Source organism: Micropterus salmoides, unplaced genomic scaffold, assembly GCF_014851395.1.
Source record: "Micropterus salmoides isolate LMB-PRFRI ecotype aquatic unplaced genomic scaffold, ASM1485139v1 Ms_hic_scaffold_2, whole genome shotgun sequence".
Lineage (NCBI taxonomy): Eukaryota > Metazoa > Chordata > Actinopteri > Centrarchiformes > Centrarchidae > Micropterus > Micropterus salmoides.
The window spans coordinates 43,398,830-43,470,369 of record NW_024041150.1 but is presented as its reverse complement, the minus strand read 5'-3'; the positions used below and the strand labels follow the sequence as shown (position 1 = coordinate 43,470,369).

The window sequence follows — 71,540 nt, the reverse complement described above, 5'->3', positions numbered from 1 at the left end:
AATAATGTACCGTTATTCTAACAATATATCATACTGTATATATTAGTTTTGCTTTGAAATAGAAGGAAAGGGCAATGAGGAAGAAAATCACATAAAATGTTTTAAACAAAATTTGATCTCTTATCTGGAACATAACCCAGGGTTAACCCCAAAGTTACCTGGATAAGCTCAAATCCTGCTTCGTGGTACAGGCCGCTGGTGTGTTGGCTGTGTGAAGGACTTGATTTTGGTGGGTCTGAATGACGACAGGAGAAGAATATGAAGAATATCAAACATGATAGACAGTAGATACAGCAAGACCATTCTCATCAGGGTGTCCAATACCAACGCATTCAGAAAAAGTGACATAGAGTAGATATTTGAGGTTAAAAGTACCCTTCAGCGTCTGTGTGAGACGCCTGGGGCGTCTCGTACAGAGCGGAAGTGCTAGCTAGCTACGGTCGTGTTAAAGGTGTTGACAGCCCCGCAAAGCCCCCTACCCTTAATATAACCATCAGAAATGTAAATCCCTAAATCTAAGTCACTTACTTTATGCATGTCGACTGGCTAATCCTACCTGCTAGCGCATTGACCTCCTTTGTGTTGCTGTGACGTAGCAAACGGTGGCGTTTCATTTGGACGCTGAAGGGTAGGGGAGAGCGGGACGATTGAAAACACTTTTCACCAAACATCACTTTAAAATATAAAGTTACAGACAGAAACCATTTGTTGTTGTTGTTGTTGTTATCTTAATAAAAAAATAGCATAGCCTAAATATAATTTTGCTAGCTAACTAAAAAAATCTAACTGCTAATGCACATTTGGATTTAATCCCGGCTGCCCTTTTTATGCACATCTGCAACCTGTTTTCCTGCTCTACTGTGAAGACCCTGTTATTTGGCTGTGAGCATCCTGGTGGTCCAGCCTGCAGCCTTGTGGACTCTGACCCCCTCCTGCCATATTTAAATAAGGTAGAGTTCCTGCGTGTCACACCTGTTTCAATCATCCCGACAGTGACTCTTGACGTTTAAACTTCACTGGCTTCTAAACTGTAAAACTTTGACATTTAAAAGTTCAGGATGTGTTAAAGTACTAACTAATGTTTTATCTGATCATGACCATGACACATGGAACAATAAAGATCACTTGAGTTGATTTACTTTCTGTGATTGAAAACAGCTTCTTTCGTATAACTCTGTGAAAGTGTGACGTATCCACCTGATTTTCCCCCAGTTCTGTTAAGTACTGTGGACTGAATGTGCTGAGGTAGTTTGGCATATCAGACTTGTATGGGCTCCGAGAAAATCTCTGTGTTTCATTCTTCCTCACCTTTAGCGTCAAATAATTAGGTTTTGACAGTATTAACTTTTCTCAGATAAACTTAGCGTCAGATGATTATTGCATGATATAAAAGACTGACAAGAAAATGTTGTTGACTGCAGAGTGAGTGGAATATAATGATCGATGGTACGATGCTGAGAGCGGACTCCACTCTGAGATTCAGCTGAGTTTCAAACACCTCAGACTAACAATCATCACTAGCGGAATAACCATCAGGAGCACCGGGAGATTCCCCTGCTGTTTTCCCTGCTGCAACTCAGCTTGAATAATTGGGTTTATTTACAGTACAAACATTGTTAGTGAAATATGAGGGCAAAAAAAACAAACATTCGAAAGCAAAATAATTGTTCAATAATCGTAATTGAGGTGAAATGTTCAATTAATCGTGATTTTGATTTTAGGTCAAATCATCCAGCTTTAATCTTGATGCATCTTTTTGTTTCTATATAGGATTTCAGGATAATTACTAACCTGGCTTAAAAGTACCAGTTTGCATCCCTAATTTGCTTTACAAACTTCAGCTCCTCCAAGGTCACCATCATCCTTTCTTTAATCAGAATCAGAAAAACTTTATTGATCCCCGAAGGAAAATTCTTTCTTACAACTGCTCTCATTTTAAGGAATAGAAACAATAATGAAAAGTTTGTGTGTAGGAAATATAACGAAACATAAATATAAAATATTAATAGTACAACTGGTAGAGTTTATGTGGAATGGATATTCAGACAACAAGCAGCAACAAGAAACTACCGGTTTTGAGAGTCCTCTGAAAACTGAAATCATATTGAACTATCAGGATGTTTTAGTCTGTGTACAGGACAGAGACAAAACGCTTCGAGAGTAAACGGCAGGCGTTGCTGAATCTCTGCTGGTAGCTACAAATGTGTTTTCTTTATAGGCTTTAGAAAACATTAAAATTTCTCCTCTAGAACTTACTGAAAGATGTGTTTATTTTTGTGTTGTTTGCTTTCTTGACACCAGTGAGTGAATACGGTAATCAATAGTTTTGGTGTTTTTTGTATAGGAGTGCTTTCAGGACTTACTTTCATTGTTGTAGCTTCTGTTCAAGTTCAGTGAACGTGTGTGTGTGACGCTGATTGATACTTTTGATATGACTGATGCTTGAATGTAAATATTTCAGCAAACTCTGTAAATCTTAATAAAAGTCTTGGGCCAGATAAGAAAGCTTGAACTTTTACCAACATTTTTATTATCAACAAAAACAGACACCAATTAGAATATAAAAGTTCCACCAGAGTCTGTCAGAGATCGGTGCAAAATAGAGTCCCATTCTGTTACCAGAACAGAGACCCGAGTTGACATGAAAACCATGTAACGACTGACTTTCACCTCCTTCTGGACCTCCTTTTATTGCTCTGTTTCTTGGCTTCACATCATCTCTTGGCTCTCTTTCCTTCTGCACCTGAATCTGGGAAAGTCCCTGACTGCCTGCTCCTCCTCTCTGTGTCTTTTGCATGAACTCTGCTTGATCATGCCATTTCTTCCATAACCTGACTTTTGTGGAATAAACTGGTGTTGTTTGTGCTCCGTGCTAGAAACAGGACATTCTTACTGTGATGGACTATATTGATGTATGTTTTGTAACACAATTTTGACAAAATCTGCTTCTATATTTTTCTTTGCAAGTGTTTTTGATGCTCCCTCCCTTTTCTCCCAAAGCACACGAGCTTGCTCACACACATGTGCTACTGTTGAGCCTGGGCAGAAAGGAGAACACACACTCAGAGCTGTAGAGTTTTAACACTGTGATCCTAACTTTACACTATAAAATAACACTTTAAATGATGACAATGTAGACCACCATTGCTCCAGTAATTAATGATGCTTGTGTGCAACAGGAGCTATTAAAGTCCAGGAGTTAATAAAAATTAAATTGAATTAATTTATCATTGAGGTGAAAAGGTGCCATTGTCATATTTAAAGAGGTTACTTCCCCAAACAAAAGAGACAAAGAGTTGATCTACAGGAGAAACAGATCTGAAAGAAACACAGAATGAAATCCTTACTGCATTATATTCTGTTAGAGTTTTATATTTTGAATTGTAACCTGAATTTTGTGCATAATTGAAAACATTCCCATCAAAAATTCATGCAGGAAATTAACTGTCCAATGCTCCCAATTTTCTGATTTTTTAAATATACTAACAAACACCTCAGTTTTCTGTATAGGCTGTACAAACATTAAAAACGCACTAATGTAAGCACTAAACATTTGGACGATTTATTGACATTTGCAGCGTTTTTGAACAGACGTTGACACATGACCCCAAATTCTCCCACAGATGCTAAAGGCTACCTTTAGTGTAAATTAGCTACACTTTGTCACTTTTTCTGAAAGGGTCTGTATTGGAAGCCCTGATATTTCTCTGTGAATAAATGTGCAGGATAATTATTAACAAACTACATTCAGCAGCATGTATCTACATAAATACACATCATAGATAATAGATAATATAGATGTAAGTAATTTTGGATAAAAGTGTCAGCTAAATGAAAATAGAAATGTAGATAAAGAGATGGGAATGTGTTTCTTGATCAGCAGTTAATGATCCTGAAGCCTGCGACCCCTCTGGGAATATAACATTAGGCCTACCTCGAATTACCACCTGTTGTGAATCAACAGTAAATTCAGCCTCCAGATTACTGAAGCTGCTCCTCAGACATCCGAGACAGCTTCATTAAACACACAGAGAGAAGATGAAACCATCAAATTACATCCTTTCTCCTCTTTTCAGTGTTTCTTCCAGCAGCCGTCCGCCATGACGCTTTACGTCACCGAGTCACGTGACTGACAAACACATCTTCTTCTTCTTCTGAAGTTTTATTGGCAAATTCGTGCATTACCTCCACCAACTGGTATGGAGTGTGGATCAGAAGTTACTAGTCATTATATTAAAACAAAAACAAACTAAACAAACTTCTATCCTCTCAATCATTTTGATTACTCTAAGATCAGTAAAAACAATTAGACATTTATCTCTTGAGGTTTTTCTAAGAATATTAACAAATCAAAGTCTATTTTTCCATTCTGAGGTTTTGGATAAGTTGCCATATGTTTTCCTCACACTTCTGACAGTGTACCACCAGCAGTCAGCACATGTTCACTTATTTTGAACAAAGTACTGTTTAGTCCAGTGTCCAAATCTCCAAGTCTAGAAATGATTGTCTTATCTCTTCTGTTCCTTCCAGCACATCTCACTTCTCCCACTTTCCTCTGACTTCACCTTTAATAACCCACCTTTCCATCCATCTGTCCTTTCCTCTCTCCCTCCCCAGTGCTTCTGCCACCTTTCCTTCAATCTCTGTTTAGTAAAAATCTTTATTTCTGTCTTACTGATGCTGACTGCTACATCAATGTACAAACCATATTTGGAAGTTCAACTTCTTTTAACTTCCTTCAGGTCTGCAGGCTGAAGCGGGATTTACTTGTTTCTAACTGTTTCACTGCATCTGTCCGTCTGCACGTAAACAAGAAAATTCAGATCAGTTCCAGCCGGTTATTTTATCCAGAAACATCTCACATTCAGGTTCTTCTGGGAAAATGCTCTTAAAGATGGCTGCTGAACTGTGTTCCAGAGCACAAATGTTGTAACGACAGCAGACACGCCTTCATGCAGTCCACATAATAACGTCTGCAGTGTGATAAACAAAGATCCTACAGCTGATTTCTGCTGCTTCAAATGTGAAGGTTCAGTCCAAATGTTCACAGTGAGAGGAGACAGAAGGAGACAACTCTGTGCTTTTAATTTGAAGGAGATAAGAAATGAGGAGTTTCTGAGTGTCAGACTGCAGCTAAAATGTAAATTTTTAATTTGAGCTTATGTGGAGTCTAAACTGAATTACTGTGACTCAGATCTGCTGTTTCTTTGTTTTGGTTATTTTATCAGCAGGAAGAGAAAACAATGTATAGCGTTCAAACTGAAGTACAGCAGATAAAACTGGTCACATTTAGATGATGAGCTGTGTTGTGATCAACATGTTGCCAACAGACAGACGTCATGTTGAATAATAATAAATGTGTTTTCTGTGTTACAGGCTCATCAGGAACCAGCCTGTCAAGTTTTAACATCACATTCATATTGTTCAGATAATCAGCTGCTGAGCTCTGAAACTTAAATGTGACAACAGGAGAAACACAAACAGGAGGTGATCAATATTTAAATAAACAGATATTAAAAACTTCAGCAGACGTCACACGAGACTTAAACTGTGTCTTCTCTCTCGTTTTATTGTCACACTTGAGAATGGGCACAATCGACCTTGTGCTTCAAAGCAACAAACCTTCTCATGCAACATGTACCGAACATCAGCATCGTATCTATATAACTTTGTTTCCCACTGAGCTCAGCATCTTCAGCAACTACCTGACTTCCTCTGGTCTGGTTCTGTGGTGTCTGTGGCAAACAGGAAACACGTTACAGAAGAAGTGAGCTACATGCCACTCGGTTTCTCTCGCACGCTACACTGACTCTTGAAATGAAAGATATAAACATGATACTGAGAGAAAACCAGTCAGCAGATAATAATAAATGAATCAGAAAGACAGATCCCTCCAACAAAGTCTAGAGGAAGAGAAGTTTTGATGAAACAGCAGCCGTGTTTCCATCAACATTTTTATTATGCGTTTTCTCACTTGAGGTGGTTTTTGCCTTTGTCCAAAAACTGTTAATGTCCTAAATGGGAGATGGAAACACTTTTGCCGAGTAAGTTCTGACGTATCATGACAATTGGATGGAAACATGGCAAGTTTGATCAGAATATCCTGATACAGCAGTTATTGATCAGGAGGAGGAAACGTGATCAAAGATGGCTCCTCTGAGAGACACGAGATCCTAAATGACAGTCGAGTGGAGACTCTGCTCAGGAGACAATCTGTGACTGAAGGAACAGGAAGGTTTTTATCTTGGATTGATGATATAAAAGGAGTTCACATGCAGCTGCTTTGTAGAGACTCTGTGATCATCAGAGGAAGAAAAGCCTCCATGTTACCAGCTGCAGTCAGAGGACGAACAGGAAACAACACATTGTTCTCATGTCAGTTTCTACCTACCAATACTAAAGAGGAAGAACCCACATCGTGAGTCTGACTGAGATGTGGGTGGAAGATGGTGAAGTTAAAATGAGCTCAGAGCTGCTTCGCTCACACCACAATCTTTCCTGTAATAGTCCCCCCATGTTGTTCTCTGATCACAGGGACAGACCCCGACAGACATGTGGAGCCAAACTCAGATCACTTTCTCAGCTCCAGAGTTACAGTTAAAGAAGTTAATGCTCCTGTTTTTATCAGGTTTTATTGACTCTTGGTTTCATCTGCTTTAGAAGCAGAACGCTGTTAAAAAGTCAACAAATAACTGACATGAAGTCTGTTTTTATATTGATATGAAGAGAGAAGATTTATTTATTTATCTCTATATTCAGAAATGGAGCATCTTAGTCTGTAGCATTTTAGCACTTATCTATCTTCTCAATCCTCTGTTGTATTGTAGTAATTAATTATGGTCTATGTGCAGAAAAATAATTGTAAAGAGTCACAAGTTTAAAGGAATGATTAGTTTGATAAAATGTTGTCGACACAGCTCACATAATTAATTGTTACTGCCAATACTGATTGCGACATTTCGGGGGAATTGGAGTCGAATAATTACTTCTGCTCTAATCTTTAGGATATTGGAAGAAGATTCCTTTGAGGTCGCTAAAGTGATCTCAAGTGCATTTTCTATTATTTTTATTATTTTCCTTAATTATAACCTTATGTAATCTGTATTAATTCTCATTTTCATATTTGTGTACCTTTTTCTTATGTAAATAAATTATTGAAAAATCTAAAGAAACAGACTTAATGATTTCTGTTTCTCTATTGTTGAGGGAAACCCAGCCAAGGAACAAAACCCCATATAACCAGACTCTGTAACATTTTGGTATTTAATGTTTTTTGGTTTTGTATCTATGTCGGTCCTGTGTCTATGTCTTGCTGCAGAACCAATTGCCCTACGGGGACCAATAAAGTTAAAGTAAGTAAGAAGTCAGACTGGACTGTGAGCTAGAGCTTGTTTTCAAAAAAATGATCTGGAGATGAACTCTCTGAGAACAAAATGCTGAAATGTAACCTGATACCTGGTCAGCTGTCTGGAAACTCAGGTGTCTTGTTTGAGCTGCTCTTGATTCCAGCTCAGATCAGCATCAACAGCTCTGATCATTTAATACAAAGTCAGCAAATTTAAACAGATGCAAAATACAGGACTGTTCACATTTCTGATCAATACATGTAGCTTCATACAGTACATACAGGGATGGACAGATACATGAAACTACAGCAGCGACGCCATCTATCAAAATAAACTACTTTGTGTTTAGTAAAAATACTTTCCAAATGCACCATGAAACACTTTGTAAACTTTGTGCAAACTTTCATTTTTTAATGATAAACTACATTGACACTTGATACCAAATATCAATCAAGTAAACTAAACCAAATTCCTAGATCAAGAGGCCTTTCCTAATCTAAACATATTGTCGAACAGTTGAATCAGGCTGTTTTAAAGGAGGGAGGATTTTAATCAGCAAATCGTCACAGTATGAATTCTGAATTTCTAAAGTGGATAAAAGATACTTGGAGATCTTTATGATGTTCACAGCATTCATGTATTTACCCAGAAGGAAACCATTTATATTCATATTAAACTTATTTAAAATGATTGTAAGGTAACGTTAATTAGACTAACCTCACACAGTGCTATATAGTACACGTTTAAGGGGCGTCATGTAATAAGCAATGATTTCTCTCTCTCACTATCTCTCATTATCTATTTATTTATTTATCTCTGCCGAAAAATACCGATCAGATTGCATTTTAATGCCAAGTGTAAATGGAGCGTGAGACCCCTATAAACTCAGATTATAACTCCAAACCTGTTTGTCGCGGAGTGATACGGATCTGTGCAAAGGAATTCGACGTCATACCTGTTGTATACACTCATTATATCACTACTATGTGCGTGAACTGAAAATATCAGTTCACGCACAAACCGCTTAAACCTCCAGAACATAAACTACACATTGGCTATAGTTTTCAAAGATGCAATCTCTACTTTAGCCATTAGTGCTGAGCTACAAAACTATTTTTTTCTTTCTCCCTCTTCTAATTTTCTGCGCCAGTAAACGGACCACAGTCCATCGCTGACATCTGCACTCTTCTGTTAGCTCTGCTCTTAGATAACTCTTTCCTCCCTCTACTTAATAACACATTCTTACCCTACCGAAAATCATGACAAGGCAAAGATTGAAAACAAATTATTTACATTTTCTCTCAAATTTAACACATTCTACAAGTCCTCATGCGCTCCTGTATTCCTAAACAAGCACCTATGTAACGTCAAGCAATATGTTCAAATGGATTTATTTTCCTATAGGCACCGCCCTTTGGAGTGAAGCCAAAACCCTAAAACCCCGAAGACAGAATGTACACCACATAAACAGCCTTGAGCATCAAACACAACCCTTTTCTGTAACTTTTTAGCAGTTTACAGTCGCTAACAAGCGTTTGTCCAATCAGTTGTCACATTTTCAAAACTCTAAACACAGTTAGCACAGCATCGGCCTTTTGTGGCCATACCATTCACACATTTCATGTCGTTTTCACACAATACGCAGTCAGTGAACACATTTCCACAATGCTTAAATTTTCTTAACAGACAAGCTATACCTCCCAACAAAATTATGGATTATTTTTGTAGTATTTACGAATGTTAACACACACCATCCCACAATAGCAAAAACAATATTCCAAACCTTAGATACAGTATAAAAACCTCTGTTTCTGCAATGATATCAGTTCGAAAACAATATATCTTGGCTGATAATAAACAAACATTTAAATAATTGACACACAGCTGATTTATGTTGGGTAAATTGGGCCAACCACAGCTGATTCCAGTCTGGCTTAGTGGCAGGGTTTTTTTCTTCTATTACATTGACACATATATAAAAGGAGGACTTTGAGGAGTGATGTGTTTGGAAACAGAAACAGAAAAAGACAAACACTGTAATGTCTGGACGAGGAAGAGTAAGAGCAAGCGGCCCAGTGAGAGGAGCAGGCCCAGTGAGAGGAGCAGGCCCAGTGAGAGGAGCAGGACCAGTGAGAGGAGCAGGACCAGGGAGAGATGCAGGACCAGGGAGAGGAGCAGGACCAGTGAGAGGAGCAGGAGCAGTGAGAGGAGCAGGAGCAGTGAGAGATGCAGGACCAGGGAGAGGAGCAGGACCAGTGAGAGGAGCAGGACCAGTGAGAGGAGCAGGACCAGTGAGAGGAGCAGGAGCAGTGAGAGGAGCAGGAGCAGTGAGAGATGCAGGACCAGGGAGAGGAGCAGGACCAGTGAGAGGAGCAGGGCCAGGGAGAGATGCAGGACCAGTGAGAGGAGCAGGGCCAGGGAGAGGAGCAGGAGCAGTGAGAGATGCAGGACCAGGGAGAGATGCAGGACCAGTGAGAGGAGCAGGGCCAGGGAGAGGAGCAGGAGCAGTGAGAGATGCAGGACCAGTGAGAGGAGCAGGACCAGTGAGAGGAGCAGGGCCAGGGAGAGGAGCAGGGCCAGGGAGAGGAGCAGGAGCAGGGAGAGGAGCAGGACCAGTGAGAGGAGCAGGACCAGGGAGAGGAGCAGGACCAGGGAGAGGAGCAGGGCCAGGGAGAGGAGCAGGAGCAGTGAGAGGAGCAGGAGCAGTGAGAGAAGCAGGGCCAGGGAGAGGAGCAGGAGCAGTGAGAGGAGCAGGACCAGGGAGAGGAGCAGGACCAGGGAGAGGAGCAGGAGCAGGGAGAGGAGCAGGACCAGTGAGAGGAGCAGGACCAGGGAGAGGAGCAGGACCAGGGAGAGGAGCAGGACCAGTGAGAGGAGCAGGAGCAGGGAGAGGAGCAGGAGCAGTGAGAGGAGCAGGACCAGGGAGTGGAGCAGGAGCAGGGAGAGGAGCAGGAGCAGGGAGAGGAGCAGGCCCAAGGTAGAGGTGTAAGAATGTGTGGTGGTTGCATTCCAAGGGCTCCAAGAACAGTAGTCAGTGAAGAAATTCGTGCCACTATCATTGACCATGTAATCAACCACGGTCTTTCACTAAGAGAGGCTGGTGAAGAGTGCAGCCCAATTTGAGGCGGTCAACGGTTGCTTCCATTATACGCATCTTTCAACAAACCAACAGGTAAGTATTGCATTTTACATGGATTGTTTCTATTCTCACTTGACATGTCAATAAGGTCATACAGTAATGCATATGTTTAATTTTTTTGTCCCTCTAAAGAATGCAACGTCTTCCACCCTCTGGGGGAAGAGGAAAGCTCCTCAATAATGATCAAGAGCTTGCCATTGTAGAAATAGTTGTTGCAAACAATGCAATAAAATTGCGTGAAATTCAGACTAGAATTGTGGAGGACCATGAGATGAGAACATCGATAGCATCAGCCTCACAACCATTACGCGGACATTGTCCAAACACAGAGTGCGGATGAAGCAGCTCTACACTGTTCCCTTTGAGAGGAACAGTGAGAGAGTCAAGGAGCTACGACGACAGTATGTCCAGGTATAGTGTATATTCAATTCAATGTCCAGTTCTATAAGCTTTGCACTTTGCAAGTAGGTAACCTACACAGTAATAGGTTACAGTACAGTATGGATTACAGTAATGACATGATTTACATAAACTTTGTTTCAGAGAGTTTTGGAATTGGAGGCAAACCAGGCCCCTCATGAATTCATTTACATAGATGAGGCAGGATTCAATCTGGCCAAAAGGCGTCGACGTGGACGAAATGTAATTGGAAAAAGGGCCACAGTTGATGTGCCAGGACAGAGAGGGGCAAACATTACCATGTGTGCAGCAATTGCAAATGCAGGATTATTCCTTCTCAGATGTCAGGTTGGACCCTATAATACTGAGCGCATCCTTGCCTTTCTCAATGATCTCCACCAGCGCCTGGTTCCAGAGCAGGATCGGGAGGGTGAAAACATGAGGACCTTTGTAATGACCTGGGACAATGTGGCTTTCCATCATGCTCAAGCAATAACAACATGGTTTGAAGTTCACCCAAGACTGGTAAGTCTCTTCCTTCCACCCTATTCACCTTTCCTCAACCCCATAGAGGAGTTCTTTTCAGCATGGAGGTGGAAGGTTTATGACCATCAGCCACATGACCAGATGTCCCTCCTTGAAGCCATGGATGCTGGCTGCAGGGACATCACAGTTCAGGATTGTCAAGGGTGGATCCGACATACCAAGCGGTTTTATCCCAGGTGCATCGCCTTGGATAATATCAGATGTGATGTTGACGAAAACATGTGGCCTAACCCTGAAGATCGCAGAGATTAGATACAGCAATGTTGTGCTTTTTTTTTTTTAGTTCCCCCAATTTTTATCTGGACTTTTTGCTGTTGTTTTTTTGTTCAGAATGGTCTTGTGTGTTTCACGGATATTTTGTTCACTGTAAGAAATACTGTAAAACTTTTTCTGTTCTATCATACCGTGTTTCTACTGTACCTCCTGTAATAAACAGTAAAGGAAAAAAAAAACGGATTTGCTTTTTACTGGAATGCTTTTGAATGTGAACATTACTGTGGACATACAGTTACCAACCAAGAAATTTAGTGTAAAAACGGTGGATTGCATGTTTTGCATGCAAATACCTGTAAAACTGAAACATAAAAGTCTATGTAATTTTTGTAATGTCAACAATAGCCAGTATTTTGATTTGAGTACTTTGATTGACTGCATGTACTTTGTGAAGTGAAAACAAGTGGAATTCTTTGACAGAATAATTTCATTTTGAGTCAGATTTCCAGTGTTTTGGTAAAGATAGTGTGTGCAGAGAAAAATGTGTTATATTTTGAAATGAAGAGTTAGTATATATTTAACAAAATGTGTTTTTGAGAAGAAAATTATCCATTTGGCCAATTGTGTTTTGTAGGTGTGACTCTGTGTTAAGAGTTTAGAAAAAGTATCTGAAGTATGGGTAAGCGCTTGTTAGCGACTGAAAAAAACTGTAATCAGGCACAATTTAAGTACACACACACACACGTCACCAGTTTTTTTTTTACATACGTTTCTTTTACATAAAGGGGAAATACCAATCACACCCAAACTCCACAAAACAACAGTTAAAAAACCTAGTTTTCTAATACAGGAAATTAATCTTAATCTTTTTCAGCACTAACTTTTGAAGCTACACTCTTCTGTCTGCAGGGAAAAACTCCTTTCAATATAAGACTACAGCCACACCCATGGCACTGTGCTTAAGGAAAAACAGACATTTAATCACAAATAAACAAAACCAACACTGTACACTACACTATACAGTGAACTTATATTGTAATATTCGACACACACAAAATAGTTAACACAGATATGAGTATATAGATTGTGCTTCTTACAGTTTTTTTCAATTGCTAAGATGCAACGGTCAAAACTGAAGTGACTTTTTCTAAACTCTTCACACAGTCTGCATTACCAACATGCATCCTGGCCAAACAGTTAATCTCACCTCCAAAAGTCACTCAAACCACCAAAACACTTCATATAAGCCTCAAAATAAACTCGTTCAGCCAAAACACTGGCAACAATACCCACTCAGAAAGCATACAATCTCACTCATAACACACTGGCCTACAAAACACTAACAACAGGAAGCTTTACGTACATTTGTTGAACTTTTATCCGTGAAATGTGACTGATATTTCCATATAAATCAGTATTTCATTATAGAATACAGTTGTTTTCAGTCACTTTGATACATTTCTCAGACCAGAATTAAAATTCTACTTGTTCAGCCTCCACATCATCAAGTCACTTGTGCACATCATATGTAAACAGCACATGCTTTGACACATTTATGCAAATTATCATGTACATTTGTCTGCTGTTTCCTACATTATCAATTGCTTACTGTATGTCACGTTGATCACAATGTATTACAGTATACCGGTTCTTTGTTGAGAAGTCTTACCCCCCAAAACATCTAGATATAAATTCACTGCATAAGTCGCTACATGCAAAATGGTTGAACATAATAATGTGCAAACAATTTTTTCTACATGTCTATTACTTTTTTTTGTGTGCTACAGTAAATTGATGAAGATATCTGTTATGATGTCAATAAGAATCTGTGAATGATTGTAGAAATGTACCAAAGCAACTGAGAAAAACTGCATTCAGCAATTTACTTGTGAAAAAAAAGTTCCAGAAATTTCAGTGCTGCAATTCAGTTCTTCTCAGTTGTTTCCACAGTAAAACTGGTACGTGAGAAACAATGACCACAACAGCACCAACCACAATTCTGCTAACATACAAGCACATTTCCTGCTTTACACTCAGCTTGCAGTTTTACAGTAAAACCCATTTCATAAAACTACAAACATTTCTCTACACACATAGATGTAAACGTAAAATGTACGTAAATGTAAAATATTTTCTATATATTTCAGACTGGTTGCTGCAAAAATGCAGGATATTTGCAATAATTCTGTTTTGAATGTGTTTAACAGTTTTGGACTTGAAAAATGTGCTGCAGATGTACAGTGTTTTGCAGGTGGTGAAGTAGTAATGAGAAAAGAGTGCATGGATTTTGGAGAAAGTAGTCATTGAATGCATTTTGTGTGAAAGCCATAAAAATGATTCACAGTTTGGTCCATATACACTTCTGTTTCGTTGACTGCGTGAAGAGTTTTGACTTCAGTTTTGACCAATGCAGGTTAGCAATTGAAAAAAAACTGTAATAGTATAAACAAATTGCAGATCACAGGTGCCGTGAGATCTCCTCCTGACTACTGACTCTTCTTTCTTAGAGATCTGAGGAGCCCCTCTTTCTGTTCCCCTGTGGGGTTTTGTTCCTTGGCTGGGTTTCCCTCAACAATAGACCAGAGAAACAGAAATCATAAGTCTGTATCTTTAGATTTTTTTAGTAATTTATTTACATAAGAAAAAGGTACAAAATATGAAAATGACAATTGATACAGATTACATAAGGTTATAATGAATAATGAATTGCACTTGAGATCACTTTAGTGTCCTCAAAGGAATCTCCTACCAATATCCTAAAGATTATCCAAAACCCTCACATTCACTCAGATTAGCCTTCTAGAAATCATTCGACATTAACTTTACATTCTATTAATATTAGATGATTCAATGATTTAATTCCTAATTCTTAGAGAGAGATTACTGGAGACTCCTCCTCCACCTCTCTGGAAAAAGTCTACTGGCCTCTCTGTGTTAACTCAGATATAAACCCCCCACAATTACAGCCACATACGCAACATGGTGGATTTCTATCTGCATCATTATACTACTATATACTAGGTTCCTGTGTTGTTTGAGTTCACAAATACAAGTATCACCTAATTTTCATTGTGTAATTTTCTTTAGATTAAATTTTCCTTTTAAGGAGACCCTCCCCAGTTTCCCGCAGCCTCTAAGCTGTTTGCCTACAGTAACCTTATAAATTTGATAGAAACACAAATGAAGAAAACATATTACATTCAATTCAAATACACACACTAACATGAACATATTGCTACGTAGTTATAATAGTCTCTTATCTTTGCTTAATCTAACTGTCTAATCACCGCACATTTCCTGTCTTTGTTTACTTAAAAGTTGAACCTTGTTTTAAACAGCTGTAGAAGTAATTGTTCGACTCCAATTCCCCGAAATGTCGCACTCAGTATCAAGTCTGTGAGCTGTGTCGACAACATTTTATACAACTAATAATTCCTTTAAACTTGTGACTCTTTACAATTGTTTTTCTGCACATAGACCATAATTAATTACTACAGCCCCTAATATAATGTTTTGAGAATTTTGAGGGCTGCTCACACATCCACTAACTTTATTAAAACTCAGATTTGGATCTTCCCATCCTGCCACGTTGCACAAAATGGTGGACAACTTGGTCATGAACAACTCTTTTGCCTTATTAGGTCATGAAAAACAACATGTGGTTCTCCTTGAGTGCAATTCAGGCCTGTTTTCAACCTATCATTTAATTCAAAGGTCTCTTTAACCTTGACATGACCTGTTGTATCAGATACTAAACTGATTCTTAAACTATATCTGAACATTTGATGTATATATTCTATGATGTTTAGCTGGCAATTATACCACATTTGAAATAGAAATGGGTTAGCTGCACCCACACTACTACCACTTCCTAAAGAGGAAGCATATATGACGTGAGGTTTTAATGTATGTTCTGGCAACCAATGAACGTTTTGAAAAGGGGTTAGGTCCATCCTCCCAATTCTTTATTTAAGTTGCTGACCCTATTGCTTTGTTGGCTTTTTGGATCTTCTTCTTTGATCATCAAGAGCTCAGTCTAGCATTTAGATAGGGTCTTGTGAGACTTTGTAAAGCTTTTTAGCATTTTTAAAAAAATAAATAAGTTTCTCTTTAGGTGGCCTCAAGAAAAGAGTTTTTCCTCTCTTTTTTTCTTCATTTCTTCTCCCCTTCCGGACTGGTAAGTGTTTATTATTTTACATCCACACTGCCTTCATACCTCATTATAGATAACAGAAATCTGGCAGTTTAAATGAACTCATTCCAGGTTATGTTCAGTGGCCTGCTCTCTCAAATCTGCAAGAAGGAGGACTGGAGGGACTGACTAGGAAACTTTTAGAGACATTTGATAGTTGGGGTCTGCCAGAACCTCTTTCAAAAACTAGCTTGTTATCACGGATTTTTGCCTCTCATCTCACTCCTGCTCTCATACCTCCAGGGCTGAAGGACAAGAAGGCTAAGTTTGGTGTTGTGTGAAAGACCAACCCTGCCAGGAAAAGTTAAACAAATATATTGAAAAGGTAAGAAAATAAGAAAACAAATATTTATAGCTTTTTAGGTTTCTGCATCTCGTTTGTAGTTGCTTTGTCTCTTTATGGTAATTTTGTGTCTTTCAGTTTCCTGTCACAGCAGATCCACACGGATATTCCTCTGCGCAGTGTAGTATACAAAATTCTACAGCACACTGTACAAAATATAGGAAATATGTCAAAGAAAGCCTGAGATGTAGTAGAAAATTCTTAAAATAATAATTTAAATAAAATAAATAAATAAAAATACCTTCCATCCAGTGGTTGATATAATAGATTCACCTGAGGTGCAGTAGTGTCATCTTAGACAATGACTTAAACCTCAGTAAGTCTTATTGACCATTATTTATTATTTATTATGACTGCATTTTCCTCCTGAAAAATATTGCAAAAGTTGGACCATATCTTACTCTTCCTAATGAAAAGAAATTGTTTCATATGTCAGTGTCCTCTCATCTTGACTTTTAACTCTAGTTCAGTTTATATAAGTATAGGAGAGCACATTATACCTATTTTAGCATCACTGTCTTCTGGTCTCTTTTTATTGAATTCATTTGAAGATTTTATTACCAGTTTACAAGGTTCTGAATGGTTTCCCTATATTTAACCATCTCTCCCTCTATATTCCTTAGCCGCTGCTTCAGGTCATCAAATATAAAAGCAACAACTGTACGGACACTTACGCTGAAGACGAGGTCACTTTTTCTATCCGCCATGCAACCTCGGTAAACTTTTGTTTGTATCCTGGCTTTTATTTATTTTACTGCAAGTTTATTTTTATTTTATTTATTTATTTCAAACTTTATACTTATACTTCTATTGTCTTGTTGTGTTGATCTTTTGTTTGCCACCTTTTGTAAAAAATAAAAAATAATATGGTAATATGAGACTGACTCATCTGACTGATCATTTTTATTTGTTTTGATGTTTCACTAACTGGATGACAGATTAATCTATAGATCTACAGACATTTTTGATTTGTGTTGCAGGGATGAACTACAGGAGGCCTTAATGTGCTACACCAAAGATACACTCAGCTACATTAACATAGTTACAGAATTCTGTGAGGACCTCCCTCAATGGACCAAAGCAAGGAGGACAGAGCTGACGAAGATAAAGGACGACTTGACTGCTGTGCTAAAGGACACTCAGGGAGGCCTGAAGAAGCTCGACTGCTTCCTGGATGCAGTGGAGAAGCTGGCGGTCACCTCACTTCATGTGTTCAAGAAGGAGAATCAAGTGTTACAGCTGCCCAGAGGGATCAGCTGTGAACAGGTTCAGGTTGTCATCTCTTCTGCACGGCAAATCTGCCCACTCCTCCTCAAGTTTAAAAGAGATGCAAGTGTCTTCTTCCTTCCCAAACTTCAGAACGTGGAAGTGCTGTCATATCAGCTGGACAAATACATTGAGACCACCCAGAGCATCTGTGACAAGTTAGAGAAAAGGTATTTAGGTCTTATTAATATTATTATTGTTATTTGCAAACCATGATCTTGAGCTATTAAATATGAATCTTAAATAATATATTAAAAACCAAAACATTATTAATTTAAAGAAAGAATACTTAAAATTATGTAAGTAAAAAATGCCAAGGTGCTTTTTGCAAGAAATTATAAGTGATTGTCCCCTTTTTAGTGATTTTCCCTTAAGAATGACAACAGAAACGACGTTAGACCTCGATGTGGATTTGTCTGAAGATGACATACAAAGGATGCTTCATCACATTAATCAGCTTGAAAAAATCAGGTAAGTACTACTACGTGTTCACATAGAATACAAAGTGAATTTATCACGTGAAGCGAATACATACTAACTCAATCCAAAGACGAAAACAGACGCAAGTTTATGTGGAACACCCATGGGAAAACAAAAAATGCAAAGTGGGTGACTTGAAATATGCATATTCGAGTGAGTTGAAAATATTCAGCTGGAGGAAACCAACATGACGTTCATCTTTGTTGATGCACATTTACTCATTTAGCTTTAAATCAGCAGCTCAAGGATTTTGAGGAACCTGTTGCTTGTGCGCCTACGCATGAAAGCAGCTGTGCCCTCGTGGTCTTTGAGAAGACTGTTATTTCTCTCTGAACGATATATTCAATCAATGATAAAGACAGCTTTGGAGAGGCCTAAACCTCAAACACATCAAGTAGAAACAAATAAAGCCATACTGATGTTTACACAGAATCATAAAGCTTGTTGAATAATACTAGTAATAGCACAATACAAATAATAATACAGAATGAGAAGAAAAAAAATTAGCTAAAAGACGCTAAAGATCTACAAAGAGCTGATATTTGCCTTCTTTTTTACATTCAACCTAAAAACTTAATAAATTAATATAAAACTAATTGATTAGCAAGCTTAAATTTTCTCTCTGCTCTCTATCAGGATGGACCAGGACTTCCGGATGGTGTTCTTGTTTCAGGGGAAATCATGTTCTGTTTTCACCAGTGAGTTCAGAAAGCGACAGGCCGAGATGCTGCAGTTTCTACACAAGCTGGAGGAGTGTGCTGTTCAGCTAGACGAGATGAATAAGGGGGCAAAGATCTCCAGTGTGGCAGGCAGCTCAGTGGGGGCAGTTGGAGGCGTGCTTTCAATAGTTGGTTTGGCATTAATTCCTTTCACAGCAGGAGTGTCCCTGGGTCTGTTAATAGGTGGGACAGCGCTGGGAATTACCAGTGGGGTCAACAGTGTTGTCACCACATTCACAGAGATCGGAGTAAACTATACACAACAAAAGAGAGCCAGTGACGTCTTCCAGAGCTTCATTAAGGATGTGCAGGTTCTCCAGGATTGTCTGGAGGACGTGACCAGTCAAACAGTCCCCAATGTAGAACCAAGTATGAAAGATGTGGGTAAGGGAGTAGACATGCTGGGTGGTGAAGTTCGTGGTATTGTGGAAAAAAGCACTAAACTGAAGGATGATGTTGACGCTGCTGCTAAGCTGTTGAGAGTTGAAGAGCTGATTACAAGTGAAATCTCAGATATCGGTCAGGTAGCAGTCAAAGGGTCACTTGCACTCTCCAAGGCAGCCAGGTTCTGTGAAATCGCAGTCAGTGGTCTTTTCCTTGGCCTAGATATCTACTTCATCTGTACAGACAGCATCAGTCTGGCCAAAGGCAGCGAGACTGAAGTCTCACAGCTCATCAGAGCCAGAGCTGCACTTTGGAGGTCAGAGATTGAGTCATGGCAGAAGATCCATGACTCCCTGTGCAAAGGTCAGCTGACATCAGAGGAAAAACGAGCTGTCCTGGAGACGCCCTTTTAGCCTGAGATGAAGAAAAATAATGCTCAGTGTGCCATTTTCCTAGTCTTTGAACTAGATTTAGATGCATTTTATATAAAAATCCTGCACACAGCAGAAATTGATCACTGATCATCATTCCAGCGTATCTTTCAGAAATTCTTACTTAGCTGTGATTCTTATTATGTAAACCATTTCACTCTTAAAGCTTTTTAATAATTATATAGCCAGTATGTTTTTTGTTCCTTGTCAAATTTTATATACCTTAACTTTTGCTATGATTAAGATGACATTAGTATATGCATATGACATTTATTACTGAATACTTTATCTGAGATTCATTGTATGTATTATTAATACAAATGAATATGTTGGCTGTTAAACTTAGAGTTAGCGTAAATTAATATTTACTGATTATCTGAAACTTTTAGATTGGATTATATTATCAGTGCCTTTATCATCATGCACAGTTTGTTGAGAAACTGGTTTTGCTGGATTACCTGTTTTGCCTACCTTTAAAATGTTTCATTGTTGCAATGCTTAAATTGTATAATGTTATCTTGATTTATTTTCTGTAACACCAATTTCAAGGACAAGCTCTCTTCTGTACCCCTGACCTGATAAAAGACTTGTATTATAACTAATTAATCCAAATAAATTTAAACTGTGCACATGCAAACACGGTGTGTTCATCAGTCTTTAATGTTTTAAAGCCTCTATATGAGAATTGGGTGCTTTGTATGTTAAAAGTAGTGATTACTACAGTGATTACAAAGTTTTTTGTTTCATTTCTTTCACATGTGCATAGACACGATTTAGCTCCTAGACAGACCGGCTATTTGTAGCCCACTTTTAGTCAAAAATGATTAAAAGTGTGTTTTTTCCCTGGCAGCACTTGAGATGGTTGATATATTATTTTTGCAATGTCAATAATATCAAAAAGATATTAAGTGTCATTAAATTCACATGGTCTATCTGTAGCAACGATTTAGCTCTTATTTGGCTGCTTTTAGCCCACCCGGCGAAATAGAGGCAATCAGTGGTTTAATATCAACGGCTTGGCTGTAGCCCTGTTTCAGGCCAAATAGGTTACATGTAGTTTTTACCCGATGCAGCTGTTGAGGTGCCTGATATCATGTCATCAAATGCAAGTAAACGTTTGAAACGTTGAAACGTTTGTGGGGGGCTGGAGCCAATCCCAGCTGGCAAAAATACAATAAACATTTATATTATATTATATTTCTTACAGTAGCAGGAATAAGATGCCAAAACAAACATGCAACAAGGAGTTCATGCGCTACAGAGCTTAAGTAGAAATGCAGCTGGAGGCGACAGAACATAAAAGCACAAGCTACAGTTCATAAAACCACTAGAGTCAATATTAAGAACACAGTCAAAGACATTAGTCAGTTATAGTACAAAGCTTAAGAGGCAGAATAAACATTAAAAAGCAGCAGTATCGATATTAAATAAATAAAAACATGCAGGATGACTCAATAAAGCGGCGTTGGAAGTTGGAAGTTCAGTGCTGGCATGTTTGACTGCTAAGGAGCCAACGTTTTAATGATGAGCAGAATACATTATAACTATTAATTTCTCTGATTGACGTTGGGATGTTGTTCCATTCTTTTGAAGCTTTAATAGAAAAGGCTGACTGACTAATCGCAGTTTTCCTGAATGGAATAACACAGTCCCCTCTGGATGTTCCTCGAGTGAGGCGACTGGAGTTGGACCATAAACTCAGAAACTCAGAAAGAGGTGGAGGGGCCAGGCCATGGAGGATTTTATATGCATCTGGTTACCTTCCTCTGGTCAGGTTCTGCGGTGTCTCTGTGAGTGACGAGATATTTTTCCACGATGCCACTCTGACGCTATTCACACAAACTGCACTGAAAGATATGAACTGGACTCTGAGAGAAAACCAGTCAGAAGGGGACATTTAAAACAAGGTGTTTAAATAATAAATAAACAATGAGATGAGGTTTCTACACTAGAATCAGACTTTCACTCAACAAAGTCTAAAGGAAAATAAGTAGTTACAATTATCTAATACTTGTTCACCTAGTAACATTTTGCTAATTTAATAACAGACTCAAATTCAATAATCCATCTTACCTTCTTTTCTTTTGAGACAAAGTCTGTTAATTTATTTAATTATTAGATTAGATTAAAGGACTTATGTCTCAGCAGGACCTGGAAAAACTTATCCATGCATTTATCTTCAGTTGACTCGACTACTGTAACAGTGTCCTTACAGGCTCCCTAAGAAATCCATCAGACAGCTGCAGCTGATTCAGAACGCTGCTGCTCGAGTCCTCACTAAGACCAAAAAGGTGGATCACATCACTCCAGTTCTGAGGTCTTTACATTGGCTTCATGTATGTCAAAGAATTGATTTCAAAATCCTGCTGTTAGTTTATAAAGCACTAAATGGTTTAGGGCCAAAATACATTTCTGATCTTCTGCTTCGTTATGAACCATCCAGACCTCTCAGGTCGTCTGGGATCAGGTCTGCTTTCTGCCCCCAGACTCAAAACTAAACAAGGAGAAGCAGCGTTCAGTTATTATGCTCCGTATATCTGGAACAAACTCCCAGATAACTGCAGGTCTGCTGAATCTGTCAGTTCTTCTAAATTAAGACTGAAGACTTTTCTTTTTACCATCGCTTTTAATTAAATATTTCAGATTTTTCTTTTTACCACTGCCTTTAACTAGTAGATTGATAACTGACACTGCACTGTAACTTTTACTGTTTTTTTCTTTGTTTTTAGCTTTTTACCATTGCTTTTAATTAAATATTTACACGGTGAGAAATGAGTAGGTAATTGAGTGAAAAGATAATGAGAGTGAGATTGAACAGAGTGAAGGAAGTGGTCTTAAATCTCGCGCCTGAGTGATTTGCAGGAACCTCTGTCCACCTGTAAACACGCAGGTGGGTCCAGAGTATAACTGGATCAAAGTGGCCTGCTGACAGACATGTCCTGGTTTCTCTGTAGTGTCCGAGGGTTTTTGGAGTTTCAGTGGACCCAAAGATTGGACCCGAATACAGACTAGTTAGAGAGAGTAGATTAAGTGTACTTCTCTGTTTATTCTCTATTCAAAATAATTGTAACTCAATTATTTGCTCAACCCCTCAGCCTGTTTTTATTTTCCATTTAACTCTTTTACCCTGATTGTACACTGCACTGTAACTTTTATTATTTTTAACGTGTATTTTTTCAATTTCCCTATGTTGCTTTTAAACTTTTTTATATTTCCCTGTTGCTTTTATGTTTTATGTAAAGCACTTTGAATGTGCTATACAAATAAACTTGCCTTGCCTTGCCTTACTCTAATCTTCCCTAAAACCACCATAAAGCTGAGTAGTAAGTGCTGTACAGATCAGTGTACTAATTCATATTTTACTGACTCCCTGGTGATCAGAGGTGGAGTACACAGCTGACAATTATTTTGGTTTCACTGTGATCTGAATGGATTTCTTCTCTTCTGTTTGTCTCTAGCTTGATGTTTTGTAGAGTAGCTAATAAAGATAACAGCACCACCATGTGGACAGATGGCTGTAATGCAAGCTGTCCCACAGGTACATTCACACATTTAAGGGTTCAGTGTGTAGGTTTTAGTGGCATCTAGTGGTGAGGGTTGAGAATATCAGCCAGCGGCTCACAGTGATGTGGGAGAATGTGGTATTTTGCTTTTAGAAGTAAACATTAATAAATGTAGATTCAGCAGTAAAATAACTAATTGTACTTTTTCTCCATGAGATGTAGATTCTATCAATTCAATTTCTACATCCAACAACATAAAGGCTGTGAAAACTGTCATCATATGGTCTTCTTTTAATGTCTTCATATAATACCTATAAAACATATAAACTACCCCTAGCAAAGTTTATATTATTTGTCTTCTTATATATTTGTACTCTGTTCTGGATACTTCTTTATTCCCATGTTTATTTCTCTTATTTCTAACGATTTGATGAGGGGGAAAAAATCTGATTTTTTCCGGCACACTCTACCTTTGCAAGAGCGCAGGAGAAGCTACGGTGGCATAATAGTTTTCCATTTGTCCAAGTATCTTCTTCTTCTTTGGTAGTGACGAAACGCCCTACAGCAATTTGTCTGTTTGGTCTATTGTAGAAACATAGCGGTGCAACATGGCAACGTCCATGTAAGAGGACGGTGTATGTGGATATAAATGTCTCATTCTAAGGTAATTAAAAACATAATAGTTCATTATGTAAGGTCTTTATGCACCACTGAAAACATAGTTATGTCTATTTCTGTCAATAGATCCTTAGAAATAGTACACAGTGAACCTTTAATACTGAATCCGCTTCATTGTAGAAATGTCTGTGAGGATTCTCAGTCGTCCAGGTCATAGTTATCCAAGGAAAGCTCAAATGGACTTATGTAGCAAGTTGAGGACACGCCACAAAAATCACCACGACAAAACATTTATACAGATAAAACTGAAATGACTGTATAATGTTAATTTTCCCCATCATACCTCCAATGATACAACATGTGACAGGGACTGCATCAGATCACACACTCTTCTTGCACTTAAAGATACATAAAATAAATGTTCCCTGCCTCAAATGTCTCATTCATCACTGGGTGACCCAATTACACTGGTTATGTATGTGCACACACACACATCCTTAGAGAAGCAACAAAACATAGAAAGAAAACTATATCTCCCAAAATGCCACGGGCCATGCAGTGCCACTCTAAGCAGGTGGCAGGATGTTATGCTAAGTTTCTCAGACACTGCTCTTTTAGAATATGGTTTTATTAGCCCACCACATATTAGCTACTGGAATTGCTTTTATTAGTACAACGATCCATAAACGTCTCTTTCAGCTCCAAATGCAGACTGAAAGAGAGCCTCTCATCCAAATTACCCTTGATTTGCCCTTGATTTGCTCTTGAATATATCTTTCTTTGGACTTTCACTGTAAAGCCACCCACAGCACCAGCAGGTGGTGACATGGCTGTACTGCAGGAGGCTGTGGTCTTTCATTCAAAATACACTGATAAACATTCAGTTTACTCATGGATATGTAAAATGAAACAAACATCTTTCAGCCATATTAAAATATACTATATTAGAGTGTCTTCATATTTTCTAAATATAAATATGTTTAAAATATTATATATTATATTTAAAATAATCTAAGATTTTCACCTTAGTTTACCTTTGTTGTTGTAAACTAAACTAAAAGCGGTCTGAAACTTTGCACAATCTGTTATTTTGTTCACTTTGAGACTCACTGACACTAAATATAAAACCTATTTCCTGCTATGTGCTTGAGAGAAAACCTCATCAGTAGCAGAAATACAGAAAGAGGAAGAGGTGGGTTTTACTTGGTGTGAGTGGTGAACCTTAATGTGTTGATCTCAGATGACCAACATTTAAAATGGAGGGACCATCTTTACCGCGGCTGCTGGGTAAGTAAAAAATCTATTTAATGTGTGAATGTTTGTCTCCACGTTGTCTCAAAGATTAGTTCTAACACATTTGTGGTGTTTTTAATTAGTTTTAGAGTGAATAATGTGAATACAAAGACTGAATTCAGCCAAATACCATCAACAGACCAAATACACGTTAGCAAGAGAAGAAGAAATATTTGGCGATATGGCAGCAACAAAGTGTCATTTCAAATTGTTAACAATGTGCAGTTATTCTAACGAAATACCATATATAGTAGTTTTGCTTTATAATAGGAGAGAGGAAAAGAGGTAGAAGAAAATCACATACAATTTTTTAAACAAAAATGTATTTACTAGGGCTGCACAGTTAATCGCGATATTATTGAAATGCCTGTGTGGCCAAGTGCAAATCACAGAAGGTGCAATTCTTTGATGAAGGTATAATGTGTGACAAAACAACAGTAAAATGAAGTAATGTGGTGCTGCAGAGAGTCCCCGTCCTCCAGATCGTGTCCTCCAGAAGAAAACATGTTTGTCTGGTTCAGACCCAAACAAATTTAAATTGTGATGCAAAAAAGGTTTTTCTAGTTGTTCCACTAGTTGTGATAATTCCCAATTAGTTTTTTAGCATACCTTATAAATCTTTTTACCCAGCATCTTCAGGCAAAAGACTTCTCAGGGCCTTTGCAGACCTATTAATAGTTCCAGATGGATAACAAGAAGTGGGAAGTGAGTATGGAGGGGAGTTCAATTGTATTTATTCATCTTAGATATTTTTTGTGGTTTATTAAGTCCATATTTGGGTGTAATCACCATACAGGTCTTTTACAATCAACCTGATACAGAGTTGCTTAAAGTAGTTAAGCAGCTCTGTTCGTAGTTACAGGATGTCTGCAATGAAAACAGTGTTCAGTTTTAACATGATCCATCGTCAACCGCTTATCCAGCGTAAAGGGTCACAGGGGGCTGGAGCCAATCTCAGCTGACATTGGGAGAACATGCAAACTGCACACAGAGAGGCCGGGGCAACTGGGGTTGGAACCCGCAACCTTCTTGCTGTGAGGCGACCGCTGCACTACCGTGCCACCTGTTTGAAAATTATATTCATCTTAATTATTACAATCGATGGTGGTTATTTCATGACCATATTTTACCTCATTCAGGTGCAGCTGATGGATGACACCTAAAATCAGGTTCTGGGGTTGCGCCTTTTTAATGTTGAAGCAGTGACCTGCTTATAGTGCCTCGCAAACATGTTTAATCCCCTGCAAAGAGAGCGATGATGAATGTGGGTAAAACAGGAGATGACTTGGCATTATAACTTTGGTCTTGACTTCCTGGCCACTTTCTCACCTGGTTCTCTCCTCTCTCTCTTTTTGTTGTAAACCAAAAGGCAAACATAACAACCAAACATAGAATTTACATATAATAAGAGGTAAGAATCCGTATCAGTTCATAATAATGATGTGTGAGACCACCTCCTTTATGATCTGATACCAAATAATGTCACCAATAACGCTTTTATTTGTAGTTTAATGTGACTCCCAGTCTTTGCACACACATCACACAGCGTCTTTACTGCATGTTATTTCACACCACAGTAATCCAGTAGACATTTTTGACATATTTCAAAACTGATCTATCTTACTACAACACATTCTCAGTCCAGACACTCGGTCAAGACATCTTTGTGTCACTTTTTAACGCCCCTTTATCGTCTTTTAGGGCTCCGCAATCAAGTTAGCAACGATAAATATGCAACGTCTGGTGTGAATTTCAAAATAGTTAACATTGCGAAGTGTCTATGAAGATTCTCAGTCATCCAGGACCACCATGTGCACATTTTAGACAGAGAAGATGGATGGTTTGAAAGAGGTGTCAAGGCATCTACACCAGGGTTGAGAAGCCGTCATTGAACAGAGGAGGGGGTCTACGCCACCACTTATCCCCCACTTACAATACTGTCCTTTCATCACTTCCCAGGAAACTCAACAAACGTAACCTATTGACCTCAGGTGAAGATACCAACGATGGTCGTTCAGTCTTGGCCACAGGTAGTCTTAACGACTGTAACGACTGTCGTCACAGCAACAAGGAACACTAACGAACCAGCGGTATCGATGACCCGAGATAACGACCCCACTGAGGTTAAATAGCTGAGTTTCCCTGCCAGTCAGTCAGAACTGAAGAAGTCCTTTGGATGAGGGACGAAAAGGCCTTCTAGTATCTTCAACCAAGTCCAGTTGCCCTTGACTTTTACCTTCGTTGGTTAACATTGCGAAACATCGCCATTGTGACATACGTCCTAACGTAGGAGTAAACTTGCACACAGCTGCACATCCTGTGTGCTCAGTTTGAAACTAGGGCTGGGGTCTGTGCAGATTCTCTCTGCTATGATATAACTCTGTCTGTTTACTGTCTAATAAAGAACAAATTATTACTACATTATATTAGTGTACATTAAAATACAGTGTGTCCAGTGCTTGCGTTGGCGTATGTAGCCACCTGTCGGAAGCTCTGTCTTAAACCGAACTCTTATCCAGTTTTAATCCACTCTTTTTCGTTACATTTTTTTATATCCTTTTTATTTAACTTGAGTTTTACTTGGGTTAAGGATTTTAGCCATCCGACATGGATTTTAAGCTAGATGACCGTAAAAACGCGATCAACGCTACTGATCGCAACAAAGCTCCGGTGACTACGCTAGCCGAGATAACTCTGCCCCATGAGGACTGCTCACTCCTTAAGAAAGCGAACAAGAAGATTGCTGACCTTATGGAAGACATCCGACGACTTTCAGAGGAACTCAAAGAGAAAGATTCCCTGCTGACTGGCTTTATGGATGTAGCTTCAGTACAAGCCAAACAGATTGTTTCTCTTAGCACAACCGCTAACATCCAGGACACCGTGTTTTGGGACCCTTCTAGTCTTCCCAGGCTTTCATCCTGCTCGACTCCAAAGCATCAGTCAACCTGGGCTGAAGTGGTGGTCCGTGGCTGCAAGAGAGGCTCGGACGGGGCTGCCTCTCCTCCGCACATCGGCCTCTCCAACCGCTATGCAGCCTTGTCTAACGACACTCCGGTCCATCCAGCAAATGCACCAGCGGCTTCAAGTCTCCCTGATACGGATCTCTTTCGGCGCACAGTGCCTGCCGACACTGTTGCATCTCCTTCACCGGCTATATCTCCCGCGCTGGGCCGCCGGTTTGCCGCCGGGCCTGATCGGCAGCCGTCATCCCAGTCAAAAACCTTCGCTTCCCGACGTAGGATCCTGAAGGAGGCTGTGCTCAGACGCTCCGGAGGCCGTCTCCACCCTGCACCGTCGGGCAGCCCTTCTCTCAGGTCTGTTACTGCTACTCCAACACAACACTCGGCAGCTCACACACTCCATCCTCAGTCCGCACGCAGTGTTGAAGCAGATTCTGCTCAGTCCTGCTCTGGATCCACACAACCGGCATCTCCTCGTCCTCTTTTCTCCCCAACCACACTAATAATTGGTGACTCCATAACCAGAAACATCCGTTTCTTTAACGCTACCACTCGCTGCTTCCCCGGTGACACCACGGCTGACATTTAAAAAAAACTCCAGGACCTGATGCCATCGCTCCCGTCCTCCATCACAAGAGTGATAGTCCACGTGGAAACAAATGACACAGCTATTCGGCAGTCTGAGCTGACAAAATTAGATTTTAACCGTCTTCTTAACTTTTTAAAGCAGTGTGGAAAGTCCGTTTTTATCTCTGGTCCCATTCCCACAGTTGGTCGCGGTGCTGGCCGCTTCAGTAGACTCCTTGGCCTCCACGACTGGCTCCAGCCCGCCTGCAGGGCTCACCGTGTGTTTTATGTGGATAATTTTAATATTTTCTGGCAAAGAATGTCTCTTTTTAAGACAGACGGACTTCACCCAAACAAACGGGGCTCAGAAATGTTAGCTGCTCACATACAGCATGTGGTGCGGTCCACACATGACTTACGTGAATGACTAATCATTCAAGCAGCACACCTGGACACACCACCGCTCACTGAACAGATCTCTGGCTCACTGCCACAAACAACTGTCTCCACCTGCTGGCATGTAAAGCCGTCTGCTCCCAGCGCTGTTCCAAAGATTTCTATTCCTGTCATCATCACGCATAGACCAGTAAACCGAAATGTGCACATCCCACACAGAAATATTAGTAATCTCTTAAGGATTAGGACAACTGCACCAACTCCAGCACCCAGAACAAACTCATTTAAAATGGCTCTCTTCAATGTGAGATCACTGTCAAGTAAGACTTTTATCTTAAATGATTTTATCTTGTCTGCAAATCTAGATTGTATGTTTTTAACTGAATCCTGGTTGCAAATGAATGACTATAGCCAGCTAGCTGAACTGTGTCCGCCTCAATATGATTGTTTTAGTCAACCGAGGGTCAGTGGTCGTGGTGGTGGGCTAGTGAGCGTGTACAGGAAATATTTAAAATGTCATCAAGTACGCTGTGATGAATTTAACTCCTTTGAAGTTCTCACTCTTAAAGTTGGAGGGCTGCAACCTATCATATTTGTTATAATTTATCGCCCCCCAAAACCGCCTGGAGGATTTTTATCAGAACTTCCTGAATTTTTATCTACTCTGGTTTTAAATTATGACAGAATTGTTCTTTGTGGCGATTTTAATATTCATGTTGATGACCCCAACAATGTTAATGCAACTGACTTTTTAAATATGGCCACTTCTTTTAACTTCAAACAACATGTCAAAGGGCAAACACATAACCGTGGTCATACACTGGACTTGGTTTTTACCCTGGGTGTCAGCATTTCCTCTGTGGAATTAGTGGACATGACCATATCTGACCACAGATGTATTGTTTTTAGCTGCGATTCGCCTGTTACTTATGCCGCCTCACCAAGCTCCGTGTGTTCTCGCATCTTTAATGAACAAAGTGTTTAAAAGTTTTGCGCATTCTTTCAGAGCCAAAGCCAAAACCTGTCTGATTCCAACACCAACAATCTGGTCGATCACTTCAATCATATCTGCTTGTCGTCACTAAATATTACTGCTCCTCTAAAGGTTAGGCCTACGTCTAAAGCTAGTAAGCAACCCTGGATAAATGACAGCATTCGCAGCCTCAAAAGGGAATGCAGGAAAGCAGAGCGCAGATGGAAAAAATCCAGTCTCCAAGTCCATTACCTCAGTCTGAAGGATTTATTAATTAACTGCAATAACATGGTTAAGGATGCGAGAACACACTATTTTTCTGAACTCATTACTACACATAAACACAATCCCAGGTTTCTGTTTAAGACTGTGGATCAGCTGGTAAACCCAACCCCTCCTTACGCCTCAGCTGGAAGTAATGATGACTGTTAATTGTTTTTATCTTATTTTACCAATAAGGTGGTGTCAATCAGAGCCTCTTTTACCCCCGCGGCCTCTTACTCAGAGGTTCCTCACCAGCAACAAGAGAGTTTTAACCAGTTTTATCCCATCGACTTGTCTGAGCTTTTAAAAACAGTATCACAAATGAGAGTGTCCTCCAGCCCACTTGATGTAATACCTACAAAATTTTTACTGAAAGTAATAGATTCTGTTGGGCCCCATTTGATCTCTGTTTTCAACAGCTCCCTATCTACTGGTTGTGTCCCTGATTATTTTAAAACGGCTTGCGTGAACCCACTTTTAAAGAAACCTGGTTTAGATCCCTCTCTCCCACATAATTTTAGACCAATTTCAAAACTGCCTTTTATTGCAAAGATTCTAGAAAGAATTGTGTCCAAACAGCTGCTCACTGTACTGGAAAATAACAAAATATTTGAAAAGTTTCAATCTGGTTTCATGAAGTACTACAGCACTGAGACTGCCCTGCTTAAAGTCACCAATGACCTTTTAATGTCTGCTGATGAAGGCATGTGCTCAGTCCTGGTACTTCTGGACCTTAGCGCTGCTTTTGACACCATTGATCACAACATCATGTTAGACAGACTGAGGCACTGGGTGGGGATTTCTGGTACTGCACTAGAATGGTTTTCATCCTACCTGTCAAATAGGAAGTTTTGTGTGTCTGTAAACAACTATGTCTCTTCGTTCTGTCCAGTTAAATATGGTGTGCCTCAGGGGTCGGTCTTAGAACCCATTTTGTTTTACTTGAATCTGCTTCCCCTTGGACATATTATCCATAAACATGGCATTTCTTTTCATATTTATGCTGATGACACACAAATATACTTGCCCGTCAGATCCACAGACCCTGGAATGCTGAGTTCACTTAACAACTGCCTTTGTGAAGTTAAAAAATGGATGTCAAATAATTTCCTCCAGCTTAACCCAGACAAAACAGAAATCCTGGTCATTGGGTCTCGGCAGATAGCAAATCAAATACTGCCATCTGTTGGTTCCCTAGTAAATCACATTAAGCCTGTGGCAAAGAACCTTGGTGTTTGGTTTGATAGTAATTTAAATTTCGAGCAGGACACCACAAAGCTTGTTCAATCATGTTTTTATCAACTTAGAAATATAGCTAAAATTCGATCTATGTTAACTTTTAAGGACACCGAGACCATTTTACACGCCTTCATCTCATCACGCCTGGATTATTGCAACAGCCTTTTCACCTGTTTAACCCAAAAATCTATTGATCGACTCCAGACTTTCCAGAACTCAGCTGCCAGGCTTTTAACCAGAACAAAGAAATATGACGACATTACTCCTATTTTAGCTTCATTACACTGGCTCCCAGTATGTTTTAGAATTGACTTTAAAATTCTATTGATCACTTTTAAAGCTCTTCATGGCCTCTCGCCTTGTTATATTTCTGACCTTTTAGTCCCATACGCACCAGCACGTACCTTGAGATCCTCAGGCAGAGGTCTGTTGTCTGTTCCAGAGTCTCGACTGAAAACTAAAGGGGACAGAGCGTTTGCTGTCAGGGCCCCGAGGCTCTGGAACAGCCTGCCCGAGGAAATCAGGTCGGCTGAGTCAGTGAACTCTTTTAAGTCCCTTCTTAAAACATACTTTTATAGGAGAGCCTTTCCCGATCTTATTTGACTTTATTTTATCCCTTTTATTTTATTGTATTTTACAAATTTTATATTAATTTTTCATGCTCTTATCTTGTTTTTTTTGTATTATTGTCTTTACACTTGTTAAAGCACTTTGTAACTTGTTTTTGAAAAGTGCTCTACAAATAAGGATTATTATAATTATTATTATTGAAGTGGAAACAATAGGGGTCGGTAGTCCTCATTTACATGTTACACTGAATGTGTCCTCAAATAAAATTTGTTATTTCTATATCTAATATCAACATGTGGCTGTTTGTCTGTTCACTACAAGCAGGTTGTTCTGTGTTGTAGAAAGTCCAGATGTCTTGTTTCATGTAAAACCTCAAACCAACCTGAGTGTGATTTCTCTTTAGTTCTGACCTCACTGCTGAGCTGCACAACAAACCAAGGTGAGAAAACTTCTTCTGTCACAGCTGAAAAGTTATTCACTCTCTGATAGAACAGTTAGTGTTTGTGGAGGGAAACAGCCACTTTACAAATACAATAAAACACTGAATGCAGTTTTGATGCCACAGTGTTGCAGACTGGAGCCAAAGTTAAAACTGCTGATATAAAAATGTAATTCAGAAACTGCACAGCACGATACAGCTGCTAGAAGGTACACACCTAATCATATACATGTTGTGCTCCTTCTTTTGATGGTCCGGTAGGCTATAGTTGCCCTTACAACAGGAGGATTATGGGAAGAAAATATTGATTGGTAAAAGAGATCAATAAGCAAGTCACAGAAAACAATAAAATTCTCAGTGTTTAATGTGCCAACTTTGATATTTGAGATTCTGATTTCTTCCCTTAAAAATCTGTGAAACTGTAGATGTTGAAAAAGTAGGAATATGAGGAATGTGGAGAAAAAAACCCCACATGTCTAACCACATCTTTCTGTCTTTTCCTCCAGCCTCTCTGACTGTGAGTCCCAACAGCTCTCAGTTTTTCCGCTGGAAGTCTGTCTCTCTGAGCTGTGAGGAGGACGACAGCTCTGCTGGATGGACGCTGAGGAGGAACACAACCAGAGAAACCAGGACTCAGTGTGGAGCTGGCTGGGGAAGATCAGCTGGTTCTTCATGTAACATCAGCTACCTCGACCCAGTGGACAGTGGAGTTTACTGGTGTGAGTCCAGAGAGGGAGCAACCAGTAACACCATCAAGATCACTGTCACTGGTAAGATCAGACTGTGGAGTTAGTGTTGATGAAGCTGTGTGTAAATGATGAAATGCTGTAGTTTGTCTCTGTGTTGAGGTGGACCAGTGATCCTGCAGAGTCCTGTCCTCCCTGTGATGGAGGGACATGATGTCACTCTGCACTGTAAAACAAAGACCCCTCCCTCCAACCTCCCAGCTGGTTTCTATAAAGATGGCTCCCTCATCAGGACTGAGCCTACAGGTCACATGACCATCCACCATGTTAACAAGTCTGATGAAGGCCTCTACAAGTGTGACATCAGCGGTCGTGGAGAGTCTCCATCCAGCTGGATCTCTGTCACAGGTGAGCAGCTCAAAGATAATTCTCAAACTGACCTTGTTTTGTTTTCTATATTGAGTTCAGCAGGTTTCAGGACAGCAGAGATGATTCATGATGTGACAACATTTATAACTTTGCAATCTGCAAAGAAACAAGAGTGAAATCTGTCAACCCACCGTTTGATATGGGATCTTTTTAACTCTAAACCAGACTGACATAATGAATTTACTTTTGTGTCTTTCTGTTAGCATGTTGTTGAATAAATTATCCATTTATTTTATTTTCTGTGCCTTTAATTATAATTTATTGTTCAATTTAGTGAAACCCACCACTACAAGTCCTCCTTCAACCTCCTCTCCTCCTGGTTCCTCCTCTACTTCTCTCTCTGTATTGTGGTTGGCCGCTCTATCTTTCTGTGTTCTGGTTCTTCTGGTTCTTCTGGTTCTACTGGTGAGACGATGCCTCCACAGGAAACCTAAAGGTTAGTCACAGACTCCATGTGATGCAGTTCACATTTAAAGTTTCCATTAACACTTCTGGACGTACAAATAATAACAAGTTACAAACTGTTTCTTTAAGTCAGACGTCCATCAGGATTCTCATAAATCACATTGCTGTTGTTAATAAAACAATCTCACCACAGGGTCCATTTAGTGAGCTGTGGAGCTTTTGATCAAATCACATGACCTTCCTTGATTTAAATTTCTGCTCATTTTGGTTCATTCAGCTGCTGAAGTTGGAGATGATGACATCACAGACCTACAGCAGCCAATCAGATACAGCAACGGTAAGAATGTTTTGTAGACTTTTTAGGGACAGTGAGTGTGTGCTATTGTTCTTATGTCTACACTCACCTAAAGGATTATTAGGAACACCATACTAATACTGTGTTTGACCCCCTTTCGCCTTCAGAACTGCCTTAATTCTACGTGGCATTGATTCAACAAGGTGCTGAAAGCATTCTTTAGAAATGTTGGCCCATATTGATGGATAGCATCTTGCAGTTGATGGAGATTTGTGGGATGCACATCCAGGGCACGAAGCTCCCGTTCCACCACATCCCAAAGATGCTCTATTGGGTTGAGATCTGGTGACTGTGGGGGCCATTTTAGTACAGTGAACTCATTGTCATGTTCAAGAAACCAATTTGAAATGATTGGAGCTTTGTGACATGGTGCATTATCCTGCTGGAAGTAGCCATCAGAGGATGGGTACATGGTGGCCATAAAGGGATGGACATGGTCAGAAACAATGCTCAGGTAGGCCGTGGCATTTAAACGATGCCCAATTGGCACTAAGGGGCCTAAAGTGTGCCAAGAAAACATCCCCCACACCATTACACCACCACCACCAGCCTGTACAGTGGTAACAAGGCATGATGGATCCATGTTCTCATTCTGTTTACGCCAAATTCTGACTCTACCATCTGAATGTCTCAACAGAAATCGAGACTCATCAGACCAGGCAACATTTTTCCAGTCTTCAACTGTCCAATTTTGGTGAGCTCTTGCAAATTGTAGCCTCTTTTTCCTATTTGTAGTGGAGATGAGTGGTACCCGGTGGGGTCTTCTGCTGTTGTAGCCCATCCGGCTCAAGGTTGTGCGTGTTGTGGCTTCACAAATGCTTTGCTGCATACCTCGGTTGTAACGAGTGGTTATTTCAGTCAAAGTTGCTCTTCTATCAGCTTGAATCGGTCGGCCCATTCTCCTCTGACCTCTAGCATCAACAAGGCGTTTTCGCCCACAGGACTGCCGCATACTGGATGTTTTTCCCTTTTCACACCATTCTTTGTTGTGTGTGAAAATCCCAGTAACTGAGCAGATTGTGAAATACTCAGACCGGCCCGTCTGGCACCAACAACCATGCCACGCTCAAAATTGCTTAAATCACCTTTCTTTCCCATTCTGACATTCAGTTTGGAGTTCAGGAGACTGTCTTGACCAGGACCACACCCCTAAATGCATTGAAGCAACTGCCATGTGATTGGTTGATTAGATATTTGCATTAATGAGAAATTGAACAGGTGTTTCTAATAATCCTTTAGGTGAGTGTATGTGAGGACAAAGTTGAGTTTCTGACCTTGAGAGGACATTTTTATAAAATTTGGAAATTGTAGAAAGAATGTTCATCAAAATAAATTAAATGTAAAATCAAATATAAGTGGTTGTGCTCTGCATCTAAACCCCAGCAGCAACTTCCTCCTGTTGACACCAGTGAGCTGAGGTCTGATGCTGGTGTCGTTTCTCATTATAGTGTGATCTGTTTTAGCTGATAGTGTTGTGTCTGTCTATTTTTGTGCTGAAATATGTGAACTTATTTTGTGGTCCTCTAGTTCCCTGTTTCAGATAAATACCCTCCAGTTATATTTGGTCTTTCACCTTTCACAGTGTTAAGAAGAAAACTATCAAACCTGCTGCCCTTTATAAAGTCTATAATACAACTTATTATAATTCTATATATCTATACTTATTATGATTCTACATATGAAAAGTAATGAAATTATTTCTGCAGTAGTATTAAGTACATGTGCTGCAGTACGAGTATTATTAGCAGTAAATATCAGCACTTCTAACAGCTGTAAGTTGACATTTCTGTCTGTATCTCGGCGATCTTTTATGCCAGTTTAGTCAAAATGTGGTACACACTAGTGACACGTGTCTGCTGTTAAATTGCAGAACCGTTATTTCTGCAGCACGGATGTGAACAAAATGCATGTCTCAAACACACGGAGTCAACGTTACATTTCACAGCATAGTCTAATAATAATAATTGGTGTTTGTGTGTAGGGCTGATCCAAGTATCATAGTTACTGTAAGTCATAGTGAAATAGTATTCAACATAATAATAAAACCATGTGAATATTAGTGTGTTTGTTTTACGTCATCACAGTGGTGACAGACACACTGAAATTCAAAGACTTAAATACAACTAAACATTTTTATTGTTGTTTCATCTAACCCAGACTCATTAAAGCCATGACCTAGCTTACCTTACAGCCTACAGCTAAAGCATTAGCACTAACAATTTACATTAAAGACATCTACATAGACACACAATAAACATGATTTAAGTGTGATTAGTTTAACTAAAAATAAATGAACTATTATTTTTATTATGCGGAATAAAGACTAAACTGAGCAGGTGCAGAGTGAATCAGGTGATTTGTAACTTGTTCGTGGTTGGAGAAATTGGACGTGTTATAACTGATCTGTGTTTCATCCCTGGTCTCCTCTACCTGAAGTAATGTAATTTGTATTTGTTTTATTTTCCAGAGTGTTATTCAGCTGCAGTCTACTCAGCAGTTAGAAGAGCAGGAGATGTCAGTTATGGACAATTAGCCATCAGACCACACAGGAGGAGAGGTACAACTGCTCTTTATTTAATAGATGTGTAGATAATGTGATGTTTGTATTTGTGTTGTGCTGTTTGTATTCGTGTTGTGGTGTTTGTATTTCCGTTGTGGTTTTTGAATTTGTGTTGTGGCTTTTGATGTGTGACCGCATTAGATGGACAAAAGAAACAAGTGTTTCAATAAACCGGACAATGACTCCTGACTGTGTTAAAGTACTAACTCATCTGGCATGTGATTGTGACAATAGCCTTGTTTCCATCAACGCTTTTTTCATGCACATTTTGAAGTATCGCATCAGAAAAGGTTGATGGAAACGGCAAAATTCCTTAATTTCTCAAGAAAGTTTTTACGCTCGCTTGAGGTGGTTTTTGCCTTTCGCGAAAAAGAGTAAATACGCTAAATTTCCGAAGTTCTGACGTAGCGAACTTGTAAGTTAGGTCTGATCAGCTGTTTCCGCTCTGGGCGTCTTGCCGGATATTGCCATAATGAGCGGAGACATGGCTGGCAGCAGTTTGCCCACTTTAAACACACTTCAGATCAATGGCCCTCAGGTCCATGCGACTGGTTTTGTTTCTGGCTTGGAACCCAAACGTCTTGTTTATTAAAGCCATGTGTAATGTCAACTACTGATGTAACTACGCTCGCCATAGCCTGGTTTATTCGCTCCAAACCAGCTGATGGAAACGCATATACAATTGGATTTACTTTTTTGTGACATTCCAAAAATCACCTTAAAATTCACATGGCAATTTGGTGGCACAATGGCTAATGACACATGAAACAAAAACAAACTTACAGCTTCAGTAAATTTAGTTTCCATGATTGAAAGGGAATTATGTCTTATTACACATGCTCTTGTTCAACAGGAAATTGCAGCCAAAAAAAAGGACGCATGAGAATTTGACAAGGAAACAGAGATGTTGGCGGAAACAGGCAATGAGAAAAGTAACAATTGAAGATTGTTGCAGCTAAGGGAGGGGTTATTTCTTTTGTTTATCTGCAAGAGTCGAGGAACAGAGAGTTGACCGTGTGGAAAATACCAGGCTTATTGGGACAGGGAGCCCTAGAGGTTTATGTGATCTCGATTACTGAATAAGTGATTGTTCTGTGTTTGGTACTCATCTGAGAACATATTAGGTCGTTTGGTCAGTCTGATAATTTGCATTTATTATATTCTAACTAAAACTGATTAAATCTCATTTCCAACATTTAATACTTCTAAGAATTGGGTTACTTTTAACAATCAAGTATTCTCTGATATTCGTTTTAAGTATCACTCCTTGCATCTGATAGTTATTAATAATTCATCTTATTCAAACATTTATTATCTAACAAATTTCTTGTTATATTGTGTTTGTTATATTTGAATGTTTTGTATCTTATGGCATTTATTGGAATCTATATTTCTATGTATTCACTTTTATGTGTTCAATAAACATTTGCAAAATTCACTTAAGCCCATAGTAATTTTTGATTCTTGTATTTGCACAAGGAAAAGTGTCTCCACAATCTGAAAGTTGCAAAGGTCATATCATTATTAAAAAGTAGATCCTAGTCTTTTCACTGATTGCCGACCAATTTCTATTTTACCTGCTTTTCTAAAGTTTTGGAAAAGTTATGCATGAACACCTGAATGATAACAATATCGTGTATAAACATCAATATGAATATTGGCAAAAACACCCAACATACTTATAAACAACAAATCCAAAGCATTGGACAATAACTGGACTGTACATTGCTCATGATGTGCTTACTCATACAAAAATACAAAATCACAATAATAAAAATAAAATAAAATCAGACACAGACTTCAGTGTAGACAACACAAATATACACACTATGAACAAAAACAATATAGACATACTGACAAATAGTGCAGAGTGCAAAGGATGCAGGAGTTTGTACATGTCGGGGGTGGATGTGATATACAGGTACACATACATGTACACATGTACACAGTGCAATGAAGCATAATGCAAAGGATGCTGGAATAAATGAGTAAGTATGTTATCTAAGAGCAATGACTTGAGCTAGGTGGATTTGGTATACAAACTATATTTCCAAATGGTAAATTGATTTATCAAAGAATTATCAAAGGCATTTGATACAGTCGATACAAATCTGATTTCCAAACTTTACCATTATGGGTTTACTGCTGCTGCTCGTCTCTTTTCCTTCGCTGACTCAATGACATTATCAGACCAATAAATTACAAACACCACCCAGAAAGCAAAACAAGTTTTGTTGATGTCGGATTGAGATCATATATACATTATATTTATAGCTCATCTGGTGTGCAGTCAGTCCTCCGGTGTGCTAACAGCTGATAGAGTCAAGATAAATAACAGGCCTGGAGTTATTGTTTTAAGGTTTCATCAATAAGGAGGTTTCTGCAAGGATGTGAAGTCGGTCTCCTCCTCACCAAAACAAATGGATCAGCTGATTAAAACAGCATGTTAAAAACAACGTTCCTCCAAAGCTCAGGTGGAGACAGGACGTGAGTGCTTCTAGCTGCTGCTGTTAACTTTAGCTCAGTTTAGTTGGAAAACGGACGAGTTGCGGACCAACGCTGCGGCCTGCAACAAGGTCCGTTAGTCATCTATCATGGTGTTTATTGAGACATGGATGCATCCTGATGTTCCTGACTCACTGTGCGAGGTGGAGGGTTTTTCTCTTATCCGCTCTGAAAGCAGTGAGGCGTTGGGGAAAGACAGAGGTCAGGGCATCTGTGACAAATGGTGCAGACAACATACAAGACTATTTGTAAACCCAATGTTGAACTTATTTACTTGAGTCTAAGACCCCTGTATCTGCCCAGAAGGTTTCGTAACATTGGGGTAGCTCTGCTTTAATCTTGAGAAACTGTCGAGCTGCAGTCTCTATTCATTCAACTTACATTGTAAATGTCCAGCTAAACTGGAGCTTTTTGAAGAGCCTTCCCTCTCTCTCTCTCTCTCTCTCTCTCTCTCTCTCTCTATAATACAATAATAATAATAATCCTTATTTGTAGAGCACTTTTCAAAAACAAGTTACAAAGTGCTTTAACAAGTGTAAAGAATAATACAAAAAAAAGATAAGAGCATGAAAATTTAATATAAAATTAGTCAAATACAATAAAATAAAAGGGATAAAATAAAGTCAAATAAGATCGGGAAAAGCTCTCCTATAAAAGTATGTTTTAAGAAGGGACTTAAAAGAGTTCTAACCTACCATTCACCGGTCTTGTGTGAGTTTTGCATGCATGCCGTGCTGCCAACAACTACATGCATGTTGCGGTTCCTCACGGGTCTATTTCAAGTAGCCGGCTCTTTAAAAATGATCTAATCTTCTTTGTGTGGTTCATCAAGCACCAGAGAAGCTGTGGCTCAGTCTCTTCAGCAAGTGTTCCTCTTTCGACACACACACACACACACACACACACACACACACACACACACACACACACCACACACACACACACACACACACACACACACGCACGCACGCACGCACGCTACGCCACGCCACGCCTACACATGTGCACTACCCAGTGTTAGGGTAACAATTTTAGATTTATTTACGCACTTTTAAAAACATTTATTGAAATTTTTATTCTTTTTAAATGTTTATTTACAGCATTAATCATTGAAATGTATATTGTAATAGGCTGTATATTAACTTATTGGGAGAAAACTGGTAGTTCTATGTAAAAGCAGACGTTAAGCACCCCCATATCGCCAAAATGGCATGATCCTCGTTTCGCTGCCAAGCTTCGACTGTGAGATTGGCTGAGAGAGAAATCAGGCTCCGCCCATCGAAGCATCGAATCTTCGACTATTGGGGGTCAACCCATAGTATTAAAGAAATGGACGTAGTCGTCGTGACATCAACGTTGGTTTGTGGACTGCCGTTTTGAAACCTCGAGTTTGGCTGATAGGGCGCCGCCATGTCGAGTTTTTGCAACCAGGAAGTGCCCGGAAGTGACCAACGGCCGTGTGCAGAGCTAGCTAGCATGCTTAGCTAGGTGAAACTGTAATTTACGGTAAATGTCATTTTAACTGGGCTGATAACTTTGTCTAGCGAACAACAGGCTTAAAACTAAATGTAAATTTACTGAGGTAATAAATCAGGAGCCGGGCTTCTTTTTGCAACCAGAAGAGTCGCCCCCTGCTGGATTTTCAATAGAATGCAGGTTTCAGTGACTTCCGCATCGGCTTCATATTGTAGACCGGAAGCTTCCCGCTTGGGTCAGCCCTACAACAAACCATATATAACTAGGGAGATTAAAGACTATATCAACTGCAAGACATTGGCCTTTAAGAACCAGGACAGAGCACAACTGAAAACTGTAGAAATAGAGCTTAATCACTTGCTCAGGGAAGCCAGGAGGAGACATAAATTATTAATTGAACAAAGGTTTACAGAAATTTATGTAAAATAAACTATGGGACACTGTGAAGGTAAACACTAACATGACACCAGCTCAAAGATGGAGGTCCGATCAGTTTTTAAAGACTTTCGAAGCCTCAGGGCCTGATGAAATATCTGCATTCCTCCTGAAGACATGAGCAGAGGAGCAGACAGCTGCACAGAGCCCCATCTTTGAAAACTCAGCAGACTCACACACCATCCCCACCTTGTGGAAGAAATCAGTAATTGCACCTGTAACTAAAAAACCTTACCCAAAGGTGAATAATGATTTCAGGCCTGTGGCTCTGACCTCTGTTGTCATGAAATGTCTTGAGAGGATAATGGTGTCGTTTCTTAAGCAAGATGTTGGTGAGCTTTCAGATCCCTTTCAGTTTGTTTGTAAGCAGCAGCATTTTACACCTGCTCAGCAAACAGCTCAGCAGGCATTTTGTCTGTTGATTTTAGTTCAGCTTTTAACACTCTGCAGCCTGAAATGCTCATCCAGAAACTGAAACATGTTGCTGCTTTTAGTCTCTGGTATTTTTATTATTTTTATTTATTATACTGCTGTACTTTTTTAACAAACTGTTCTCAACAGGTCAGAGTAAACAATGCTCTCTCTGAGCCCAGATCAGCTCTCCTTTTTACACTTTACACTAATGACTGCACTAGACTCCACTCTGACAATTACATGATCAAGTTTTCAGATGATACAGCAATCCTCGGCCTTATGCACGAGGACAGAAGTCCAGCAGCTTATCATACAGAAACTCAGGAATGTGTCCAGTGGTGTCTATCTGTGTGTTAAATGTGACCAAGCCTGAGGAGATGGTGTTTGTCCCAAAGGCTGCAGGTGACCCCGGGACTGTACTCATCAAAAACTTACCCGACACTCAGGTTTTCTCTTGGTATCTTGGTGTACATATCGACAGTGCACTAAGCTGGAAGGCCCGTGTTGACGCTTTAGTTTACAGTCGAGACTCTGGAACAGACAGCAGACCTCTGCCCGAGGATCTCAAAGTACATGCCGGTGCGTATGGGACTAAAAGGTCAGAGATATAACAGGGCGAGAGGCCATGAAGAGCTTTAGAAGTGATCAATAACATTTTAAAGTCTACTCTAAAACATACTGGGAGCCATTTGATCATATTTCTCTGTTCTGGTTAAAAGGCTGGCAGCTGCGTTCTGGACAGTGTGGAGTCGATTAATAGATTTTTGTGTCAAGCTAGTAAAAAGGCTGTTGCGGTTATCCAGGAGTGTCCTCATTGTATCTGTGGAGAATACATCTGGAAAAGGTCCATAGGTGAGTGTGTTTGAATGTGTGTGCACCTGGGCTCCTGGTGATCTGCAGGGCATTAACCTACTGGCTCATGGGACAGTCTCAAGATCACTTTCAGTTTTCCAGCGTTCAGAGCTGTGGTGTGGCTGTCCTGACTGGACTTGTGGGGATCTTGTCCTGGTTTGATTCCCCCTCCCACGCCCCCATCTGTGTAGGCCTGCGTGTTGTTGTTATTGGGGCTGTAGATGGTCCAGGCTGGTCATCATCTCAGTTTTGTTTTCACTGTAATGAAGTTTTGGCCATTTTTTGTTTGTGCAGTGATTCAAATAAAGACAAACATTTACCTGCAAGTGTTCCTGTTTACAATCATTTACATATGTGTTTGGGAAATGATAGAAGGTTAGAATATACTGTTATTGTGCTTTATAGTGTCACATATTTTTTTTATGCATGTCATAATTTTTCAAAGTGAAAAAGCCCACCAGTGTGCGCCCAAAAATCTGTCCAGTGTGATTAAATTTTTTTCTTGGACACACTCGTGCACCTAACATTCAACAGGACAATATTTTGTCGGATGCATTTATATCTGTGTGTGTGTTTGTGTTTTCCCAAAAACCCTCTCATGGAAGAAGGGAAAAGCCAATCAAAAGTAGAGAAGGGGCGCAGGATTTATAATCCTGTGATGACTCAACGCTGATACCTCTGGCAGTCTTATAACTCACCAGCTCTATTTCCAGCCTACAAACAACATATCAATTTTATTTTCACAACACCTTTTCTGAACACACACCTGAAGGAGCAATTGTCTGAAACGGTCACTAGGTGGCAGGCTAGGATCATGATGGGGAAACTACACGACCTACTGGCTTTCATAAAGTACCTTCACGTTGCAATTTGCTTAAATGTCCTTGTGTAAATGTGTATATTTTTGAAGAAAAAAAAAGGACAACCTCACAATATAACACTGGATTTTTATTACTAATGAATTAATGTGTTTATATTAATACAGCAGGTGAGGGAGGTTATTTAAATTATTTTACTGCTGGGAAGTTTGATCTTTAATAATACATCAGGATTTATTATTTCACTCTGCAAAGAACAGTGAATTTAGAAATGTAGTAAAAAGTATATTATTTCTCTGAGATATAGCGGAGTAAAAGAATAAAGTAGCATCTAATGGAAATACTACAGTGAAGATTCTGCACGTCTACATTGTACTTGAGTAAATGTAATTAATTACAATCCACCACTGGTGCAGCCAGATAGCATCTGTGGTGTGATTTAATCTCTTTGGTATTTTACCTGTTGAGAATGTCATCAGGTGGGCTTATGTTGTGTTTTCTGGGTGGGGCGCAGGAAGCCAGTGTAACTCTGTCACAGTTGAACATGTTGCTTCTTGAAAATGTTCATTAAAAGGTCGAGAATGCTGATGTGAAAGTAGTCATTTGTGTCTGTGAAACAACCCAACACCACACCATCCAAAGTTAAGTTGGTTTAACATTCAGGTAAACCAGATCGCTGCTATAGGGTTGACGTCCTACATCGAACTGGCACAGCGTTGTGCACAAAGATCTTAGACATTGGAACAGTCCTTAGGAGGGATTCGATGAAATAGCATCCTTGAATTTTAGCCGTTGAGGGATCATTCCTTGACTTTGAGAAGCGCCTCGTGTGTCACAAAAGACCGGGCCGCTAACCTGTGAATAAAGTAGTGGAGCGCTAAAAGTTTGACCACACCCATGTTGAGCAAGGCCTTTCCGAGAAGCTCCGTGGAGACTATAGACTGTATAAATAAAAGGCAGAGGCGGTTGACAACAGTCACTTTTAATTTATCTTTGCCTTTTTTGTGTGGCACAAGTGAAGCCATGTGTCATGAGTTGTCAAACATTTTCTTTTTTGTCTGTGTTAAATGTATTATTAAGGTTACTTTTCTGTCCAGAAACAGCTAATAATACACGCTGCGCAGAGTACAGTGCCAAAAGACTTGTGTCCCTGGGCGGAAAACATGGCAATAACGAGATGGCAATGATAAACGTGAGTTTCCCGTAAAAATCTGGATGGTTAGCAAGTATGAGCTAACCCGAGCTAACCCCTGGGCTCTTTGTTGACTTCCATACGACAGCGTGTTGCATGTGACGTCGTTGAGCACTGCCCTGATCTGCACCCTGCAGTCAGGGGTACTTGCCTCTAGTGGCAGTGACCAGCAATATTATAAAGCTGCAGTACCATAGGCTGCAGTTTCAGGACCCCCCCTGTTCTGAAGCCGCAGAACTGGGACTGTAGTTCTTTTGCGACAGTAGTGGAGTGATGGTGGTGATGCACAGCAACACAAAGGAGGTTAACCCTATCTCCTCGGACGTCGGCCGTGAGGTTGATGTGCGCAGCTGTTGAGTTCACCGGTTGACATTATCAATAACTTTAGGTTTAGGCACAGCCCCTGTGATGGTTAGGGTAAGAGTAATTGGCTTCAGGGGGCTGTCAAGAGTAACATAGCTAACCAGCCTGCTAGCTGGCAGTATTCAAGGAAACGAGGGTCCTACAAATGCAGTTCCGGTCCTAGGGTTGCGGTCCTGAAAGACTCCAGTACTGCAGCTACATACTACTTGTAACCAGCAGCCACTGTCTTTAGCGCCTCTGGTGGCAGCGACCAGTGGCCTGCGTGGCAGTGACCAGACCCCGGAATTGGCTACAACCCCCTCTCTAAAGGAGGCTTGACAACAGCAAAAACAGAGTGGTTGTAAACCAGATATTTAGACATCATAGATGTAACTTTCTTATATTTCCACTAATGGAATCACACCAGACATTTGCAGGTCTGCAGGTAGAAGATTTCATTTTAAACTAACGGAGCTGCTGCTATGACATCATCATAATATATTATATTTAGTGAGTTGATACAGAGATCTGCCCAGCCTTGCTGTCTGTGTCCTCTCACAGTCCAAAGACAAACAGGTTTATTAGAAACTCTACATTGTTCAGAGGTGTGATTGGTCTCTTAGTATGTGTCAGCCATGTGACTGTGATAGATTAGTTACCTGTCCAGGTGAACCCCACTTCAGTGTGATCTTGCTGTTTAAAGAGTTTCTGATGTCAGTTGTGCACAACATGGTCAGTTATTCTGTTCACCTTGTGTGACATTTTATAGAGCAAGAAAGAGAAAACCACAACAGTAACAGTGACACAGAAAGAGGAAGGAGGTGGGTTTTACTTGGTGTGACTGGTGACTGTATGTGCTGATCTCAGTTGACCAAGCTTTAAAATGGAGGACTCATCTGTACCGTGGCTGCTAGGTAAGTAAAACTATACTTAAAGTGTGAATGTTTGTCTCCGTGTTGTCTCAAAGATTAGTTCTAAAACATGTCTGGTATTTTTGAAAGCAGAAGCAAGCTAGAGAGTGAAAAATATAAATACAAAGACTGAATTCAGTCAAACAGCATCAACAGATTAAATACATATTAGCTACAACAACAGAGCATCATTGAACAATGAAATATACATTACAGCAAGTGTTCAGATTCAATTGTTAACAATTTGTAGCTATTCATACAATATACTACAAATAGTATTTTTTCTTTAAAATAGAAGGAAAGTTTTAGTTTTAGTAGTTTTAAACAAAAGGTATTTACAAGGGCTGCGCAATTAATCCTCAAAATCACAATGAGGCCAAGCGCAAAGAACAAAAGGTGCAATTTTTTGATGAAGGTGAAATGTGTGACAGAACATTGTAATAATGAAGAACTTTAGTGTCGCAGAGACGCTAAAAATCCACAAGAAAACATGTTTATGTTTGCACTTTATTGTACAATACACTAATACGACGTAATAAACCGTACTTTGTATCAAATGAGATCAAAACTACAGTTTTACAGCAAACGAACAGTTTGAACCTAATCGTACCTAAATTATATTGTAAATAGAAACCGCATATAATGCCAAATCAGACTCAAATTATATAAATTATTAATTATAATTTAATTTTACTCAAATTAGAAACCAAAAATATGTAAATATATATTTACAAATCTGTGCATCAAACACGTATTTTGAATTAATGTATTTTTGATTGATTGTGTATAGTCTATAGTAGCAAAATACTCAAGGGCTAAAATGTGAGACTTGTGCTAAGTGTAATAGTAAATTGAAATCTGGTGTTTGGGTAAAATAATTAAATTGAATTAAATTATTTTAGATATTTATTGTGTTTTTATTAGGTTTATAATTGGGTGTGTAAACTCTCCTCTACCCACTTCCTGCTTGTTGCCTACAGCATTAAAGTTTAGTATAAAAATACAGACATTCTGTGGTATTAATTCATGAATATATGAGATATGAAGTCAAGAACTTGCTACAGTTTTTAAATTTCCAGACTTTCCAAGACTCAAAACTGCAAAATCTACTTTAAAACCTCTACTTTAAATGAAGTATAAAATATCAACTCATACTCAACTGGGATCAAAGAGTTTATATTCAAAGTTTGAATATTGTTGTTTTCATGTATTTGTTTCAAAAATGTTTCCATAAAGTTTAAATGCTTTACATGTATTTTATATCAGTGAGATTGTAAATTAAGTGTATGCTGATCACACTGTTGTCTGTAGCAAGTAATCAACTCAAGGACCGTTGTTGAAACAGTGTGATAAACATACAGGTCTTTTAAAATCAAACTGATAAATGCAGTTTTAAGCTCAAGATGCAAAATCATATTGCTGATTAAACTAATTACAAGAAATTATATTTACTGAATTCTTCAGTAAACCATATGTTATTTTGATTATAATTGTTACTTGATAAAACAGCACCATCAATAAATGAAGTGCTACATGATGTCGCATACTCCTGTAATACATCATTTTACTATAATTATACAATTTTTTACATCTAGGGTTGGCTGATCTGGATATTAAGTTTACAAAGCCATAGTCAGGTGAGGATCAAGGGTCCTCTCCACTTTGTTCAATTAGATAAGCAATCTGCAAATCTTACCAGATTGGCCTTTTTAATTTTTACAACAGAAACACAAAGTAGAACTAATAACCATATTTTTAGCTGCACTGGGCATTTACCCTGTCAACTATCAAATTATACCTTTCTGTGCAAAGTAGTGAAGCAATTCAAACAAAGAAGTTTTTTTTAATGCAAATTCTGAAAGTAAGCATGATTGGTTACTTGATACACGGTCTTGTTATTGTAATGCTGTTAGCAGGAAATAGTGTTTTCCACCAGGGCAGTAAAATGTGAAATTTGTGTCTTAAGGACGAGACCCCAGATATAATTTTTAACAACAGACTAGGCTGCAGTGTTTCACTCACTGTCCGTGACTGGAAAGCAAGCCAGCCCTTTATAACAGAGAGTGTGAGAGAGGTAGATGGGGAGAGAAAAACAGAGCCACAAAACACACAGACTCAGACCCCACACAAACTTAAATAGGAAAAATTACACCAAAACATCATCACACAACTGTCACTCTGAGGGAGACGTGACAGCAGAGCCTTTATAGTGTTTGTTTAACCTTTAGTGCCTGCATGTCTGCACTTTTCTGCACTTGAAAAGCTCCTCTGCTCTTACTTACTACTGTCCTAGCAAGGATTTAAGAAACACTGAATTTGTCCTTAAGTAAATAAAAAGTGTTATTTCCATATCTATGTGGATGTGAGGTTTTTCTGTGCTCCACAAGCAGGTTGTTCTGTGTTGTAGAAAGTCTTGATGTCTTGTTGCATGTAAAACCTCAAACCAACCTGAGTGTGTTTTCTCTTTAGTTCTGACCTCACTGCTGAGCTGCACAACAAACCAAGGTGAGAGAACTTCTTGACATGCATTACATGTAACAACGTTACATATTTAGGAAATTTTTTGTAATATTTATTTCTTAAAGTTCGCATGAAATGTAAAGTGGAGTGCTTTTTGGTTTTGTTTATTTACGTGTTTCCTGTAAAAATACAAAGCTAGGGAGGTATTGATTGGCATTTAGCGAGTAGCTGAATGTGCGTTACGCCCCCATCCCATCATACAGACTCTGTATGGACTGGTTCCAGCTCACAGTGAGTGAACCCGGCAGCCGGGCCGGGACCGAACACAGTCTTCAAGACCGACAGAGGCCAGTTTGACAATAGGGAATACAGTACTGAGGTGGTTTTCTTGCCATGTTCACGGAGAGGCTGCTGAGCGTGGTTTCATTGCCTCACCTGTCTCCGGTTCCCATTCAGGCGCCGCACCTCACCATAATTTTTGCTGGATCCTCCCGGCCCTGGCCTGAAAACCTCCAGTGCCTGAGTAAAGCTGTATTTTGAATTATTGCCTGGTGCCTCAATTTTGTGTTTCCCTTTATATAAATAAATAACATTTCCACCATAAATTGGTGCAGAAAAATTCACCACAAAGGCACTAAACTATGTGTAACAAACAAAATTAATTAATTAATGGGGAAGGACCATAGACAGATAGATAGATAAAATGTTTCCCCAACAATGTAAAAATGAAATCTTCACCTTTGATGTCAACTTTGAGAGTTAAATTTGAAAACATTCAGGAAAAATGAAGAAAACATTTGTCAGCTGTTAACAGTGAGAATATGAAGAATGTGGAGAAAATCATTTTTCAAAAATGCAAATTATCTCTCTAATCACACAGTGTGTCTCTTCCTCCAGCCTCTCTGACTGTGAGTCCCAGCAGCTCTCAGCTGTTTGAAGGAGAGTCTGTCTCTCTGAGCTGTGAGGAGGACGACAGCTCTGCTGGATGGACGCTGAGGAGGAACACAACCACAGAAACCAGGACTCAGTGTGGGGACTGGGGAGGAGAACCAGCTGGTTCTTCCTGTTACATCAGCTACATTTTCCCATTGGACAGCGGAGTTTACTGGTGTGAGTCCAGAGAGGGAGCAACCAGTAACACCATCAGCATCACTGTCACTGGTAAGATCAGACTGTGGAGTTAGTGTTGATGAAGCTGTGTGTAAATGATGAAATGCTGTAGTTTGTCTCTGTGTTGAGGTGGACCAGTGATCCTGCAGAGTCCTGTCCTCCCTGTGATGGAGGGACATGATGTCACTCTGCACTGTGAAACAGAGACCCCTCCCTCCAACCTCCCAGCTGGTTTCTATAAAGATGGCTCCCTCATCAGGACTGAGCCTACAGGTCACATGACCATCCACCATGTTAACAAGTCTGATGAAGGCCTCTACAAGTGTAACATCAGCGGTCGTGGAGAGTCTCCATCCAGCTGGATCTCTGTCACAGGTGAGGAGCTCAAAGATAATTCTCAAACTGACCTGGTTTTGTTTTCTACATTAAGTTCAGCAGGTTTCAGGACAGCAGAGATGATTCATGATGTGACAACATTTCTAACTTTGCAGTCTGCAAAGAAACAAGAGTGAAATCTGTCAGAGTTCAACCCACCGTTTGATTTGTGGTCTTTTTAACGAGACATAGATAATAAATTTACTTCTGGTTGTCTTTCTGTTACCATGTTATAAGAAGCCGCCTAGGCCAAAATTAATTTCACTGCCAATGGGTGCCAATCGAGTTGGAATTTAACCTGGGTCTCCCACATGAAAGGCATTATTATTCACTGTGCTGCAAATAATACCCACCCACCCCTAAATCATGTATGTAAATACTCTAATGGGGCACTCAGACCAATTTAAGCCACGCAACGCTTTTCCTCACGGGGTTTTTATTGCTGGACATCTGCCAAGTGTTCACGCACAACACGGTAACACAAATAAACACAACTTGCCAAGCTGTATGAACCCAAAGTAAACATTCTGTTTTGATTAAAAAGCAATAAACAGATTAAACTGATGCCGAAATAACTACAATATGATGCAGATTTGTTAAATATATGAATTCATGCATTATCAGGTCTGTTAGCAAGACAGCAGGACAACAACTCTTAAAATGTTTGTTTTCTGAATGCAGTTCAGATCAATCTGGGCTACGCGATGCTAACTTGGTCACAGTTAAGTACAACCATAGCTGGAATAAAGTTACATACACATATTTTCTGAACCCACCAGGAAGTTCAACCTCATCGCTTTGTTTTCTCTCAGCAATGTCCAGTTTTGTCTGGTTTTTATATAAATATGAAGTAGTAGTCCAACAAAGCAAATGACGCTAACAATAACACTGAAACTGGATGTGCACGGAAGCTAGCTGCTGAGCAGCTTGAGTGAAGATAAATCAACGTTGAAATCCCAAAAAGTAAAGTAAAAAGCTAATTTAACAAAAGGAGTTTACTCCTAGCTCCTCCTGCAAGTAAACGGCGTAGTTGTCAGAGCAGAATCCAACCGACTACGGGTGTTTATTTGTCCAAAAGCTGCAGTGCTTCTATCGGCTCTTCTCTCCCAAGTTTAACCGCTCTCCGCTGGCGAGCAGAATTTCAATTGCCCAATTGCTTGGCCCTCTCAACACAACACTCTCAAGAACTGTGAGACTGGCTGTTGAATCAGGCTCCTTCTATCGAATCATCAAATCTTCAACTATTCAGGGTTAAGCCAAAATTTTAATTATGATTATGATTCATTTAAGCAACCCCTACCACAACAGATCCTCCATCAACCCCCTCTCCTCCTGGTTCCTCCTCTCCTCCTCTCTCTGTGTCGTGGTCTGCTGTTCTGTCTTTCTGTGTTCTGGTTCTACTGGTTCTACTGGTTCTACTGGTTCTGCTGGTGAGACGGTGCAGCCACATTAAACCTAAAGGTTAGTCACAGACTCAAACAACTAAAAAGTCAAATTGTGTTTCACTTTACTGCCACATGCTGCAGTTCACATTTAAAGTCACATTTTACTGTTGATGGATTTCTATTAACACTTCTGGACGTACAAATAATAATTAGTTCATAACAAGTTACAAACCGTTTCTTTAATTCAGACGTCCATCAGGATTCTCATAAATTACATTGCTGTTGTTAAAGGAGACCTATTGTGTTTTTCCACATTTTATGACGTATCTACAACGTTACAATGTTGGATGTTCATGTTAAACATGGTCAAAGCTTCAAATAATGAGGTTAAAGTAAGTCCCTGTAAGCAAAAACCTCAGATTTCCTCCTGTTCTGAACGCAATGTTTTCAGCTGCTTTGTCAGCCAAAGTCTCGGTTCCATGACTTGTGGAGCCAGATGGAGCCCATTTTCCATATATGGTCATTTGCTCCCACAGCTGCACGCAGTCTGTCTGTAACACTCAGAAACAACAACAGCCTGCTAACATGCTTCAGTTCTTGGCCGATTAGAAGACAGTGGGCTGTGAGAGAGGGGGGGGCCTTAAAGAGACAGGAGCATCTACAGCTTGTTTCAGACAGAAGCTGAAATGAAGGTCTGCATGAAGAATAAGTATAATTTTTTCAAACTTTAAATCATACAAAGCTGCTATACAGGAGTCACAGAACTACAATATAGGACTGGAAAAGCAGTTTAATAGGTCTCCTTTAATAAAACAATGTCACCACAGGGTCCATTTAGTGAGCTGTGGAGCTTTTGATCGAATAACATGACCTTCCTTGATTTAAATTTCTGCTCCCTTTGGTTCATTCAGCTGCTGAAGAAGAATTTGGGGATGATGACATCGCAGACGACATCACATACAGTGATGTCAAAATATCACATCACCTAAAGCAGCCAATCAGACGCAGCAAAGGTAACAATGTTTTATTGATTCTGGTTTTCAGGGACAGTGACTGTGTGTTCTTGTTCTTATGTCTTTGTGAGGACCAATTTAAATTTAGAGACTAGAAACCAGAAGAAGAAACAGAGCTGGTCAAGTTAATGTCAAACAACAGCAAAGGCAAGAGGCAGGCAGAGTTGCGAAGCTGAGGGGGGTTTGGCTGGTAAGGTGGCGACGCTGGTGTTCTTAGGAGTAATCCGAAGGTTGGTTCTGGAGAGTGAACGGGCAGGCAAATCCAAGGTTGAGGGTGGAAATGGAGTTTCTGGACACATGGCCATAATCAGCTATGAAGTCACCGAGGTCCGGTCCTCCATAATTATATGTAGCCTGCAGACTATCAATAAGAAAATTAGAATGAAAACCGTTCACAAGCTTAAATGAAGGCATGAGGACCCCGTTTCCCCCATCAGCGTCCACACTTGGGGAAACACATGAGGCAAATGAAAACATTGTGTGCGTAATAACTGACAACACCACAGTTTGCAAACCGTGTTTTGGGTAATACGCTTTGTGAATTTCCAGGTGGGTGTTCTTCTACACATCTGAAAGGTCTCACACAAAGTCCAGGTTCATACAGAGAAACTGTTTTGGAGTAAAGCACCCATCCTCCTGATCAGTCCTGAGCTCCATTAGAGCGTCTACATTATTTCAGAAGCTAAATGTTGAATTCTGTTTCCTCTACACTGTCCTGTCAAGTTTATAACTACAGTTCTTAGTTTTGCTGCATAAATGCCACAATATTTGCTGTGACATTACTTCTACTTTGTTTAGGTATTTTTATTAAAATATTTTGCACTGTGCAAAAAAATGCATGCATATACACTGTGCATGTCCCCGTATTTGCTTTGCAACTACTTCCAGTCTGTTTTCCGCCGCCACAGTTATTTTCAACTTGTAGTCGGTCCTTGGAAAAAAATCTCTCTCTGGTTCTTCGCCATTGATATCTTTAGTAGTACTTTCTTCTTTAGCCAAATCTTCTGCAACTGCGGAGTAGACTATCTGCTTTACTGTTTACAGCGTCACGCGCATGCCCAGTGTATGTGAACGACCACTTGATGTGCGTTTTCTGTAGCTTTTATATAGTCAGAGATCAATTCCTTTACGCAATCAGTTTTATTGATTAGAATCAATCATGTTTTGTGCCCTGTGGTGAATCTGTTAAGAGACGCTAACAGAGCTGTGGTCGTCCATTTTCTGGCTCTGCACATTTCACTGCTGGACTGTTAATAAGGTATTCCTTTATTGATCCCCCAAAGGGGAAGTTCAACATTTTTACATGGTTCTTCATATTTAAAGAAAAATTTTGACTCACATTTGGATTTCACTTTTGTAAAGTTAATAATTTAGTAGTTTGTGTGACATCCTGACTTACTGACGTTGACTAATAAACTTTATAAAATGCTGTCTATGATTAATGTGTTATTTGTCCCCTATTTTAAATTTAGCAAATGTAATACATAAAGTTACGCCTTTCTCTGTGTATAAATATTGTCAGTTTGTCCCGGTGTGTAGCAGAGCAGAAAGTAAGCTACTCTGTCACGAGATAAATGAAATACCTTAACAGCAGATCAGATGTGCAGATGAGTGCAACACACACCGTTGTGCACACAGTTGTTTCTTTCTGTATACGTGTTTGGTCCATAATAGGACTGATTTCAGTTTAACTTTCTGTTGCTGCAGCAGAATATTTTTGAATGTCGTATTAATTTTGTTGTTCATTAGCACATCCCTAAACAATACTGTTTCTGATAAGAACACTTCAGGTGAAGGTGGTCCTGCACATGTTTCGATGGAGGACTAAAAATTTAAATATAAATGTGTGAAATGACATGCCTCTGTACATCCTGCTCACATACAATACATATTTAAATATGTGGAAACTGTTGTAATCAAACAGTATTATTGATCTGTTTGTTTTAATGTAAGTAATTAAGTTTAGTTTAAGTGATTTTAAATGAAAGAGAAGACGGACTCAGCAGACTAAAAATACTTGATTGTGCATAGCATCTTTTTTTTCAGCTCTGAAAAACCAACCACAGCATTAACTTCCTCCAGTTGATTCCAGTAAACTATGGCCTTACATCAGTGTCGTTTCACACTACAGTGTGCTCTGCTTTAGCTGATAGTGTTTTCTGCCTCGTGCTGAAATGTGTGAAATCCTTTTAACAGAAGCGAGCAGCTTTGTGGTCTTCTAGTTTTAAATTACTACCCTCCAGCCGTACTTGGTCTTTCACCTTTTACAGTGTTAACAAAAAGAACACTGTATCACAATGCTGCTATTTATAAAGTCTATAATGCAACTTATTATAATTCTACATGAAAAACAACGAGTTGCAGTTCTTGTAGGAGTGCAAACACTAGCAGTAAATATACTAACAGTGCTAGTATCAGCTGTAGTACCTGCAGTTATGTAATTTGAATGCATTTTATTTTCCAGAGAGTGATCCAGCTGCAGTCTACTCAGCAGTGAGACGAACAGGAGACGTCAGTTATGGACAAATAGTCGTCAGACCACACAGGACGAGAGGTACAGCTGCTCTTTATTTACAGACAGAGTCGGGCAAGCTGTTTCCCCCTGCTCGCAGTCTTTAACATGATAGGTAGATAGGTATATTTATTTTGCCACATTAAAACAATTTATATAATGAAATGAGTTTGTAACTCCCTTCTGCTACATAGCAGACAGTATACAGTAAAATACAAGCAATAATAAAAATAAACTATCATCAGTGGAGCAGTGCTGAGGATGAATTAGAGTTTAAGAGTCTGAAAGCTTAGGGGAAAAAGCTGCTCTGCAGTCTGGTGGTGCGGCACCAGAAACTTCTATATTTCTTCCCAGAATGCAGCAGGGTGAACAGGCTGTGGCTGGGTGGGTCCTGTCCTTTAGCATCCTTTTCTTGAAATCAACAATCAGATATGAGATTTCAAAGACTAATATATTATTTGATGTATGGCTTCCTCCTTGCGTAATACAGTTTCAGGTTGCATGTTTTGGATGCAGCGAACTGTGTTTAGCGACAACAGTTTCCGCAGGACATCCGAGCCCATGTGGCTATATGTGTCACAGAAGCATGATGGTTTATTAGGCAGTGCAGCCTGAGAGCTTGAAGGCAACGCACATTCAATGGTTTTAGACCTCGCCCTTTACACACTGAGATGTCTACAAATAGAATTCTGAATCTTTTCACAACATTATCTACTGTTGATTTTGAAAGACCTAAACTCTCAGCACTCTTGCATTGAGATACGTTCCCTTTGAACTGACTGAGACATAAGGGGCCACGACCCGTCATTTCACAATCAACACAACACACCTCAAATTTCAAAACATGACGCTTATAAAGACCGAATGTCCAAACATTGTTTGTTAACTTAATCTGAACATTTTATTTTTCAGCTTGTGACGCTACACTGACTTCCTGTTAACATATCTGATTGCTCCTGATTGGACAGCGCCACAGGTGTTTCCTAGCAACAGATTCAGATCCCTGAAGTCTTTACTAGCTGAGACGTTTATTACGCTTTACTGGTGCGACCTGATTCAGTGAATCTCTAGTTTGAAACTCTTGTTAGTTCCTGAGAACTGAGTGAAGCAGAGTTGTTGTCTGGTGATGGAGTTTCTTTGTCTCCAACAGTTTCTCATGTTGTTTGAACTGTTTGTGTTTGTGTGTTCAGAGTTTCCAGCAGAGCCAGAGGTCGTCTACTCTTCACTGAGGTAGACCTTCACACCTTCACACCAGTCCAACCACTGATGTCCAGCTGGCCTGGAACTGGTCCCCAGAGCCCCTCACACCTCAGCACATCCATTTATTAGATTTCACTGTTAAAGCTAAATTAGACTAAATATATATAAATGGTGTAAAATCAGTCACACAAAAAATGGTTAAAAAGCTTTTTTTTAAGTTACTCATGCTTTTTTTTTTACCCTGTAAGTGTTTCAGTACGGTGCTGATCACAGACTTGTTGTTTTGTGGATAATATAATAACAAACTTTACGTTTGTTTATATTTTATTCATGTTCGTTGGTTTCTTGTTGCTGCAGCAACATGTTTCTCTACAGGATCAATAAACTTTGGTCTCGTTCTTGTTTGTCTCCTGTGGTTCTGTTGGTTTCACAAAGCTGTCGAATGGAAAATGTGAAATGAATTCACCGATACACACTTCTCGTTGGATAACTAAAAATAAACAAAGCTGCAACCGCAGACTCTGAACAGCATGAACACAATTCAGCTTCAGTACAGAGTCTCTGTTTGTGTTTTAAGAGTTTTGATTCTTTAATTTTAATCAATTTAAACCAGAAAAGGATAAAAAGACAAAGTTAGGAATAACAAAAAGAGACTTTTAAAAAGTGAGACAGAATTATGTTTTTAATAAAAACATTAAGTCACATTCATGAGTCAGTAAATGAAAAGTTAACTCAAATTTGTGACAAGTTATTTTTAAATTTAGTATAAAGATTAGTTATTTCAATACTTTTCATAGATTTCACTTTATTTATTGAATGAATTTAATGAATGATAATGAGATACCTTTTCTTTTAAATGAAGCTGCTGTTGTTCAGTTGTTCTGTGATGTCATCAGATCACCTGATGGGACCAAACCGTGTAATTTAGTTTGGTCTATTTTTCTCTTTTAGTTCAGGGTTAGAAACATGAGCAACAACAACTAATCATATAGTTTCTCCTTATTTTATACATCCCATGACCCACAGACCCACAAGACTCTCGCTTTTTAACGTCCGTGGTATACCTTTATCATCATTTTTGTTAGCAACAATTCATGTGCAACATCATGTTAGACTTTCAAAAGGAAACTAGGTGTAAATGTTGTCAAGTGTCGCGTGTAGAAACAGCGGTTTCTCTCTCCCTCTCACACTTTGCCATCATGTTGTCACCACCCCGGCATCTGGCCGGTGACAGTTGTTGATTGAGAGTGTGTTTATTGTGACCTTTGAGTGAATGTGGTGTGCTTCGTGCATTTTCTGTTTGTCTGTTTGTGTTCTCTCTCTATTTCTCCTCTCTTCCTTGGTGGACTCAGTTGGCTCTCTGGTTTTGGCGCCAATCTGCACCTGCACACATCGTTGAGTCAACTCTAGAATTGCCGGTTTCTTCACTCAAGTCTGGGATTGTCAGCCAGTTTACACTTCAAACTCTGGAAAATTCCCGAGAGCGCCAACGTAACATCTTGCCAGCCACAAACCATGACTCTAGCCCAAAACCCCCTCAGCGCTACCAAACTGCCTGCTTCTAACTTTACATGTTTGTGAACAATAAATCTCTTTACTGAACCTGCGTTGTGTCCGCACCAAGCAGGAAGCTTCCAGTCTACAATATGAAGCGAATGCGTAAATCCCTTAAACCTGCATTCTATTAAAAATCCAGTTGGGGCGACTCTTCTGGTTGCAAAAAGAAGTCTTGCTCCATTAGAAATAATGGTAAAATGACCCTACTTCTCAGCTGAATAATTACCCCAGTAAACACTTTCCTGATGAGTTTATTGTCTCAGTCACTAGTTTCAAGTCTTGACAGTTAAAATGAAGTTACAGTTGCACCTAGCTAAGCAAGCTAGCTAGCTCCGCACACGGCCGTTAGCTCCACCGTATCGTCACTTCCGAGCACTTCCTGGTAGCAAAAACTTGACATGGGCCCTATCGGCCAAACTCGAGGCTTCAAAACGGCAGTCCACAAACCAACGGGTGACGTCACGATGACTACGTCCATTTCTTATATACAGTCTATGGTCCGCACTAAGTCTGGCTTTCATCCTAAACGATGACATATGTCACTGCTGCAGTGGGGGGGAAATGAAATGAGAGCCAACAACTACAAATTTACAACCACGAAAAAAAGACAGAAGACGTAGACACCAAGCTAAGTGACGGATTCTGTCTTACTTTGTGGAGCTTACAGTAATCATATACCAAAATACAAATTGACAGAAGAACTCGTTCTGTTTGTTAGAGTGAGGAGCTTTGTAGCTGGTGATCTGTCTGAGCTCCACAGAACCAGAGTCATTGAGAAATGATGCTGTAGTCAGTCTCTCTATGGTGGTTTAGCTTCACACACCGCCTTGCTGCCTTGCTAAACCTGCCCTGTCTCCACTCCTAAACGTCTTTTTCTTTTCCAACCTTAGCTGAGTTTAGCTGTGAACCAGGGTTTGTCTCCCTCTGGTGTGTAGAGATACACAGGACTCCTCACAGACACTGATGTAGGACGTCAGCCTGTGTGAACTCATCCAGACAGTTAGTAGCAGTCCTGAAAACATCCCAGTCACTACAGTCCAAGCGCACTCGAACGTCCTCCATAGATCACTGGTCCACTTCTTTAAAGTCTTCAGAACAGATTTACAGTACTTTAATTTCAGCCTGTGGTCGTGGAAAATTGTGGTTTTCCTGGTGAGGGATAGAACAAATAATTGAGTTACAACAACTGTTGTGTTTTAAGAATTTATTAATAAGAGAATAAACAGAGTAGGACTACTACAACACAAAGACCAGAGGTTCTGTCTCCTTTGGTCCAATATCTGAGATTCGAGGAAGCCCGATTCCAGGATAGTGACCGTTGCTACGGTGTCGTATTTGTCCCGCCTCTCCTCTACTGCGTTTGGACAGCTGAGTAAAAAGTGAAATTGACGAGCGCAGCGTTTTCCCCAAATTTGAACATTTTTCAACTCTCGGTGAACAGAGAAAAGACTCTCAGCGCGGGAACAAATGCTCAGGCCCCGTGTCCACCAAAGCATTTTCTGCCAACTGAGGCGTAGCGTTTTTTTCCGACTGCTTTGGTTGCTATGATACATCAAATCCGTGGTTGCAAGTAGTTCTACCTAACTTTACTGGATGAAAAAATGTCAACACAGAGCAGAGTACCTGCTCTGGCTCTTGCTCTGAACAAAGGTTGAGAGAGGACGGACTGGCCGTGTGGGTTCATGATTTTGTGGGCGAAGAAACATCTCGGCAAGTACCTCCGTTTAGTCCAGACGCTGAGGTTGGACGAAGCCCTGCTCCAGCATAGTAGGCTAACCGTTGCTACGGTGTGGTATTTGTCCCGCCCCTCCTCTACTGTGATTGGACAGCTGAGTAAAAAAGTGACAATGACGAGCACAACGTTTTTCCCAAAGTTGAACATTTTTCAACTCTTGCTCATCGCCCGGCGCCGTCAGAAAAAAACGCTTTGGTGGACACGGGCCCTAAGTAGCTACTGCCATCATTGTGTCACAGTCTAAGATGCAAAGAACATTGTCGTCTAGTGTAAACTCCAGCAAAAAGCTTTCAACCGCAAACAATTCTACATCTGATTTATTGAAGCATCTGCTGAAGCAGCACAGCAACGTGAAACTTACAGAAAGCAACTGCAGCAGCTGCTGTCACTGATGCTTGGACTAATCGGGAGAGAGTGGCGTTAACGCAACATTTTGTAACTATAATACTGCTCTCATAAACAGGCTAAATGTGCAGTAAACCCGCTGTTAAAAAGTCAGGATTTACTCACTTTATTTTTTTTATTTCAGCCGGTGGCGTTAAGTAACATTAGGCCTTGGCTCTATGCTCTAAGCTCTGTAAAAACCACACTCCTTGCTGCTGTTATGGACATGATGTTAGTTAAAAAGTCGGGGGAGACTGTTATGAATCTTTAAGGACAACCCAGATTAATTTTATAATCCAGTCTACAGTTGACCTTTAATTACATTTCCTATTGTTCACCCAAACAATTTCTGTTGTCTATACAGTCTACTTCCTTATTTTACTTTTTTCTTTCTTTCTTTTTTACAGTATCAATGATGCTGAAGCTCTCACTATATTTGCTGCATTTATACTGAGCTACCTTTTGGTTTCACTGTGATCTGAATGGATTTCTTCTCCTCTCTTTGTCTCTAGCTTGGTGTTTTGTGGAGGAGCTGTTAAAGTTAACAACAGCACCACCATGCTGACAGTTGTCTCCACTGCAAGCTGCCCTACAGGGACATTAACATAATACTGAATCAGCTTCATTGTAAAGATGTCTGTGAAGATTCTCAGTCATCCAGAGTTTTCCAGGGAAACTTCAAATCAAGGGCGAATGGACTTAGTTGATACTCTGAGTCGTTTCACCTCTCATCCTCTTGATTTGACCTTGATTTTAATTGTCCTTGGACTTCCATTGTAAAGCCACCCACAGCACCACCAGGTGGTGACATTGCTGCACTAGAGGAGGGTGTGGTCTTAAAAATATACTGATGAATATTCTGTAAACACATGTATGTGAACTGAGACAAACATCTTTAAACCACATTAAAATATACTTTTAGAGTCTAAAATGTCTTTGTATTTTCTAAATGTAAATACATGTTTACTAAAGAACATGCCCTCTCATCTAATACCTTAACACTTTAAACTAATCTAAGTAGCAGTAATCCACCATCCACTAAACTACAGAAGTGTTCCTTAGATATTTCACTTTGTTCAATCAACTCTCATATGTTTGTCTGAAGGTCTCATTTTTACAGTGTTTTTACAATTTATGTATATTTGTGACTGCAGTTTAGACTAGAGGAAATGGTGTTACAGACTGGTATCTGTTCAGCCCTGATACAATCATCTAAAATTATTTTGGTACCATAGTCCCATTAATGTCTGCTGTAAGTGGCATCTGTTTCACACATTCATTTTCTAAGAATCAATGGAAGTGGTCAATAATTTATATAATAAATAATAAATCATCAGTCATTTAGCTGACGATTTTATCCAAAGCGACTTACAATTGCTATATATGTCAGAGGTTGCACTCCTCTGGAGCAACTATAATGTCTTGCTCAGGGGCACATTGGCGGATGGCAAAGGCATGTGTCTTATGCACTTCGCCATCACCACCCCATATATATTCAAATGCTCTCTGTGGAGAATACCTGATGCCTTCAATCAATCAGATGAAATATACCTTATTTCATTATATATTATTATTATTATTTGCCTGTAACACAACAGGAGGGTTAAACTAAACCAAAAGCTGTGAGGTACTTTGATCACATCGCTCTTGTACCATCTCTCATTAGGTTTTATTGGATGGACAGTTTTACAGCTGTCCGCAACAATTATAACATTCAGTATTATTTAACAGTATCTAATAGTATAGCTGAAGCTCTTTGAGGTCCAGGAAGACTGTAACCATACAAACAGGAGATATAACACAGACCTGCTGGTTTCAATGCTTGTTCACTTTGAGACTAAAAATAAAGCCTATTTCCTGCTATTTGTGTGAGAGAAAACCACAAGTGATACAGAAAGAGGAAGGAGGTGGGTTTTACTTGGTGTCACTGGAGAACATGCTGATCTCAGATGACCAAGATTTAAAATGGAGGAATCATCTTTACCGTGGCTGCTGGGTGAGTAAAAATCTACTTAATGTGTGTTTAATGTGTTTGTCTCCACGTTTCTCAAAGATTAGTTCTAAAACATTTCTGTTGTTTCTGAGAGTGAATAAGGACTGAATTCAGCCAAATAGCGTCAACAACAGGAGGATAACAGGTTGAAGAAAATTTCATAAAAAGTTTGAGAAAACAGGGTATTTACTAGCGCTGCACAATCAATCCAAATACTATCAAAATCCCCAAAATGGCCAAGTGCAAATCATAGAAGGTGTCATTTTTTGAAAGTAAAATGACAAAACAACATTACTGTATAATGAAGTACTGTAGTGCTGCAGGGACCCAAACAAATGTCACATCGTCATGATTTAATATTTTTAGTGAAAATGAAAATTTTGATCCAAAAAAGATAATTCCCACTAATCGTGCTACAAAAGAGAAAATGTTTGGAAATGAAACTAAAATGGTTGCACTTTATTTTAATTTGTATCAAATTTGATCAAAACTTGAAATATGTTCCTTGCTTGTTGCCAGCAGCGCTACAGTTTAGTATAGAAATTGTGTGGTAGTCATTCACGTAGAAATGAGACATGATTATACATAAAACTTGATTTTGGATGATAAGATGAATATTACATTTTCAACAGCTCGAATCTGCAAAATCTGCACTGTAAACTGGTTAAACCCCCTGCAAACAGAGTACTGATAATGTAAATACAATGAATGTGGGTAAAACAGGAGCTGACTTCTCATTATAACTTTGGTCTTTCTCACCTTGTTCTTGCTCACTCTTTGTGCTGCTAACCAAAAGGCAAACATTTATATATAATAGGAGGAAAGACTCCATGTGGATATGTCTTTTTACACGCACTGGCTTGTAAAAAGAAAAACAACAGTTCAGTCAGTGTTTCCCACACATAGACTTTACTTCTATTGATTTGCCTGTTGATTAAAAAAACGCATTGTGCTACTAAACACTGTAGCAACACGACCACAGACAGCGGTTGGACAGCACTTTGTGGATGAACATTTATATGAGTCACAAGTACACAGAAGTGCTAATAAACAGAATAAACTACAGCTTTCACTAACTGCTGATGCCCCGACAGCCATCTTGGATCACGAAGTCGAGGCAGCGCGGTTCTCCCGACTTCCCAAGTGGGAAATCTGATTTTAAACTTTGAACATAGAAATTCCGACTTCCCATGTCAAATGGAAAGCACCATTAACTCGGGGTTATCAGGAAAACTCAGGGTTGACAAACTCTGACTGCCTACACTGGAGTTAAACGGTACTATGACAGTGGATAAGATGTTGGTTAGCTGAGTCCGTGTTAACCTAATTGGAGTTGGTGCGCGTTCATATTAATCTAATATTGTGGCAGCTGACAAAGCCAGGGAGGCTTGTTGGCATCGCATTGAGTAAATTTGTAGCCTAATTATCTTCCCAGTGTTCTTATTGTAGGCTATGTATTTTATGGACTCCTTTATATGTAATATGATTAAGATTTAAAGATGCACATAAGGTCCATTGTAATAGAAAAAAAAGGAGCCAGCAAAGAGGGGTAATAATCCGAGACAGAATTTAATTTCCAAGATTGATATACAAGTAAAAAACTTGAATATTCTCTGACATTATAGTCACACACTTATGAGAGAAACTTCACTTTGCATGCAGTGGAAAGTTAAATTAGACTTCACAATCGGATTTAGTAGTGAGGAAATATGCACCTTAGAGACTTTATACTCCTCCCTAAAATCACCAAGGCTGCAGGACTCGCTGTGTGAACCAGAGGCGATTCTAGGATCAGACCTTTAGGGGTGCTCAGCCCCTAATGAGAATGTAACATGTATGCAACGCCTTGCAAATGTGTTCACTAATCGGTGGAGAGGCCTACTAGAGAGGAGCTGGTGCACAGCGGAGCGAGTCAGTCAAGGGCGTCACTTTGTGTTGAAAAGTGGTGGAGACAAAAGGGCTCAGATCAGGGGGGTGATGATACATTTGGGTCATGAGACGTGACTTTTAGCACTGTTTAGATTAAACATTTGATGCTGAAATATATGTATGGGGGGTCTGGGGTTCCTCCCCCAGAAGATTTTAAGCATTAAACTGGTAATTTCCTGCATTCTGGAGACATTTTCTGCCCCAATTTATGGTGGAAATGTCTTTTTCTATATGAGGGAAAACTATAATGCATTGCAAGTTTTCTTATTGTGCAAATAAATCTTTCTCAAAGCATTTTCATTTGTCAGTTAACATTTCTTGGTGCAAGCTGTTTTTCAGAACATTTTTAACAAATGCTTTGAAATAGTGATGGGGACAAAATCTGACATTTCAAAATGTGGTGGGGACATGTCCCCAGCGTCCCCAGCATAAATGACCCCTATGGGGTCAGTGGACCAGTTAGGGTCAGACAGCAGTGTGGAGCTGTAGACTCGTGTTTACGCCCTCAGAGGAGGGAGGATGTTAAAAGTGTCTCCCTAAGTTAAGTGTTCGGTCTTGTGTTTTCAGCAAAAACAACGATCAGTGCAAGTTGGGAGGGGCCACACATATCCCCCCTCAAAACTGAAAGTAGGCTATTAGTTTGGCCCAGACTGACACCCAATCAGCCTTCTGCTGCAGCTGACTAGTCGGCCAACGCGGTCGCAGATCATTATAAAACATTAGAAACATGCCAGTATTTATGGACCTTAAACCAGTTTCATGTAAGAAAAGCCATATGAAACTGTAAGTTGTCCCTTTTCTACTGATGGAGAATCAATGGAGCACACGTGGAGAGAGAGACAGAAAGAAGGAGGCACACTGATGTGTTTACCAGCAGAGGTACCTTAGGTTGTTTGTGGAGAAAAGAGAAGTGAAGGGAAAGGAGACTCAGCAAGTGAGTGACGCCTAAATATGGTGGAGAATGAAGTATAAATAAAACAAGCTAGTACAATAGTAAAAACATACCCGCAAACACAGATATACTGGTGTTCAGCCTAACAGTACAAGGATATGACTTTTTGGTCCATATCGCCCAGCCCTAGTGGGTCATGGAAATCCATCGTCATGGCAACTGACTTTAGTAGCAACTGATTTTAGTAGCAACTGATTTTAGTAGCAACTGACTTTCTGAGGGAAAAACACAGCTGGTTCAGCACAGTGCTAATCTAATGTCAGAGAAAAAATAATTATTTATAAAAGAAATGTTTGGGGAGCTGAGATGGCCCATGGGTTAGAACCCCTCAAAAGGTCTATGATAAAACTGTGTTTGTTTACTGTCTGATCAAGAACACATTAATTCTACATCTGATTAGTACTGTAAAATACGAACCAGTTAAACATTGAATCTGATGTCTTAAGGCAGCACCTTTGTGACTCTTATCTTTTAAAGCATAAAGTGGGTCATGCATACACGTTTGCCTTGACTGAATATCACACTAACATAAAGCTTGAAACGCGTTGTGATCAAAGTGGCTGCAGAGCTTTTTTTAAAGAGTTTAACCCTTTGGTGCCTACATGGCTTTTCTACTCTTGAACATCTTTTGTGCTTTTGCTCACTACTGTCCTAGCAAGGATTTAAAAGACACTGTGTCCTTAAATAAATGTAATTTGTTATTTCCTTCTCTAATATTTCACTTCACGTTTTTCTGTGCTCCACAAGCAGGTTATTCTGTTTTGTAGAAAGTCCAGATGTCTTGTTCCATGTAAAACCACAACCTGAGTGTGATTTCTCTTTAGTTCTGACCTCACTGCTGAGCTGCACAACAAACCAAGGTGAGCAAACTTCTTCTGTCACAGCTGAAAAGTTATTCTCTCCCTGATAGAACAGTTAGTGTTTAGGACAGTGTTTGAGGAGGGAAACAGACACTTTACACATACAATAAAACACTGAATGCAGTGTTGCAGACTGGAACCAAAGCGGAAACTGCTGCTATAAAAATGTTGTTCAGAAACCAGAACTGCACAACATGATGCACATGATGCCACAGAGAAGTGGAAAACAGTTTTTCAACCGTGCATGTGTTCATGTTTGTGTAGGCTTTTCGTGATGGATTTTGTCATGTCCTATCGTTAGTAATGTGTTTATTGTTTTTTGCATGCTTACAAGCTCAATTTACATCAGTCATGCAAACAGCAATGTTTTGTAGGTCATTCTGCATAAAATAAAGCATTAACTGCAAGCCATGGCAGACCTGATTTTTTGCACCATTACGCATTGTAGAAGACTTCAAATTCCCTCATGTGAAATTATTTTTGTGATACGATCGCCACTACAATATTGATTGGTAAATTATGTCAATAAACAGGTCTCCCTGTTAGGTCTCCTGGGAGGTCAGGACTGGATTTACACTGCTGAGGTTGCTTTGATAGCAGCCTTCAGGTCGTCTGTATTGTTGGTCTGTTGTTCCTCTTGACAGTAGATTCTCTATGGGTGAGTGAGTTGGCTGGCCAACCAAGCACAGTGAAACCATGGTCAGCAAACCACTTCCTAGTGGTTTTGTCCCTGTAGGCAGGTACCAAGTGCTGCTGGAAAAGCAAATCAGCATCTCCATGGAGGTTGTCAGCAGATGGAAGCATGAAGTGCTCTAAAACCTCCTGGTAGACGCTGCATTGACTCTGGACTTGATAAAACACAGTGGACCCACACCAGCAGATCACACAGCGCTTCAAATCATCATCTGACTGTGGAAACTTCACACTGGTCTTCAAGTGACTTGGATTCTGTGCCTCTCCACTTGAATTGGACCTTGAATTCCAAATTAATTGGTAAATTTACTTTCATCTGAAAAGAGGACTTTGGACCACTGAGCAACGGTGCAGTTCTTTTTTTATCCTTAACCCAGGTAAGACACTTCTGACATTGTCTCTAGTGGCTGTTGAAGCTCTGAGTCTCCGTCCACTCCTTGTGAAGCTCCCACAAGTTCTTGATTGTCAATTTGCTTGACAATCCTCTCAAGGCTGCGGTCATCCCTGTTTCTTGTGCACCTTTTCCTGCCACACTTTTCACACGCTTTTCATGAAAATGCTTTGATCCAGCACTCTGTGAACAGCCAGCCCTTTCAACAGTGACCTTCTGTGGCTGTGGAGGAAGTCAATGAGTGTCTTCTAGACTGTCAAGTGAGAAGTCTTCATGATTGTGGTTGTGTGCACTGAACCAGACTGACAGATTAAAGGCTCTTCTTGTCGCTACTCCACAAGCGGGGAGGGGAGAGCCTTTGTGTTTGTGAGGGTTTTGATATTCATTTCTCTTTTTGAGTAAGTGAGAGGTGCTTGATGGGTTTTTATTTCAGTCTGTCTGTTTGTGTTTTTCTGGCCTTTTCTCTCTTTCCCTCTCACTCGCTCTTTTAGTTAAGAGTATTTTTTTTCATAATGTATGTCAAAAAGTGAAACCTTCATATGTTCTAGAGACATAACGTGAAATATTTATTAATACTTTTGTTGTTTTAATCTTGATGATTACAGCTAACAGTTCATGGAAATATAAATATATAGTACAATAAAGACTGTGTAATAAAGAAATAGCAAACTGAGAAGTGTCAGGGAATTTTCTTCTTGAACCCAGATTCAAGCAGACAGTTCAGGACGGTTTAAACAATTTATTAAGCAACAAGGTGAAGCTCTGGTAACTCAGGAACTGCAACACTAAGCACAGGGAAGCAGGATTAGCGATAGGCAAAGGCAAAAAAAAGTTTATGGCTGGTAAGGCAAGAAACTGGCTAGACATTAGCGTCTAGTAAACATGACTTAACAATCCAGCGGGGAACAGGAGTGAAGCCAGAGCTTAAGAAGCTGCACTCCTCTGGAGCAACCATGGGTTAAGTGTCTTGATCAGGGACACAATGATGGTGGGTCACAGTGGGAATCAAATCTAGGTCTGTCACACCAAAGGTATCTATCTTATCTGTTGTGCCATCGCCACCCAGCAAAAGACAGCTCTGCTGGATGGACGAAACATGGATGTCAGCTCATATCTGAGTTTTAATTAATGGTTAACTCAGCATCTGAAGCAATGTCATCAGTTTAGCAGTGAAGAAGTGACAGTGAGGATATTATGAATGTGGAGAAAATAAACCCAAATAATCTCTCTAACCACATCTTTCTGTCTCTTCCTCCAGCCTCTCTGACTGTAAATCCCAGCAGCTCTCAGCTTTTCCGCTGGATGTCTGTCATGCTGAGCTGTGACGAAGACGACAGCTCTGCTGGATGGACGCTGAGGAGGAACACAACCAGAGAAACCAGGACTCAGTGTGGACCTGACTGGGGAATATTTAGTATTTCTTCCTGTTACATGAGCTACATCAACCCATGGGACAGCGGAGTTTACTGGTGTGAGTCCAGAGAGGGAGCAACCAGTAACACCATCAACATCACTGTCCCTGGTAAGATCAGACTGTGGAGTTAGTGTTGATGAAGCTGTGTGTAAATGATGAAATAAGCTGTAGTTTGTCTCTGTGTTGAGATGGACCAGTGATCCTGCAGAGTCCTGTCCTCCCTGTGATGGAGGGACATGATGTCACTCTGCACTGTAAAACACAGACCCCTCCCTCCAACCTCACAGCTGGTTTCTATAAAGATGGCTCCCTCATCAGGACTGAGCCTACAGGTCACATGACCATCCACCATGTTAACAAGTCTGATGAAGGCCTCTACAAGTGTAACATCAGCGGTCGTGGAGAGTCTCCATCCAGCTGGATCTCTGTCACAGGTGAGGAGCTCAAAGATAATTCTCAAACTGACCTTGTTTTGTTTTCTACATTGAGTTCAGCAGGTTTCAGGACAGCAGAGATGATTCATGATGTGACAACATTTCTAACTTTGCAATCTGCAAAGAAACAAGAGTGAAATCTGTCAGAGTTTAACCCACCGTTTGATACATGATCTTTTAACTCTACATTAACCACAGTAGAGAAAGATTACAAATTTACTTCTGTGTGTTCTGTTTCTGCATTTTGTTGAGTTCTCTGTGAATTTAATCATATTTTATTCTTCATTTCAGGAAAGCCCATGACTACAAGTCCTCCTTCTTCCCCCTCTCCTCCTGGTTCCTCCTCCTCGTTCTCACCCACCTCTCCTCCTGGTTCATCCTCCTCTTCCTTACCCACCTCTCCTCATGGTTCTTCCTCTCCTCCTCCCTCTGTGTCGTGGTCTACTGTTCTATCTTTCTGTGTTCTGATTCTACTGGTTCTTCTGGTTCTACTGGTGAGACGATGGATCCACATGAAACCTAAAGGTTAGACACAGACTAACGACAACAAAAAAAGTCATTTTATTTACAACCATGTGCTGCAATAACCTTAATTTGTGGAAAGTAAAAATAATATGTTACAAACAGTTTCTCTAAGTCAGACGTCAGTTAGGATTCTCATAAATTACATGGCAGTTGTTAATAAAACAATCTCTGACTGCAGGTGCCAAAGTGACCCAAATCCGATTTTTTTGTTCATATGTGACTCAGATGTGATCTTTTTATGACAGTGTGAACAGGTCAAGTCACATGGAATCTCATCTTTCCAGTTCAGACTTGGGCCACTTTCATAAGTGGTCTAAAAAACAATAGAGCAGCTGTTTCCCTGCATGACGGAGCCGCGAAAAAGCTTCACATAGGCCATTATTATACATGTGGCTCTCTTCCTTCTCTACCTTGCTATCATCTTCTCACAAATTCCCTTTTTTACACCTGAAATCCACCGTATCATGAGTACTCTTCTGAGTTACGTGCATGCTACTTATCCGATTGGACGCAGTAGAGCAAGAGCAAGAGAGAGAGTGAGAGATTTGGGGGGCAGATTCCCTGCACAGCGCCAGAAACAGTAAATGTCACAGAAAGGACAAAGTTGTGAACATTTATCATAATTTGGGAAAGATGTGACCCGGGGAGTAAACAGAGAGAGGGAAATGAGATACAGGAGTCTCCCATGAAATTTCGGGAGGGTTAGTAAGTAGGGGCTAACAGGGGCTAACCCCTGTGGCTCCTTGTTTACTTCTGTAAGACAGCGTGCTGCGTGTGACGTGGTTTTATTCTTCTGCATATGTGGGTCACTTTCAGGCTGTGGACAGTTCAAATTGGAGTCTGATATGGGCCACATTTAAACAGCAATCTGAACTGTCAAACTAAAGAATCGGATCTTGAAAATAATTCAGAATTGAGCATCAAGGCCTCTGATGTAGCCTTGCGCAGGCTTGTGGAGCTTTTGATTGAGTCACATGATCTTGATCATGTTTGAAATTTCTGCTCATTTTGGTTCATTCAGCTGCTGAAGTAGAAGTTGTGGATGGTGACATCACATACACTGTCAAAATATCACGTCACCTAGCAGCCAATCATATGCAGCGGAGGTGACAATGTTTTATTCATTCTGTTTTTCAGGGACAGTGACTGTGTGTTCTTGTTCTTATGTCTTTGTGAGGATCTGTTTTAGTTTCAGACTTTGAGATTGTCAGAGTTTGGGCTAGAATCCAGAAGCAGACCAGACACAAAACTGGTTAAGTTAAGAGGTTTATTGTCAAACAACAGGCAAAAGCTAATGGCAGATAGGGTTGTGAACCTGAGGCGTTTTAAGTTTCCGATTCAGATAAATCCCCTTCACTCGTGTTGTGTTGGTGTGTTTTCAACTTTCTCAGCAGCAGCAGTATTAACAAATAAAAAAACCTGTCAAAATGTAAATTGTACTTCAATTTAATTATTGGACTTTCACACATCTGTCTTCAGCTGTATCCTGATTTTTGCTGTTGTTTTCCAGAGAGTGATCCAGCTGCAGTGGACTCAGCAGAGACAGAAACAGAAGAAGTCAGTTATGGACAAATAGCCATCAAAGACATCAAATCAAACAGGATGAGAGGTACAGCTGCTCTTATTTGTTTCCATCATGAACCAGCAGTAGGGGTGCAACGAATAATCGCCATAGTTGACAAAAATCAATTAGTTTCCATGGACGGAAATGTTTTGAAAACAGCCACAAGATCCAGGAAGATGAATAACACTACAGGGGATGAGAAAAAGAAAATCAAATGCAACAATATTGTCATTCCATATGTGTCTGGAGTATCAGAGAAACTGGAGGAGGATTTACTACAACCATCACATCCCTGTGTTTTGTTCAAACCCAAGAACACGCTAAGATAGATACTGGTCCACCCTAAAGACCGCACATCCAAACACAAGAAAGCAGTTTAGTTTATGCGGTCCATTGCAGTGAGGAATGCACAAACCACTACAAAAATGCATGGCTCAACATAGAAAAGCAACCTCCTCAGGTCAAGACTCAGCAGTTTACTTACATCTGAAAGAGATTGTTTGAGGACCACAAAGTGCACATTTCAAACAGAGAGGATAGATGGTTTAAAACGCAGCTATTTACACCCAGGTTGAGAAGCCATTGCTTAACAGGGGAGGGGGTCTGCGACACCACTTATTCCCCACTTAGGATGCTGTCCTTTCATCACTTCCCAGGAAACTAAACAAATGTTAATTTTTGGCCTCAGCTGAAGATGCCAACATTGGTAATTCAGACTAGACCTCAGGTGGCTCCAACCACCATATTGACTGTTGTTGCCAGGAACATTAACGAACCAGCAGTCAATCATTAAATCGTTAAATTGCTGAGCTACTAGTAAGTAAGAACTGAAGCAGTCTCTTGTATGCGGGACGATAGGCAACTGGACAGCCAGGCTTCGTACAGGCAGCAGGACAGGCAACTGGAGCAGGTGTCAGTAGGGCCACCAACGGAGAACCAGAAGCTGGTGTTGGTTGAACCACTGACTGAGAACTAGGCAAAAACTCAGCTGGAACAGGGCTAGCTGGCAGGCTAGTGGGCAGTGAGTTTCTGATGTCTTGACACAGTTCACAAAAACGTTCAGCATGGAGACAGGTTTCCTTGACTAAACTAGAACTGAATTGGAAGCTGGAGCAGGTGAATTGTTAACAGTTTTTTAACAGGGGATTTGCTGGCTGACTGGCAAGTCATCCTGGCAGGGCAGGCGGGAGACTAGCCCCTCTGCGGTCAGGCATGTGGAGGCCAGTTGACCGAAGGCTAGCAGGCTGGGATGAAGACTGACCGCTCGCAACCTGCAAGTTGTCACGTTGGTGGAGAGCAGACTGAGAGGCAGGTGGGGGAGCAGGAACAGCAAGTGGAGTTGGTGATATTTATTGCAAAAACTACAGTCAAGGTGTAGGGAGTCCAAAATA

The 71,540-nt window shown here is 39.9% G+C and overlaps 2 protein-coding genes and 1 long non-coding RNA gene across 3 annotated transcripts; all 3 read left to right on the top strand.

Moving 5' to 3' along the window:
• Positions 1–15,657: 15,657 nt before the first annotated feature.
• Positions 15,658–20,087, top strand: LOC119911598. The gene is made up of 6 exons (XM_038730512.1): positions 15,658–15,820; positions 16,079–16,160; positions 16,802–16,894; positions 17,159–17,614; positions 17,805–17,915; positions 18,561–20,087. The coding sequence occupies exons 3-6, from the start codon at positions 16,884–16,886 to the stop codon at positions 19,438–19,440; spliced, it is 1,458 nt and encodes a 485-aa protein (XP_038586440.1). The 5' UTR covers positions 15,658–15,820; positions 16,079–16,160; positions 16,802–16,883; the 3' UTR covers positions 19,441–20,087.
• A 4,743-nt stretch (positions 20,088–24,830) lies between these two features.
• On the top strand, positions 24,831–33,358 carry LOC119911649 (Fc receptor-like protein 5; the record flags this gene model as incomplete). Its single annotated transcript, XM_038730604.1, has 4 exons — positions 24,831–24,866; positions 32,248–32,283; positions 32,790–33,053; positions 33,132–33,358. Coding segments are annotated over exons 1-4 (558 nt in total), but the record flags the coding sequence as incomplete, so codon positions are not given.
• An 18,542-nt stretch (positions 33,359–51,900) lies between these two features.
• On the top strand, positions 51,901–56,116 carry LOC119911696. The gene is made up of 3 exons (XR_005445980.1): positions 51,901–52,006; positions 54,471–54,560; positions 55,709–56,116. It is a non-coding gene; the product is annotated as an uncharacterized LOC119911696 (long non-coding RNA).
• Positions 56,117–71,540: the final 15,424 nt, after the last annotated feature.

Bases quoted from the DNA above. Each gene is read 5' to 3' on its own strand.
- LOC119911598 (XM_038730512.1), top strand. The intron at 17,615-17,804 runs GTATTTAGGTCT...TCCCCTTTTTAG, and splicing joins TGTGACAAGTTAGAGAAAAG to TGATTTTCCCTTAAGAATGA. The intron at 17,916-18,560 runs GTAAGTACTACT...GCTCTCTATCAG, and splicing joins AATCAGCTTGAAAAAATCAG to GATGGACCAGGACTTCCGGA.